The sequence below is a fragment of the Myodes glareolus genome, chromosome 10 (genome assembly GCF_982192425.1).
Source record: "Myodes glareolus chromosome 10, mMyoGla1.1, whole genome shotgun sequence".
Lineage (NCBI taxonomy): Eukaryota > Metazoa > Chordata > Mammalia > Rodentia > Cricetidae > Myodes > Myodes glareolus.
The window spans coordinates 18,849,799-18,921,887 of record NC_142035.1 but is presented as its reverse complement, the minus strand read 5'-3'; the positions used below and the strand labels follow the sequence as shown (position 1 = coordinate 18,921,887).

At 46.3% G+C, this 72,089-nt stretch overlaps 2 long non-coding RNA genes across 2 annotated transcripts in view; both read right to left on the bottom strand.

Annotated features, from left to right (window-relative positions):
• Nucleotides 1–36,920: 36,920 nt before the first annotated feature.
• On the bottom strand, nucleotides 36,921–60,349 carry LOC125404801 (uncharacterized). Its single transcript, XR_015004272.2, has 3 exons — nucleotides 59,999–60,349; nucleotides 55,555–55,741; nucleotides 36,921–37,279 (listed from the first exon to the last, which is right to left on the bottom strand). It is a non-coding gene; the product is annotated as an uncharacterized LOC125404801 (long non-coding RNA).
• Nucleotides 60,350–71,501: 11,152 nt separating this feature from the next.
• LOC125404802 (uncharacterized) overlaps nucleotides 71,502–72,089 on the bottom strand; it is a 7,598-nt gene continuing 7,010 nt past the window's right edge. Inside the window, exon 3 of the long non-coding RNA XR_007233374.3 lies at nucleotides 71,502–71,632. This is a non-coding gene — a long non-coding RNA (uncharacterized LOC125404802). The remainder of the gene's footprint in view (nucleotides 71,633–72,089) is intronic.

Below are 72,089 nucleotides of genomic sequence, written 5' to 3'. Positions count from 1 at the left end.
CAATGGATTTCAGTTCTCTTTCTGCCCTCACCTCTTCCTCTCCTTTCCTCCATAAAGGAGTAAAACCAGCAAAGACTCCGGAGTCTTGCGACTTTCACTAATTTTTCTGAATTTTGTGGAGCTAATTTCCCTGAATAAATCTGGCCTACGAAGAGGCCTGGGAAAGGAAACCAGGCTGTGAAGAACTTTCCCGCCTCAAGAACAATAAACCAAATCTCCAAAACCATCCACAGCATTGACCCCCCACCCACAGGAGATGCCACAGAAGAAGTCCCTGAGTTTCAAGGTCAGCTGCCAACACATTCCATGATGTCGTCCAGTAATCAGTCCAGCTCCCAAGGTGGTCACAGTCTGACCCCCTGCATCCTCTGATGCTCGTGTTGTGAGATGCAGCTCCGGCAGCCACTCCGCTGGCCTGGCCCATCCTTAGGGCCCCTTCCATCCTAGCTCTTCAATGCATCACCCATTGGCCCAGCCCTGCCTTCCCTTCTGACCCACGCCCAGCTCTTTTACTGTACTCCAAGGTTTAGTCTCATGAAAGATGCATTTACTCAGCCGTTTGATTTATTCAGTCATTCATTATTGAGGGCAGGCCTGTGTCATATGATTGACAGTTCTCTACTGTGCTGTCATTCTGAACACAATTACAGGTAAAAATCAAAGAAGGAGATGCACCTTCTGGCCCAGGTGTGCATCACCTGTTTGACTGTAAGCATGTACTCTGAGCCTGCTCCTCCCTCCAAAAGGCAAGATCATGGCCATGATGCTAACATCACTGAAATGGAGTCCTGCTTGCCCTGTTCAGCTCAGCTAAGGATAACAGTCAGCACCAGGCTACAAGTCAATAAAATGGCATACCCACCCCAGAGATACTGACCCCAGAGATGAGGACCTAAGCTTGCCTGTTCATTTGCTATGGTAGCAAGATTTAGCCATTACTGGGATGGGAACGCCGAGCCGCTCAGATTTCTCTGAGATGCAGTTCCTAGGCCGTTTTCCTCATCCCTGCCCATTTGCTTGGTGGACCTTTCAGCCTCCAACAAAGTGGTCAAGCACATAGGCTGTAGAGTTGGCAAAATTTGGACTCAACATTTCATTCTCTCATCTTCCAGCTTAGCAATCGTGACCAAACAGCATTGTACATGAATCCTGTCTATAAAATGGATTGAGTTGTCGTGATACGGGCTTAATAGCACTGACTTGACGAGTAAATGAGAGAACACACAGTTTAACACACAGTTCCTCCACCTCAATTCTACTGATACTTCCGTCTGGAAAAAACAGTATTCTGTGGGCCATCCTGTGCATTATAGGAATCTTAATAGGAATTCTGACTTCTACCTCTTATTGGCCAGTAGCAAGCCCCCTAGTTGTGACAAAATAAAAATGTCCAAGCATTGTCACAAGTCTCCTGCTTGCCAATGAGTTACTAAGCAACACAGTGCCGTGGAAATAATATATGTTTAGTTAATATTAGCTGTGAGCAGTATTGGCCCCTGGAAACCAGCCTACCTAGAGGTGTATGGTCATGGCCAACTCCTTTCAGTTTTCAATGGTTTATCTCTAATCCCAACTTCTTCTTCATCATCAGAAACATCCTTCAAGCTATCTGGGGTCATAATTCAACTAATGGCCTGATTAGAAATGTCTAGCCAGGTATCTCCTCTGTTATACCAAACAGATGAAATCTGTCCCCTGGGAATGTTCGTAAGAAACCAAGTCAGAAGGGGGCAACAAATCAGGAAGAGTCTCTAAAGGCAATGGAGCTTAGAAAGAATAGAAATCAGTGTTGAGAAGATTCAAGGGCACTAGAAACATAGCATTCAATCAATGTAGTAAGACAGGAAAAATGATATTTCACTATTGGTATCATGGGTGAGTGGCCCACTTACTTAGTTTATATCTACAGATGCTGTACAGGGAGGAAGGAAGCAGACCACACAAAATCCCACCATTCAAATATGGAAAAAGAGAAAAAAGCTAGAAATGGAATTCGTTTCACCAGACTCTATAGATGATTGCAATACATATAAATGTATACATAAGAAATGACTGGAGCCCAGCATCTTTATGTCATCTTGTGGGTAGAACGCAGAGACTGAGTAAAATCATGAGCATACACATCTAAGTAATGTGGGCTTGGGCTATCTTGTACGCTCTGGTATTGTCATGTTCCAAACTATCATCCTATCCCTTAGTGGTTCTAATACCCTGTCTTCTGGACTAATTTTTTTATGCTTCTCCCTTCTCCCTCTCTTCTTCCCCACAAAGTCCGGTCATGCTTTATCGGTACCTTCTGATACACAAAAATATCTGGCCCTCCATTGTTTGGCTCAGCATCACCTCCTTTGATAAGCTTTTCTATTGCACACAGCCTTTGAAAGAAGGTCTTCAAATGCATTCTCTGTCTGAACATTAGTGATCACTTCTACTTACCTCATTTTCTAGATAATAAAACGGAGGCTCAGACAGCTTCCTCTATGGGAAAGATGATCTATGGTATTCATGAGATAGACTAAAAAAGAACTAGGTAGGCCAAGAGTTGGGAGACAGTGGCTCCTGAAAGCTTACTGGTAAAAGACAGAATCTTCCAGAATGGTCCTTTCCTGTTTGCATCTGGTCCATATCCTGTTTGAATATGGAATCAAGTAGCTAGAACTGAACGGTAGCAGTATTGGATCTCCTGGCAGAATTCATAATTAAGTTTAACCTTCCTTCTCCTCTCTCTTTCTCTCCTTCCCTTCCCTTCTGCCCTCCGCTTCTCCCTCTCTTTCTCTGTCTTCTCCCTTTTCTCTTCCTCTCTCCTATCCCTAGCCTTCCCAAAAGCCCATATCCTACTCAGAGACCATACTTGTGCCAAGGCCAGGCTCCCATTGGTCCCCATCTGGTCTCTAAGTCACAGGTGCATAGGGATTATGGGGCTCCGCCTATCTTAATGTCTGACCTCCAGCTCCTGACCCATTTCTGACTAAGCCATCTGCGGAGTCATCCAAGATTGTGACCCACTTCCCACAGAGCTCCTCCCCAGGCGTGCTTCCCCATGGACCTTCTTGTGCTCTGATGCTCCTGCAGTCTTCGGGCACCAGCAACTTCCCTTGGGGACTGCTCCACCCTCCCAACCCTCAACTGGGTGTAGTCCTGGGCTCTACCCTCTTCTCCCACTCAAGTTTTCTGCCTGTCTGCCACTCCAACCCATCCATATGCCTCGCACTTGGATCTTTGAACAATGCTAGCCCTGCTCCAACACCGTCTCCTCTGAAATATGGAAAAACTTGTCCTTACAAGAAAGCTAGTGCTTAAATAGCTGCTATGTATCCCATTTCCTGTCCTGTAAGACGAAATCCCTCCCACAAGGAAATCGAGCCTATCAGTCAAGGAGTTCCTCTGCCAAGTGATTCCAGGAAAGTCGGGGTTGGTGGCTCAAAGTTAACCCCTAATGCTTGGAAACATGCTTGTGTTCAGTAACCCTTCGTTCTTAGGCTTGTCCACCTAGGACTGGGAGATGGCTCAGCTGCTAAACTGCTTGCCTGACAGACATGAGGATCTGAATTCAATCCCTACAATCCAAATAAAAATGCAGATGTGTGGGTGTGCTTGTAGTCCCAGTACTGGGGAGGTGAAGACAGAAGGTTCCCTGGATTTTGCTGGCTACCTAGTCGACCCAATTGGTGAGCTTCAGGTGATGAGAGACCCTGCCTGACTCACAGGATAGGTATGTGGCAGTATTCCTAAGGATGACCCTCAACATTGACCTATGGATTCCATACTTATGGACATATGTGCACACATTTAAAGGTACACGTCCACATGAATATTTTAAAAAGAAGAATGTTGCATCTTCAGAGTCTTAAATCAATTTCTCTGCACCAAAGCGAGGCCTTATCTTGACTGCTCCAATTACAGCACATTCCCAATATCATGAAGCAATCTCTTCTATCAAATGAAGAGCTCACTTGTCCCAGAGCCTTGTCCTGGGGCCTTAGAACCTTAGCTTTATAACACACCCAGGATGTAGCAATTTTCCAGGCAATGGAAATACCTCTTTGCAACAAGCCAACAGATAACTTGATCAATTCCCTGTACTTTAATACAGTCGTGGATTAGAATCTAAATGCAGGGTTTTGCCTCTCTCCAAAATGTCTTCAAATGCTCAAAATATTTTTGCTTTCAGGATCCCAGTTCTTTACTTTCCAATAAAAAAAAAAAGTCTAATGCCTTTGCCCAAGAGTCTAAGTTCTAGGACCAGACAGCCTAAGTTAAAACACCATCTCTGCCCTTTAATACCGTCTCTGCTGAGGGGTCTTGGCTGGATCTCTTCAATTCTCCTAGTCTCAGTTTCCCTAACTTGGTGCTAGCTGGAGGACTATAGAAACTGCTAGGCACAATGTCTGGCACATATACTCAATAAGTATGATTTACTGTTATAATGATTAATATCTTTGTTTATGGTGGAAGTAATAACTCTCACACATTTTTCTTCAGATCTTGCATCAGAAGATGTATCAAAATCACAATCATGAGATTGTGGTGGCACATGCCTTTAATTGGGAGGTGGAGGCAGGCAGATCTCTATGAGTTCAAGGCCAGCTTGGGCTACAGAGTGAGTTCCAAGACAGCCAGGGCTACACAGAGAAACCCTGTCTCAAAAAACCAAAACAAACAAATAAGGTGGATCAAAGTTTTATTGTCCTAACGGTGATGTAAGAGAGCCTACTTTCTCTTTTTGGTGACTGATGAGATACCCCCACTGGATTGAACTGCCCTACTAAGCACATGGAACCTGTTGGAACAGACTTAGTGGTTTCACAGATATGCATGCATTATCCTACAACTCTGTAGATCAAGCCTTCAACACATATTTTTCTTTTTTATTAAAAGAGATTTCATACAATATATTCTGATCATGTTTTCCCTCCTCCTCCAGTTTCTCCCAGATCCTTTTACCTCTTCCTCCTTCCACACCCAGCTTTATGTTCTCTCTCTCTCTCCTCCCCTCCTCTCTCCCTCTCCCTCTCTCCTTCTTAAAAAAAAACAAGAAACACAAAAAACTAAAATACAAGCAAGCAAAAGACCAATAGGACAAAAGATGCCAAATGAAACAAATACTGTTGAATTCATTTTGTTCAGCACATATTTTTTGATCCCTGCCAATCTCATGGACTGAATTAAGGCACTGGTAAATGCTAGATACTTGCTCTACTTTGGCTATTGCTCCAGCTCTCCAGAGGCACAGGTTTCACGCAACTAAAACCAGGATGTCAGCATCGCTGGGCTCCTCCTAGACGACCTCGTGAAGAATGCGTCTCCTGGCTTTATCCAACTCCTAGATGCCTTGAAAATTCCTTGGCTCATGGCTGTTTTTCCACCTTCAAAGTCAATAAAGTAACTTCTCTTAGACCCTGGTTCCACCATTATACATCCTCCTCTCCCTCTCTCCTGCCTCCCTTCTCTGCTTATAAGAACACAGATTTGTTCCGGTCCCACCCAGCATAAACTCTTAACTTGAAAGATACCTTGCTAGCAACCTAGTTCCTTCTGCCATCATGTTCTTCTCTGCCGTGTATACTCCTGTGACATGTTCATACTTTCCAGGCTGTGAGCAGCTTTGAAGACAAGTAGTCTGTCTTCTCTAGCTTTACAGTCACGAACACAAGATTCTGGGATATCAGGGTCACTACCACCCCTGGAAACTCGGTGGAGTTGGTTCTTCACCCATGATCTCTACTCATTTGCCATATGTGAGCTCACCACAAGCCCTGAGTGGCTGCCTTTGATTGGCCACACCTGGAATGCTTGCCAATGTCCCATTTGTAAGGAAGGCTGGAAAACTGTGTTATTTTCAATTTTATGGTGAGAGAAGAAAGCATTTTTTTTCAAGAGACATAAAGGAGAGTATTCCCCCAAATTGGCACAAATAATAGGGAGATGCTAAATACTGGCAAATACTCATCCACTAGTCTAAGAAGTTATTTTTTAGAGGGGCAAGGAAATTTTTTACTTACTCATCCTTCATAGACCTATCATGCCTCTAAACTAATCGCCCTTATTCTAAGTGCACCCTTAGAAAACCCTACATTATTTAAACAACTATTTCTAGTTCATTGCCAGAGACTGGCCTTGAGCCCATAATCTCTAGAACCCCTGGTCTGAAAATCAAGATAAGACATGTCTAGCCCCAGTTCTTTGGCGTCCATCTCCCTCCCAGTCTAGTTTCAAATAAAACCGACAGATTCTGCAAAGACTTGTGCAAGTCCCTTCAGGACCCTAGGCTATAACTCATGTGGGGTAGAGACTTGAATTAATGAAGATCATTGAGGTGTGCCTTCTCCCTTTCTACTGTACCTTATCTTCAATTTTGATCTTGCCAGATTAAAGGCCTTTCCTATTGATGAATTGGGCAACTTGGTGTTCTCTACGATGACTGTGAATGTTATACCATCAAGCCCTCTGTTGAGAACTCTCCCAGTTTCCCCACTGTTGATCTCTAAATGATACAATAAAATCTTCATCTGGGGTACTAGAGAGATGACTCGGTCAGTAAAGTGTGTGTTGTACAGGTATGAGGGCCTGGGTTGTAATTCTCAGATCTCAAAGAGGGGAAAAGCTAACAATGGCAGTATACACACTTATAATCCCAGCAGTGGGGAGGCAGACAAACAGTCATCTGGGGCCCAGTGCCCACTTAACCTAGTGTGCTTGGAAAGTCCCAGTGAGAGACCCTGCCCCCCTCAAAAAAAAAGTAGACAGTGACTGAGTACAATCCCTAGAACGTGGTGTGAAGCCCGTGAGCTTATGTAAGGTGGCGTCATTTATCAGCGGGTCAGGAAGCAGTAAGGCCAGAGTACTTCACTACCCAATCAGTGCACATAAAGGGCTTTCCTGGTATCATGGCGCCATCTCTTCCTACCATGTTCAGGAAGCACTCTGGGGGATCCCGAGGTGTGCTCTTCTGGAAGTGACCATCAGCTAATTCTTTTGAAGATGTGAACAGAGGGGGGAGAAGTGAAGGAAAGAAAAATTCACCTGCCTTCTTGGTTCACCTGAAATGTCAGTCTCCTCTAGTTCTTAGACCGGGATTTATACCACCATCTCCCTGGTCCTCAGACCTTAGGTCCTTGGTTGGGTTTACACCAGGCTTCTCCCAGGACCTCCACTTGCAGACTGCAGCCATCTTGGCCTCGACAGTTATATGAGCCACTTCTCATATTCGGAGGCATTTTGGACCTTGCTCATTTGGGAATGGTATGGATCCCTGGGCCTCTCCAGTTCCCTGACAGCTTTTTAATACAAGTGCATCATTCTTGTAGGGCTGGGTCCCCTGTCATCTATAAAGACCAACTCCTAATCAGTCACTCAATGGTTCTCTGAGTGTTATGATGAAGATCATGAATACCAGTCTTACAAAGATAGGTACAAACATGTGAATGACAGGTCTTTTTTAGATACATCGAACTATCATCTAGGACAGTATAAACAGCATGCAAAAAAGCCTATCTTCCAGTCATGTCTAGAACGATTTCTGCCATAATCATTACAGTTCTAGAATGTGATTTCTTTCACTGTTGACCATATCATTGCCTTTTGTCTTAGGGAGCACAGATAAGAGGATCATAATAATACAAAAAGAGGGGCTCCATTCATACAATGCTGACCCCTTGTGCACATGGCTTAGATCATCAAAGACAAGACCATTCAGGAAAAGGGCCCATTGGCTATCTCAACAGCCCCGGTAATAGCCTTAGCCATCACTGAAGGATATTGGAAGCCATCTGATGTTTAATTGAGGAACCAGTGGTAAAGTGGCCACTCAGTGCCCATAGCAATGCCTATCAAAAGGAGGGCCAGAAGGGCTGAATCACTGGGTCTCATAGGTCAACAGAGTCAAGCAGAAAAGTGTTGTGAGTTTGGACAAGTCAAGTCACAGGAAGAATGAGTGAAAGGCACAGCATATTTATCACAGAAGACACATCCAAGAAACATCAAGTTGTGCCCTATGACTGAACAGTTGCCCATATTCATAGGGGTGGGCAGGATTAGAGCCTGTGAACAAAAGCAAAGCTAGATTACATGAGATGAATTCATAAGCTGGAGAATTTGAACTTTACAAGCCATCCAATCTCATGTAACACCTTCATATCTGGATTCAGAGTTTGTTTTAGTCACTTGTAGGAATAGGAGAGATGACACTGCAGGTAAGAGTGGGTATTGGTGTATTATTCTTGCAGAGGACCTGAGTTCAATTACCACAATCTACATGGGGAGGTTCATAACCCACTGTAACTTCAGCTTTAGGGGGATCGATCCAACACAACTGGCCTCTTGCAGGCACCTGTACTCATGTGCACATACACATACACTTTTTAAGAGTAATTGTAGCAACAGAGAGAAATTCAAACTAGAATAGAAGGAGATTGGCAAATGAGAAACATATAGGGCAAAGTTATTTTTAATTATCCAAGAGGAAATAAGGAAAATTGGATGTGTAGTTAAACAAGGAGCTATTGGGAAGAACATGGTAGACTCTAGGCATGCTTTAGGGGCCAAACAAGATCCCGTAATTGAAACAGGTAGGTGTGGGGGTCAGGGAGGAGCCCAACATAATTCCCAGCTTCTATCCATGGTGACTGGGTGGGTAATGCTGTCATTCCTGAATGCAGGAACAGAGGAGCAGCAAGTTCAGCAGGAAAGAGCTTCAGGTCAGGCTGGGACTTGCTCAGCTGAAGGAGCTGCAGAGCTTGGAAGAGGCTCCCAAAAGATAGGATCCCTTTATAAGACAAGGGTAAAATTTTCTGTAGGAGAGGGACATGCAGCCTACAGAGAAGATTCTGGAAGGAGAAGGAAACTCACAGAAGAATCCATGAAGGGGGAACTCAGAAAGAAAACCAAGAGACCCCCAGGGATGAAGTGTAGCTTCCGAGTCCTGGAAACCGCACCCAGCTGCTTGGCCAGGTTTCCGTAGTCAACTCTTCACACACACCCAGACTCCCTCTTTTCTTCTCCAATGATGACTAAAACACAACATTCATCCTCACTCAATTTGAAAACTATCAAATTTCCCTAGAGGCCAGCATGGGAACCCTCTTGAGTCAACAAAAATGAACACAGCCAGTGGGTCTGCAGGAAGCTGACTTCAAGAACAGGTCATGCAGCTCCAGTGGACCATCACCAAGGCACTCTTCATGAGGACCATTCATGCAAGTACACTCAATGGATAGGGGAGAACCCAGGACCTCAGAGCTCAAAGGAGAAGGGTCTTAGCCTCATTTCTGCCTTCCAAAGTTTCAAACAGAGAAAGAGAACAACAGACTGGAAAAATTATGAACAAGGTTAAACCAGTTGGCCATATTGACCAAGTATATTCTCTGGATTTGATTAAAATATCTTAAGTTGTAGAACATTTTCATAATTTTCTTGCCAATAAAACTGGGTACCTCAAGCAGAATTTGTTAAAATAATGAGACTGCCGCTGCTCTGGCTCATTCAGAAGTTCCTGAGATGAGACAAGATCCTGGAAAAACATGAAACGGTTTATAAGACTTGGTGCCATTCCTGTTTTTAGGATTCATAGCCCAGTTTTGCCATATACACAGTCCTACTTGGGCTACCAGAATCTGTGTTTATCCTGAGAAGTGTCTTTGGGGTCATTCAATGATTGTGACAGTAGGATCCAGAAAGATCTTACAAAAAGGCAAGCATCTTCACTGTTATCTATGCCCTTGACATTCCTCTCTAACAACCTTATCCCTGTCATCCCTGTCCCTGTCATCTTTCTCTAACATCCCTGGCCCTAACATCCTTGTGTCTGACACCCCTCTCTAGCATCCCTGTCCCTGACAACATCTCTGCTTCTGGTCTTACCTTGCTTGAGGCCTTTCCCTCCATAGCTACCAGAGGACTGTCTTTGTGAAGATTGTCTGACAACTTCACTCTCTGTTTGGGAACGCTCAAGGCTCCCTTCCCTAATAGGAAAATTGAGATGAGCATCACACACACACACACACACACACACACACACACACACACACACAGAGAGAGAGAGAGAGAGAGAGAGAGAGGGGGGGGGGGGTAGTTAGTGGTAGACTGTTTGCCTGACATGCATGACATCCTGGGTCTGGTCCCCAGAACTGGAAGAAGCAGGAGGAGTTCTGCGTGTACACCCAACCAGCTTCAGCCCTTCTGCCTGTGGTACCAAGGAAAAGACCAGAAAATTAGAGGTAGTGTCTGGGATTGGCCTCCACCTGGAACTCTGTTCTCACAATTATAAGCTTAGAGATACAGCTTCATCGGAGCTGCCAGGTCAAAGTGTCCCTTGAAACCACAAGCCCAGACACTCCGAACTGCCATGGCTTTCATTACACAAGGAAGTGATAGAAAGGTCTCAGCCGCCAGCAGACACCCTCCCTCCTCTTCACCCTGTGTGGCTTCTCAGACAGGCCAGATCATGGGGCGGAGGCGAGGGGAAGACATTTATGAACCACCCAGTGCAGTCACAGGTGCTCCCCGCCACTATGTGGTCCCAAGAGTCCCTTAGCTACACTTCCTAAGGTACTGTAAGGACATGAAGATGTAGTATGGGTTTGTGCTGGGGCACAAGAGAGACTTCTAGTAGGAAGTGCTGCTCTCAACATCCTAGAAGCATCTCCTAAGGGGTGTGTGTCTTGTAGACATGGCATTGGAGAAAAGCAAACTGCTCCAATAAACATTGGGATGTTCTTGGGCACTCACGGTTCTTGGACTTCAACAAATCTGGCCTCAAAGAACAACCCTAAAGGGGAGGAAATGCATGCTTACTTTCCAGATCCTGAATCAGGGACCAGGGCAAGTGTATGAAACTCAAAATCCATGCAATACATATCAGGGGATTTACATCTAGGTTTTCCTGCTTCCGTTCACTCCTTTCCCCACAGTCTTAGAACCCTGGTAAGGTTGGGGAGAAAATCAGTTTCACAAGGAAACAGCAAGGCTCAGATGTGCGGCAGAAGTTACTGGAGCCGTGTGTTTGGGGCTGGTGAGGCTGAAGTGGTCAGCAATTTTTGAGAAGCTACTCCCCCAGCCTCCCAGGTTTCACCTCCTACAAGCTCATCGGGCTCTTTTAATGAAAAATAAATGTCCCCATCTCCATGCCCTGCTCACCAGGCCAGACCGGGTAATTATACAATGTTTGTGTGGGGCGTGCTCCATTCGGAGCAAGGAGGATGGCAGCGAGGAATGACGGCAGAGAGGAGACCCAGCTGGGCCAGCTGGGTCTTCTTAAGCCCTCTCTAGCCCTTCTCTGAGAGCCTTCCACTCACAATCAAGCTTATTCATTCCATACCAGCCCCATCCTGTCTGAGGAAGGTGAAATCCCCCAGCATGCATCTAGGACCTGAACCTGAGAGTTTCACAGGCTTCCCGGTCTAACAGAGGCTGTGCAAAGTTGACTAAGGGCACAAGAATTAGAGTGACAGTCGCCATGACAGCTCATTCACTCTGTGAACTCAGACAGCAGTTCCATCTCTTGGAGACCATCTTCTACAAAGAGGGAAGGATAGTACCGGCTAGCTCACGGTGCTAAGTGACATGGGTGAGGGGGCGCTCTCAGAGGATGTTGATTTAATTCCTCTGTGACTTGCTTTTTACTGGAGTGTTGCAAGCATAAAATAAATTTTAAGAAAGCAAGCAGATGTCATAAGTGCACAACCCCCTGGTTCTCAGAAAATGAACCTACCTGTACAATCCACACTCAACTCACAGCACAAACCATTCTCAGCATCTCAGAAGTCCCATCCCTCACCTCTGTTGTTACTCTTCGTGGAGACTAATCCCATCCTGTCTTCTAACAGCAATGGTGCTTTTTGCCTGTAGTAAAGATGACAATATTTATTCATTGAAATCAATTAGTACATGGCAAGAAACAGGATAAATATTGTAGTGTCCTACTTTATTTTGTCATCACAGCACCCTCCGATGCAGGTGCCCTCACCTTGTGTGCCCTCACCTTGTCCTCATGTCATAGATGAAGAAATGAAAGATTCTGCAGACTCCACCAAGCTGCTGACAGAACCTACACAGGATTAAAATGCAGAAATCTTGTCTATTCCCTTTCCCAGGGGGATCCATGTTCGTCTCTCTTACAGTTCTCCTTGTTACCTAGCTTCTCTGGGGTTGTGGACTGTAGGCTCCTTATCCTTTGCTTTATGTCTAATATTCACTTATGAGTGAGCAGATACTATGTTTGCCTTTCTGGATCTGGGTTATCTCACTCAGGATGGTTTTACTAGCTCCATCCATTCCTCTGCAAATTTCAAGATGTCATTGTTTTTTAATGCTCCGTAGTACTCCATTGAGTAAATGTATCACATTTTCTTTATCCATTCTTCAGTCGAGAGGCATCTAAGATGTTTCCAGGTTCTGGCTATTATGAATAATGCTGCTATGAACATAGTTGAACAATGTCCTTGTGGTATGAGTGTGCATCCTTTGGGTATATACCCAATAGTGGCATTTCTCGGTCTTGAGGTAGATTGAGTCCCAATTTTCTGAGAAGTCATCATACTAATTTCCAAAGTGGCTGTGGAGGGGTAAAGGGAGAAGAGAAGGGGAAGGAGAATATGAGGGAGTGGGATGGTTGAGATGGGAGAAGGATAGAGAGGGAGGGCAAGGAAAGAGATATCTTGATCGAGGGAGGCATTATAGGGTAGCGAGAAACCTGGTACTAAGGAAATTCCCTGGAATTCACAAGGGTGACCACAGCTAAGACCCTAAGCAATAGTGGAGAGGGTGTCTGAAGTGGCCTTCCCCTATAATCAAATTGATGACTACCTTAATTGTCATCATAGAACCTACATCCAGCCACTGATGGAAGCAGATGCAGAGATCCACAGCTAAGCACTGGACTGAGCTCCCAGCATCCAGTCGAAGAGAGGGAGGAGCCATAATATGAGCAAAGGGGTCAAACTATGATGGAGGTTACCCACAGAAACAGCTGACCTGAGCTAAAGGGAACTCACTGACTCCAGACTAACAGCAAGGGAACCTGCAGAAAACCAAACTAGGCCTTCTGAATGTGGGTGACAGTTGTGTGGCTTGGGTAGTCTATGGGGACACTGACAGTGGGACAAGGATTTGTCCTTAAAAGCCAGTGCATGAACTGGCTTTTTAGAGCCCATTCTCTATGGAGGGATGCCTTGCTCAGCCTGGATACAGGGGGGTGAGGGGAAGGCCTTGGTGCTGCCTCAAAATGATGTGCCTGACTTTGTTGACGCCCAATGGGAGGCTTTACCCTCTCTGAGGAGTGGATGGGGGTGGTGTAGGGGAAAGGTGGGGGAGCAGGAGGAAAAGAGGGACTGGGAACTGGGACTGGTATGTAAAATGAAAAAATATTGTTTTTTAAATAAATAAAATGCGGAAATCAGCTGTACTTCTATACACCACGAACTAGCAACATATTACCAGAAACGGGAATTGAAAATCTCATTATGAATCTCCTTTTAAAAAAAATAAACCTGTTATTATATTTTATTTATTCGTTCATGCATTTGGGTGAGGGTCTGGACACTGGCTGCAGTGCACAGGAGGAGGCCAGATAACAACCTGTAAGAGTCAGTTCTTCCCTCAGCTATGCAGGTCCTGTGGACCATTTAGTTTGGTAGTAGACACCATTACCCGTGAACCATCTTGCCAGTGCCTCTCTCTTCTCACCTTCTTCTCTGGGTTTTAATTGTTGTTTTCAGCGTTGGGGTAGAAACCCAGGGCCCCTGCCCTTGATAAGCAAGCTCTCCATGGCTGAGCTACATCCCCCGCTATGAATCTTGCTTTTTATGGATAACATACTTTAACTATGAATCTCACTTCTTATGGATAACATACTTTAACTATGAAAGGCTTAGATGAAAATTCAAAAAAAATGTGGTTAGTGGCTGCCAGAAAAATAGAATTTACCTTTAACTGACTTGCAGTTTCAATGCAGTCTCAATCAAAATCCAGAAATGTTTTTTTATTTTATTTATTTTTCCATTCAAATATTTACACTTCCTTCCTTCCTCCCAATCCCCTCCTGCTCCCCCAGAAATGTTTTTAAAAGAAATTGACAATCTAATTCTAAAATGAATGAATATATATATATACATATACATATATAAATATAAAGGATCTAAAATAAACAACACAATTTTGTCATAAAAGAATTCCTTAATGACTTATATTACCTGATTTCTGGGCTTAAGATAAAGTTGTTGAGGCATAAATGGAATCATACTAGTACAGGGTAGCTATCTAGATCACTAATACAGAGAAATAAGACAAGAAATAAGCCCATCCATATAAGACCATTGATTTTAGACAAATAAGCCCAGAAAATCAGGTAAGTCAAGGATTTGGAGTGCTTGGTGATAAGGAAACAGTTTGATTTTTTTTTAAGTGAACAAAACATTTCTCATGAGAAGATACACAGAGACCCCATACACACATGACAGATTATTATTCATTGAGCATTCAAGCTAGAAGCAAACTGAAATAACACGGCATGCCAGCTAGGACAGCTAAAATTAAAGACAACTGTTGACAGGGAGCTGGAAGAACCATTTAAGCCCTCATATATAACACTAATATAGAGTGCAACATACTCTAACACTCTGGGAAATAATCTGGTAGTTTCCTATAAATTTAAGTATGATCTATGTAACTTACATATATAAATGTGTGTAGTATATATACACACATATATAAATATATAAGTTTAATATAGAAAATCTCACTTCCAGATATCTGAGAAGAGATGAGCTGCCCTTCTAGAGATACTTGTGAATGTTTAAAGCAGCATTACAACACTATAAAGCTAAGAACAGTTGAAATCCTCTCCAATTGGCCAACAGACACAAGCTTCAGTGCGATCTGTAATCCACAAGAAAAAGAAGCAGCATATTTATCCGTGCCACAAAAGAGGACAGACTTAGTCTAGAGTAACAGCAGCATATCCGTAGTTCCCTAAGGCCAGAGATGAGAGACGTAGGTGGTCTGGGCTACAAAGACACACTGGAAGCTTCTTGGGGTGAAATGTTGTGAGATTGACAGTGATGGTTAATGGGTTAATGGGTCTAGCTATTAGTGGATTGGTCCACTAATGTGAGTATAGTTATCTACAACACTTCAACTTTAATTGTTAATAAAGTGATTGCTTTAAAATGCAAACAAATAATAAAAGCTTTGTTTTTACTGTTATCAGTCTCTCCGGGAACTCTGCTGAGCCTTTTGTCTACATTGTCTCATCTAATCATCTCAGCAACTCTCTGATGTACATTCACCAACATCTGAATCTCAGAGAGGAGAAAACAGGCTTGTGGGAGGATGTGGGATAGTGTGGCCAAAGCTCCATCACTGAGATTCGAACTCAGGTAACCTCCACTGATGAGCATCTGCCTCCAGGGCACAGAGGAAGCCCTCTGTGCGTGCTCTGGTAATTCTCGCTTAATAAATAGCCAGTGTTGATAAGGCTCTCTGCAGCTATTTGCAGAAGTGGTACTTAAATCTCACTAGGAAGTGTCAAGGTATCCTGCATGTGTGGTGCCTCTGACTCAAAGGATAGCACAGCCAGGGCTTCAGCTGGAGGGGGAAATTTTCATCACAGTCCCAGGCCGTCAAAGAGCAAGGTGGAGACATTGAGACAGAAGTTTGGTTGAGGAAAGACGCACACACGCATTGGAGGAAAAGTATACATATAGGCTGAAGAGTAGACTAAGTGAACACTGCAGATGCCCACACCTGGTTTAAACCCCTAGGCACCATAGAAAGCCTCCCCATCCAAGAAGGAGCTAAAGTTTGCAATGTGCTTTCTGTATTCTTCATCATGGATTGAAGATTGGGTAGGGCTGGCTGGGGAGCTAAGTTCTGGAGAGCCTGGCTTGACCAATGACTGTCGCTTTCCCTGTGCATCAGACACCAGTAACTCCTGCCAGGATGAGAAGTTTGCTCTTTTGATCCACAGGAGAGGTTTTCGTGGGGAATGTCCCTCCTCTGACTCTGCAGTTCCAGAGCATGAGCTCACACCCTGTAATCATGTCTTTGGTCCTGAGACAATTATTTACCGTGTTCTGCAGAGGATGGGTGGCCCATGCTCACTGGGCGAGGAGCTCTGCCCTAATCCCTGTCCTCACCTGTTTATTCTCCCTGGCTGGCTGGCCTCCTGGTTCTGTCATGCGCAACGGCATCAGCCTAAGGGAGTGAGGCAGGGTGGACAGTGAGGCCGAGGACTGGTCCTGGAAACTAAGAAGTAGAAGAGAGGGGCTGGAGAGGTGCCTCAGCCACTAGGTACTTGCTGTTCTTACAGAAGACTCGTGTGGCCCCCAGCACCCATGGGTAGTACCACCAGCTCCAGAAGATCTGATGTCTCCTCTAGTCTCTGCGAGTCACATGCACATATCTATTCATAGGCCCTTACACACAAACACAAAATTTAAAATAAAAATAAATCTTAAAAAAAAAAAAAACAAGGAATGGAAGAAAGGCGGAAAGTGACAGAATCAGGGACAAATGCTAAGGGTCAAGCCCAAAAGGCCCTTCTCTGCCAATTACCATTTGAAGGAGTCACAGACAAAGCACTTGAACCCACAGATGCAAGTCCTACTGGTGAGATTTTTAGTCCAGTGAAAGAAATACTTAAAACCCAACACTTCCATTATTCCCAAGCTAAGCACAGTTATGCTCCATCCGTGCCTGCAGTCAACAGAATCTCCCTTATCTCTGCTCAGAATCTGTTAGATCCATGAAAAATGATACCTTCTCAAAATGTGATTGGGAAATTCCTCTCCAATATCTGCCTTTTTAGTTCTTCTTGAAAATTGGGAAGGTGTATAGTAGCTGACCAAAAACCTGAAAATCTACAGAGGATTGCCAAGGGCACACTGGGCAGCTGACGCTCTGGGACCAGTGCGTGCCAGATGTGTACACTGAACAGCTAATGCCATTAGTGTGCTTCGAATGAGATGCTCTAGCTGCCAGAGCGGGGATTGGCCCAGACACAGAGCTGGGAGAGATGAGGAGGCGAGGATGAAGGGTGCAGGCTAGAATCCTAAGGTAGAAATCAATCATTTTCTTTGGAGACGTTTATCACCTGTTAGTAGTCTTTTGAAATCTGGGCAAAATATGCCATAACAAGTTCTGGTCTCTGCTGTAGAAGTGAGAATTCTAATTCTCCCCAAACATCCTCACCAATATGCTGTGACCATACTTCCTGACTTAGCCAGATCAGCTGGGAAGTGTCTAATGTGAGGAGCTGTTGCCTTTGGATCTCACCTGGTATTGGTGGGTAGGAAGCTACCAAGAGCTCCAGCTACCCAAGAAAGTGGCTTCTGAGTCAAATTGCCAGCCCAGAGCTGCGGTGGCTTCGCTGGTCTCCGGGGTTCTCTGCAGTAGAGCTGGTTCCTGGCACCGCTGCTCAGGCGTCACTTCAGCAACAGCAGCTGCAGCTCCACCAAGAAATCAGACACACAGGTGGTTCGGAATATTCTTGGAAGCTTGGCCTCCAGCCAGTTTCTCCATCTCATCCATTAATTCCGGGGCATATGCAATACATTCTGCTAAGTGTCTTTTTTTTTTCTAGGTAAATACTGGATCATTTGCAACTGTGAAACCGGATAGTGCAATTCTTAGACATTTAGGGGTTATGATGGGAAAACTGATCACCCCGGTGATCTGAAAGCTAGTATAATGACTAATATGTAGCATTTTGTAAATGCTGAAAATATGTGAGAGGGAGGGAGGGAAATAAGGAGGGAAGGAGGGAGAGAGGAAGGGAGGGAGAAAGAACAGGAAGGAAGGTGGGAATGTAATGGGAGAGGAAGGACTATAGGGTGAGACACAGAACTCCATGACACCGTGGTGGATTTGGTGATGTTGTGGCTGAGTCATAGAAGGCAGAAAATGATAAGTCAGGGTGGAGAGCATAGAGCTAGAATTACCTCTGGCACATCCAAAGACAAAGGCTCAGTAGTTAAAAATACTTAGATCCAAATCCAAGAGATAAAGCGAGGTTCCAAATGAAGGCCTGGCAATGAGCCAGACAGAGCAGTGAGAATGCTTTGCAGTCACCTAAACAAGGACACCAGTGACATGCCAAGCTGGGGGATCCCACACAGCCGCGATCCTACACAAAGAGCTGTAAGCGACTGAAGAAGGTTGGAGATGGGAGAGGTGGCCGTCCACAAGGAACAGCACACCACACCAACTAACTGCCCAGTGCCAAACAACCAGCCCTGTAAACAGACACACAGGGAGCATTATACAGAATTAGCAGGTTAGAAATTGGTATGCTTATTTTGTGTGTGTGTGTGTGTGTGTGTGTGTGTGTGCACGCACACGCACATATGCATGGACAGGGAGAGAGAGAGAGAGAGAGAGAGAGAGAGAGAGAGAGAGAGAGAGAGAGCAGTAACAATTAGTTTTTTAAAAGTAGCCATGAATTTGAGAGTAGGAAAAAGTATATAGGAGGGTTTGGAGGGGAAAGGGAGAAACGCTATAATTAAATTATGATTCAGAATTTTTCTAAGGAAAAATATGCTTTGCAAACAGAAATCATTCCTTACAGAAAAAAATAGATGCCGAAGACTGGGATTTGGGGGGAAACCAGCCTTTAAAAGTAGAACTGAGGGGAAAAGAAATTCCCAGGTGGGTAAAGGTGCCTTCCACGAAGCCTGATGACCTGAGTTTCATCCCTCGACCCATATGGTAGTAGGAGAGAACCAGCGTCCACGGTTGTTAACTGACCTACACTCATACACCACAGCAGGCAAGCGCCATACACACCAAAAGATAGATAAACAAGTAGATAAATGATAGATATATGGATGGGTGAAGGATAAATAAATAGATAAATGATAGATATATGGATGGGTGAATGATGGATAGCATAAAAAATATTAAGATGACTTGAGAGAGCCAAGCAGGGTAGCATACACTGTAATCCCCTCACCCTGGATGTGGCCGTAGAGAACACAGAATTGAGGATCAGCCTTAGCTGTGTAGGGAGATTCTATTCAAAATTTAAAAATAAATAAGTATAACGACTTGATGAAGAAGGGATGATAAAAAAGAGAGGGAAAAACCCAGAAGTTGAAGGAAAACAAAGACCTACTCTGGAGGGCTGAGTTTTATGGACCAAGACACAAGAGGACCAGGAGTTCATTTTCCTCCCACAGTGTTTGGTGCAAAGCTGGCCCTTCCAGCCTCCTCACTCACAGCACAGAATCCTGGGCTTGACCAGTCATAGTGCTGTGGCCATGGCACCAAGAATTGCAGTCTTTTTTTTTTAATCTTTTAATTGTACCATGACCAAATGATTCTATTTGTTCAGTTCATTTGGTGAAGACACCGAGGCTCGTTTGACTCCTTCTCACAGTGGAGACAGCCATGACAATTGTTCAGCACATGTTTGAAAAGCATTTTGGAGACGTTGAGGCTGGAGGGAGGAGACTTCAGAAAGAGTGACCAGTACTAGACAGAACAGGAAACTGAGGCATAGAGATGTTACTTGCCTGATGTAACACAGTTAGTGACTGGTTCTAATCCCAGCCTGCCTTGGGGAGCCAATAATGACAATAATGATGATGACGATGACATTAATAACAATGACAATAATTACTGCTACATTTATGGGGCACCAATCATGTGCCAAAATTGGGGTGTTTTATGCATTCTCTCAGTTAATCTACACAATGACACAATGAGGTGGGGCTATCAGAAACCTCTCTTAGACCAAGTATGTGAAAGGGACTTGCCAGTGTGAGAAGTGGGACAGAATGGGGGGAATGGGGGGAAGAAGATACTCGCCATGGCAAAGCCTGGGTCCTTAGGTCCAGAGGCAGTCCCAGAGAACAGACAGCCCAGCCCAGGCAGGGGAGATGTTCGGTCAGACAAACCGCAGAAGCGTCTGGACCGCTCCCATCTCCTGCCTTCAGTGAGCTTGTAGCAGCTTGTGCTGTTCTCTGGGATGAGAAGATCAAGGACTGGCCTTTCTGTCCCTAGTGCTGGCAGGGTGCCCTACAATGTGCTAAGAGGCTCTTCTTCCAGGCCTGCCCAGACATTCATGGAGGAAAGTGAGCTGGAAACAGACTTATGGGTTGGAGTGATTGAACAGGCAGTGCCACCAAAGAGCAGAGTCTGGCGGACACTGCAGCACCAGGATGGTCCCTGTCCTGGGTGGAGTCTCTCTGCTAGAATCTGAACAGATTATTGCCTTTTTCATAAATCACATTTGAAGCAACATCTCTGCAACTTTCCAGCTGAAGACATCATGGATGCTTCCAGAGGTGTTTAAGGCACCCTTTAGAAATATATATATATATATATATATATATATATATATATATATATATATATGTATGTATTTCTTCTTCTTTAGACCATTTAATATTTACTTCAAACATATGAAATAAGGTTCTCTTACCTTCTCCATGTAACAGATGAAGAAAATGAGGACCAATCTGATGAAGTGACCACACTCCCATCACATAATTAAAATGTGGCAGGAATAAGTTTTGACTGGCATCTTGGGTCATAATGAAATTGGAATCTCACTGTGGTACTTGGTAACACCAATTGAGTGAAAGTGTGTACACAGGTCTGTGTGTGTGGAAAGACAGCCTAATTTGGTGGAGACCTGTCAATCTTGGACTTGAGGTTTATCTTTGCCACACGAAAGCTGTGTAGCTTTGAGGAGGGAATTTCACATATCTGAGCCTCTGTTTCTTTGCTGTCTTTTCTAACCATTCAATTGCAGAAAGAAGAACGTCCAAATTTGGACATAGTAGCAAAGCAATATTAAATAAGAGTATGTCTCTGTGTATACAAATGTGAGAGCCCCAAGACAGACTTGCACACATGTGAACATGCATTTGCACATAAACATGTCTATTAGAACTTACGGTTGTTCCCTCCCTTGAGAGTCTGGATAGGCACTGGGGTCCCAGCTGAGACATGCAGAGCTCCCCCATCTGCTACCAGACTGAGAAACCCTACAAAGTTTTCTGCAAAGATGAGGCTGCCTCCCATCTGTGAAGCCATGGATCATGACGTGCATGGAATCTCATGGTTATATCCAAGCCTGAGCACGTGCTCAACCCCTCATCCTGCGGCAGCGGCCTACTACAGGTTCAACTACCCCCCAGCTCCCCTGCCCCCACCCCCGTACAGTCCTCTCAGGAAGGTAAATGTGTAAATAAGTCAGATACAGCTCCCAGGAAAAGCAAATCTCCAACAGTACAGGGATGCAAGGGGAGAGGGCTTACCTTTGGGCTCCCATTTGATTCTTCTCAGTTTCCTAAGTGAATGTAGTAAAGTATATTAGTTACAAAGGCTTTCAATACATAGCACAGAAGGAGAGCTACAGAAGAAGATGTCAAAACATAGTCTTTGAAAGTCACTTCCTTGGGGACTGTGGCACAGAAGGAGTAACTCTCCAAGGTCACACAGCACATGCACCGTGAAGGTAAGTGGGACTGGTCCTGTTACGTTCTACAGGAAAGCCTGTTGATTCCACTGGGTCCAAGAAGGCACCTGGCAAGGTCACAGATGAGCCCTGTGACCAAACCTGCCTTACCCTGCCTTAGCCAGGGCACCTCTGCCTGAGGCTATGAACCAGCTTGTAATGGTGCCAAGCAGAATACTTACTGGGAGACCAGCTTAGCCCAGCTCAAGGAGTCATGGCTACGCTGTATATTAAGTTTCCTTGTCCAGGCATTAGCTGGCTGCGTCTCTGTAGGCTAGAAGAGACCAGTCGTGTGTTGGATGGGAGAGGAAGGTCCACCAAACAGTGGCCAGTCCTGAAGATCTAGTGAAGCTGTCTGCATTAGTTTCTCAAACAACGGAAACTTAAGTTCTCTTGCGTCCTGAGACAAAATACCACGGCCATCTTCACTGGCCCAACAGCATGGTGTTAGATGAGCCATCCTCCTCCACAGGTCCTAGGGTAAGCCCTGTTCTTGGCTTCCCTGAGCTTGGACGTGAGTATTGCCATCCCCCTGTCCCCGCTGTGTGTCTCTAATCCCTGCCTGTGTGCCACATGACTTCCCCGCTTCTGTCTGTTCCCTCTCTGTGTGGTATCATCTCCCTGCACATAGGCATGTGATAGAATTTGGTGCTGACCCAGATGATCCACAGGTTCCCATCTCAAACTCCTTAACGACATCTGCTAAGACTCTTTATTCTTTTTTTTTTCCAAAAGAGAAACACAAGCAATATTTTCAGGTTTGGGGGGATTCGGATGAAATATCTCCGGAGGTAATACAGCCAATCACGATATCTAAATTAGCATATAGTTTCCCAGTAACAATGGGAAGCTGGTGGGAGGTTCCAAGCAACTGAGTACCATAACAAGATTTATTTTCCTAAAAAAATGATGGGCCATCTCTCCTAACCTTTGCTAAGCTTCCTCTCGGCTCTAGATGTCTGAAAGTTCCCAGAGACATATAATCTGGGACACTTCTGGTTCCCTGCTTCCTATACTCAGCTTTTCATTTCTGTGTGATGTCCTACCTGCCTTCTCAAATATAAACGCCAACCCTGCCTAGATCAGCACCCCACATACAAGAAAAACTGATCAGAGAACATGGGTGTGTGTTAATGACGTAACTGACAGCTTGCAATGTCGGGGGGGGGTGTTGACATCATACAAAGCAAACAGTTTTAAACTATGCATTAAATATGTTGTTTTAACACTTCCTGTAGCCACCTTGGCCGACATGTCGCGTGTCAATGGCGCCTTTCCCTCAGCCTTGACTCCCACTCGGCTCTCTGCATCCTCCACCTCCCTCTGCCCCTTCCTTCACTCTGTTCCACCTCATCCCCAGATTCCTTGACTTCTAAGGCTGACCAGTCAAGAAGTGTGCTACCTTTCCCAGATGAACTATTAGTTTCCCGAGCATGGGCAACACCCTCTCCCCAAGAGGAGTCCTAAGACAAGCAGTTAAAATGAGAATTGTTTTCTATCATTGTGTGTGCGTGCATGGAAGCTTGTGGCAGTTAAATACATTTAGAGGGACATCATATATGTAAATGCAGCCATGCCCCACGGGTCATAGCTCAGTTCTAACTTGAAAGGAGCATGTTCTAATGTCATCACCACCACTAACCAACCTGTCTGGTTTGAGCTGTGGCTGGCAGCAAGGTAATTAGCATTCACCAGGACAGTCATGCCCAGTGTTCCACCACGGATCCCAACAGACTATACCACAGCAAGAAACCCTGCTTCAGTGTAATTACCAATCCTCGCACACCAGTTGCCCCGATGTGATGTCAGCCCCTCCACACTGTTTATTTTAATTAAAACAGAAATTGCAGGTCTTAGGTGCTCGTAATTACAGCCCATGAACTAAATTGACTGAGGCCCCTAATTAACCTGAAACACGTCTACCTGACTGGAGGTGTAAGTTTGGACTTGACTGATGTAAAGAACTGTGTGGGCTCTGAAAAGGGAACCAGAGAAGGGCAGTTGGAAACCAAGGTGGGGATTCTTCCTCGGAAAAAGCCACACCACAGCTTGTATGCCCAGCCCACACGGTGAGTCTAAAGTTCATCTCCAAACACACCTTAATATGTGCAAAATTTGTTAAACATATATGAATGAAAATTAATGCAATAATCCATGGCCTGAAAACCAATATAGTAGAATAAAAGACATAAAGCCACAGTGGTCACCTCAATAATACAGGGAGAAAAGGCACTTTACAGAAGTCAGCATACCTTCAGGAATTAAAAATAAAAGAAAGGGTAGAAGAAAGTGCCTCCATCTAACATCCCAAAGCCAGTGCAACACCGAGCAGGGAGGACCAGTGCCCCCTCCCTTCATCATTTCTTCTCGCTGTTCCGGAGGTCCTAGGCAAGGAAGTTAGAAATGGAGACTTTCAGCTCAGAAGGAAGCAAAACTACCTCTGCTATTAGATGGCATGATCATAAACATGGGAAAAGCTCAGGAATCCACTAAATATAAATTACAATTTATAACAAGTGATTTGGTTAACAAGGTAAAGAGACACAAGATCAATATACACAAAAGTCTACTCCTATAGACTTCTATGGAAGAATCAAAGACATTCAATTGTAAAATGTTTAGGGAAAAACCAAACCAAAAGAAGCACAAAACTTACACTCTTTTTTGTTTGGTTGGTTTAGTTTTGGTTTTGATTTTTGAGACAGTGTTTCACGATAGCTTTGAAGCCTGTCCTGGAACTAGCTTTTGTAGACCAGGCTGGCCTGGAACTCACAGAGACCCACCTCCCGAGTGCATATGCCACCACTGCCTAGCCTGAAACTTACACTCTTAAAAACTACAAGATATTGATGAAAGAAGATATAAAATGAAGGAAAAGGATTATTGTGCATGGGGAGACAATCTTGTTGAGATGGCAATCCTCATTCACAAATTCAATACCATCTCTATCAGAATTGTTTTTAAAACTCATATGTAGCCAGGCAGTAGTGGCACGTACCTTTAATCCCATTTAATCCCAGCACTCTTGAGTTCGAGGCCAGACTAGTTTATAAGAGCTAGTTCTTTTTTTTTTTAAATTGGTTTTTTGGTTTTTCGAGAAAAACAAAAACAAAAAGCAAAAAACAACAAACAAACAAAAAACCTCACATGTAATTTCAACAGTCCAAGAATAATCAAGTCAAACCTTCAGAAAAGTTAGAGTCATACTTCTAAATGTCAAAAACAGCTATAAAATAATAGTAATCAAGACAGTGTATGTTGGGAGAATTGTACCAACAGGTTGGAGCTGAGCAAGGAGAACTAAACCCCTGTATCCTTGCCAACCGATGTGTGGCAAGGAAAGCAAGGTTTTTCAATGGAATTGGAATCATCTTTTGAGTAAAATGCTAGGATAACTACAAGACCACATGGGAAAGAATATAGGGGACCCTTAATTAAAAATGGGTCAAAAGCTTAAATATAAGGATTAAAACTGCAAGAAAAAAGAGAAAATCTTCTTTGCCTGATATCTGCTAACGGCATCTTAGAATTCACATTTTAAAAATCCAAGTGACAAAAGAAAAATACAGGTAAATTTACCTCATCACAACTAAAAACCTGCATTCTGAAAAAGACACTATCAAGGAGTGCCAAGACAATCAGAAAGCAGGAGAAGGCCTTTGCAGATGGTGTGTCCAATTGGAGACTCAGGCTAGAACTTGTAAAGCTGTCGTACAGTAGACTATATCTCGATTAAAAATCAACAAGGGATCAGAATAAGCCTTTCTCCAAAGAAGATATACAAGTGGCCAATAAACCCCTGAAGAGATTTGTAACAGCATTAGTCATCAGAGAAATGCAAATCAAAACCACAGGGAGATGCTTCTTCCCACCACCAGGATAGCCTAGCTACCAACCAGTCAGGAAGCAGCGAGAGGTCTGTGTTGGAGCTTCTGGGAAAGAGGAGCACTCTGGGAAAGGGGAGCCCTCCTAGCACGCAGGTGGGAACGTGAAGTGGTACACCCCGAGGATTCTAAGTCTGTGCAACTGAGAATCAGGATTTACCATGGCAAGTCTGTCCAGAGCAGTTCACGGTTCCTTTCTTGCCACAGACGCCCTTCCTCTGTGATTCCCTAGGTGCACACCTCTGGGCTGATTACTCTTTTCTTATTATTATTGTTTTAAATTTGTATACAAAATAGTGGCCTTTTCATACGTGTGTGTGTCAGCACACTCCATTCGAGCTGACTCCTCTTTCAACTGTCCTGCCCCCGATCCTCATACGTGTGTGTCAGCACACTCCATTCGAGCTGACTCCTCTTTCAACTGTCCTGCCCCCGATCCTGCTCCGTCTCCGCAGCTCTTTTCTCCTCACTCTAACAAGCTTACTTCTGCATTCTTAGAAAATATATTCTTCTGGTTTTCTACCTTTTCTTTCCCTCCTCCATTTAAGATTTGTCCCTGTCCTCTCATAATCTGCGCACACATACAAATAGAGACATGTATAATTTTAAGGATCACATCTCTGAGAGCAAGCATGCAGCTTTTGTCTTTGTGCATCTGCCTTTTCCACTTTAAAGTCATTTCTGGGTCCATCCACCATCGCGTAAATGCCATGCTTCTACTTTTCTTCATGGATGTATAAAATCCGATTACATATACATGCCACATACTGTTATCCACTCTTCTTCCCGTGTCATCTAGGATGGCTCCACATCTACTTAATTCTGTTGTGGACTTTTTTTTTTTTACTTGAAAGGTGAATAGATACACATATGTTTGATACTAAAAGCAAAATTTAATATGAAGCTTTACAACTTCCATTCCAAATGCCCATTCTAATGATAAAGAAATTCACTGAGTAGTATAGAATTTTGGTTTGGTTAATTTTGATCTATGATGTCTTTATTTATTTGAAAGCTTTTCATAATAAAGTGTATTCATTTCTTAAAACTTACATATTTAAATAAACATGATTTTAAAATACTTCAACTGGCTGTAGAGATGATTCTGTGATTAAGAGTACATGCTGATTTGGTGGAGAAAGTTTCAGGCTCTAACATTTATATGGTGACACACAGCCATCTGTAACTTCAGTTCCAGAGGGTCTGACACCTTCATCTGGCCTCCATGGATACTAGGCACATATGTGGCACACATGCATACATGCAAGCAAAACACTTAGACATATAAAATCAAAATAAATACATTTTTTACAACATTTTTAAGTGAAAATACTCAATGAATGAAAAAAGTGGCATTCGTGAATAAGCAAATTGACTGATTGAATTGAACTCCCCCCAAAAAAGATGATTGGCAGCCACTAACCGAGAGTCAGTTCTGCTCTGGTAATTCAGATATACCAACCAAAGATAGAAATATCAATTTGCCTGCAAGATATGCATTTGCAATCATAACTATCAAAAACTAAGAAATCAGCAGTTGTTGGGATTATACATTATATACCACCAACAAATGGAAGAATCCACTTGGTTTAGTCTATTCTCAACCCCAGAAGAGTGACTGTATTGGTTGGGACCAACAAGGAGAGGGGTTCAAATACTGCTGACTCTCCCAACCCCTGTCCTGCCCCTTCTAGGTGAGGGTAATTGCCTGATAGACACCAACAGGGCTGGGGGGTAGAGTCAAGGTAAGCATGACCTCCCCCCCATTGATTGGAACCCATGTCTGCTCTCCAAAACTTCCAGGAAAATGACTCTACTTCTTCAAGCCATGGTTATTTCCCTAAAATGATGCCTGCTTGCAGGAAAACTGAGACTAAGTGGGACTCTAAGAACATTTCATTTATTTTCTCTTGCAAAGCCACACAGAAAGGAGAAAAACGTAATGCAAGGTCTGTAGAAGAAAGTTTACTACTGCAACCCTGGTGAGATCAGAAATAGATGTCAACTGACTGAACCAATAAATGAAAGGATGTCAAAGGTAGGCAGTGCCCAAGGTCCATGTTTAATGGTTCACTGAACAACCCAAAGCTGGAAACACCTTCTGCAAGGTCCTAGATCTTTAACTCTAAGTCACATATTTCCATGCCCCACTCTTGTTTTCCTACTGTGTACAACCTGAACCATTTCTTGTTCCTTGCCAAATATATTTGCCTATCTGTGTACCTTATCAAGCACAATGTAGTCACCTCGGTCACTAAGCTGAATTCGTCTAGTTCTTCTACCTCCCTAACCCTGTGTCTAAATGCAGCATAGAAAATAATCACCCCTCACATCCATACCCTTTTACGGATCTCTTCTACAAAGGTTTGTTTCCCATTTCTGAAACTGATTCTAATATTTTCTGTCTATTGACATATAACAAAGACTTTTTCTTATTAGTATCATCCGTTATGTGAAATGATAGGGAGGGAAAAAGTCTTGTCCTTAAGTCTATAACCACTTGTTGACAATGACTGACACCCCTTACTTCCTGGCAGCCCAAATTCCAAGGGTCGGTGATATTTACTGTAAGACTCTAGCCATTCAGTTTCAGCTGGCTGGATCAGAAGTCAACTCCCACCTCTAACCAGGCCAATCACATCTCTTCCAGGAAGGAGGACGAGTCCAGTTCCCTTTAAGGTGGCCACTAGAATGGCAATGAACTTGAGGAACATGGAATCACCCTGCAGTGGCCAGAAGAGCAGAGACTACTGATCTGCGGGAAGGGGGTGGGAGGAGAGGGCGTACATTGAATCAGAGTTGGGGCAGAGGAAACAGAGAGTGCTCCTGGGGTCCCAGAATTCCCACACTGCTTTCCAGTTCCTTGCTGAAGTCCTGCGGTCGCCTGTGAATCAGCCCCGGGCACTTGCAATCAGTCTTCCTGACGTGACAGCTTAAGCTCCGACAAGCAGGTTTCTGTCACTTACAACTTAAGAACTTAAACAGCGATGGAACAGTCTCGTGGGATCCAGCCTGGACTGGCGCGCTTGATTCATTTCCCATCGCTGGCTGAGAACTCGCTGTGTGCCAGACAGGATGCTAATCGCCCCGCGATAGAGAAGCACTCAGGAGCTGTGAACTAGATCAGGACTGTACTGTGAAATCTGATTAAGTGGCATTGGTGCTGTCATAGCACATCAGTGAGGCTCAGGGGTGATGATAGTCTCCACAGCGATGCAAGTAGCACCAGGCAACTCGGGATTAAAACCAAATCTGTTCGATTTGTGAAAACTCCTCCCCTCTACTTAGCCACAGCGTAGTCATGGTATCGTCCTAGGAAAGGTGCTGGAGAACTTCTTCTTGGTCTCGTATCTGCTTTTTCCAGGTGCTGAACACCCTCTCCAGGTGAGATTTCTGCTCCCAGAACAATGGTGAGGTTCAGCAAGTCAGTACAAGAAACCGGCTTGAGGGTGTGGCTATCACGAAGGGGCCGCTGCTCAGGATAGCCTAGCCCTACGGGGCTACAGGTGCCCACACCACCATTTTCCAGGAATATGCTCTGGGGATAGGACCAGGGTCACCTTCTTAGCCCTGAGCAACAGATGCATTTGGCAGTGACAGTCACCCAAGAGATATCATACACTAGTTTTTGTAAAGGCTGAGTGGATGGATGGAAGGCATGTGGCTTCATGTCTTTGCCTCTGGACTCGCAAGCGAGTGCAGAGAGGTGCGTAACTGAGCTCAGGAGGAAGGGAAGGCTCTCCCACCAGGCATGGGCCTATTCTGAATCCGTTGCTTACAGGTTCAGAGTAAAGACAGAGAGCCAATGAAAGACCTCAGTGTTCAAGTCCTGTGTTCCCCCGCTCGGCCTGAAACGTCATTGCTTTCCTACAGAGATTATTCGGTCTTTCCATAGAAATTCTTTGAGTTCTTCCTCAGTGAGGAAGACGGTGCTGGGCATGTGGCTGCCACTCATAGCCTGAATGCAGCCTGAGCTGCAGGAAGTTGGCACATAAGCTGCAAGGTGATAGGAGAAATCTGTGGATTGCAAGGTCGGCATGAAGGATCAGAACCCAGAAAGATTTGGGGACGCTTCACGCTATCCAGATAGCAGGCTGCACCTGCTTTATATAATTTTAATTACCTTTTAAGAACTCTATACATGCATACAGTATTTTGATCATATTCATGTCCCTTCTTCTCCATAACTCCTCCCAGAGCCACTCCTCACCTTCTAGCCCCCTTGACTTTACGTCTGCCTGTCAATTTTTTATAGTCCACTGATAGCAATCTGCGCTGCCTATGTAGTCACAGGTATAGGGCTAACCACTGGACACAGTCCACCTACTGGTGGCCACACCCTTAAAGAAAACTGACCCTCCCTCCCACACAACAGTTATCAACTGTCACTGGCTCCTTAGCCAGGAGTTGGGGCTTGTGAGCCCCTCCCTAGTCCATGCTGGGATGTTGACTGGCTTGGTCTTGTACGCGGCCTCAAACCCTTGACCGTCTATATCAGTCTCCCAAGTGCTGGAATTTTCCGTGTGCTACACCATACCTGATTTCATCTTCGCCTATCAGATTGACAAGTATAATAAAGAATAATACCTAGTTTTTGATAGAATAAAAAACACTTAATTTAACCACTTGTGTTGAGCAGCTCCAGATTCTGATTTTATTTTTTATTATATTTCTATTACAGTTCTTTATATTGTGTGTGTGTGTGCCCATTTGTTCATGCATATATGCAAAAGTCTCTGTCTGTGTCTCTCTGTGTGTTTGTATGCTTCCATATACCACATCATGGATGTGGAAGTCAGAGGACAACCTGTAGGAGTCAGTTCTTTCTTTCTACCACATGGGGCCTGGGGCTTGAACTCAGGTCGTAAGACTTAGCAGCAAGCACTTTTGCCCACTGGGCCGTCTCACCAGCCCCTGAGCTTCATAGCAGGTGTGCAAAAATCTTCAAAAGTACTTACTTATCTTTCAACCAATTAATTCCTTGTCTCATGATTTATGTGAAAGGCAAATATGTATGCCAAATTATTTGTTACAACATTGTAATAATGAACATTTTAGAAACGACTCAATGTGTTCTGAGAATAGACTGACTAAAGACACACTGATGCACTGACGGGAACAAGAACCTGTGGCCCCGCGAGAGTGCTGTTATACTGAGATAACCCAGAACTTAAGGCAATGCTTGTAATGAAAGGCTAAGTAGAATTGAAACAGCAAGGCGTCTATTCCGCGTGACCTTGATTTACTTGAAGACAAGAGCCTGGCTGTGAAACGCCACCAGAAGTTATTTCCAAACGCCAAAAGTCTGGGCCTGTTTTTGTGGGCTTCTCCACAGTTCTCTCCAAAACACCAGCGGTCTGCCTGTACTCCGGAGTAAACAGAGCCTGAAATGATACTAAAGAGTTAGTTGCTGTTTTTTAATTTATTGTGGTCTACTGGGGCTAGAGTTTATCACTCTTTATACAAAACTACCTGCATTGGGGATTCAAAATGCAAAAGAGAGAAAGAGGGAGAGAGAGAAACTTGCCTGGGTCTATTTCAAATTTGGTTTCTCCACCATCACGAGGACACAACAGGGCACGTTCACGGGGTGACACAACCTCTGGCCTGCAGCCTTTGTGTCCCGACAGACCTTGTCACACATGAGTCGGCACAGGAGGTGCTACCGGTGTTCTTGGAAGCCATTTCCACACAGAGATGACTAGCAATTGTCAGACTACCCCGTGATAGAAGCGACTGCAAACCGCATGACATAAGCCTAAACCAAGTGGCTCCTGATGTAGCTTTTCTCCCGATCACCAATGTCTCTGGAGCTGTCACTGCAGAACAGGAAAGTCGGGGGTGGGGGGTAAGGATACAGGAAAGGGTAAGAGAGTGGCCTCATCTTGAGCACTTTGATGCTTTAGAGCATGTGCTGACTCCAGACTGACGTATCAGACGTTACACAGTGAAGCTGCCTGGAGAGAGGTGCAGGGGGAACCTTGAGAAAATCCTTGGGACCTAAGGATGAAGTTCTAGCTCAAAGCTTCCAAAAAAGAGGTGAGCTATGACAGTCAGCCCTCCCTCTACAAGACGGAGCTGCACTGTTCTGTTGTGGGGGCATCATTCTTGCAGAAACGGCTGTTTGGGCTTTACTTTGTTTCAGTTTCTTCCACTAACTCAAAGTAGTTCCTCTCCTCCACCAAAACACAAACCTAATTTTTTGCTGTGTTTGGCTCTTTAAATTGCAGAAACTATGTAAAGAATACTGAAGGTAACTTGGGAAAGAGACCAAAGTCACCTCTCACCAAGCACCTTAACTGAAGTCCCTGATTGATTCAAGTCAGTAAGTTGGTCAGAACAGGGGCTGCAACATAAAACCAGTCCATAACTTGGTTTTATCACATCCTAACTCTGTGACCCTAGGCAATTTATTTAAGCCCTTGACCTCAGTCTCCCAGTCTGTAAAATGGGAGCCATATTAGGAGTTGTGTGTGGAACGGCTGTGAAAATGGGATAACCTCATGTACTTCAAGCACACGGAATGGTTCCTGACTCAACGGTAGCTGTGGTCATTAGTGCGCCCCAGTCTCCTCCCCAAGCAGAATGGTTTTATTGAATCCTCACCTTGGTGGGGTCTGTTTCATGGTCCTTCATCATTGTGCCTGCCATTAAAATACCCAGAGCCAAGCTAAACCTTCACCAAGAAGCAGTGGGCAGAACGTACTGAAGAGAAGGACATGGGGGAGCTGTAAGGTGTTGAGGGGATGAGTCACTTCCCAGGGACAGGGAGAGGGGGAAGCCAAGACAAACGGAGGCCTTAGTCAGGACTCTCTGGGCTTTAAGAGACAAAAGCCCAACTCAAAACATAGCTAAGAACAAAGGGATGACATTGGCTTCCCTGCAGGAAAAGGGGAGGATGCTCTGCACAGCTGGACTTGAAAGCTGGATTGTCAAATGTCTCAAGGTTCCTCTGGGCGACCGCCCCTTCCCACCCCACTGTCACTTCCCTTAGCTGTCGTGATACAGAGGCAGATGAGCAGGTCTCCCCAAACCCCAGGCTTACTTTGTTCCTACTCGGCCAATCCAAAAGAAAGGGATGCTCCATACATCACAAATGAAGCGTGGGCTCTTATTGGCTTGAGTCCCCTAGCCATGTATGATAGGATTCTGTCTTTGGCAACCCCATAATGACCCCAAAAGGGAAGGAAAGAGGGGTAAGGTCCCAAGAGAAAGGTCACAGGGATGCAAACAAGACACAGGTGATGGATGCCCTTTCATGAGGTTGTTTGGGTTAAGGTTAGCCCCTGAATTGCCCCTCGGGTCAGTCAGCTTCTGTCACTATCACAAAATACCCAGCATAATAAGTTTAGAAAGAAAAAAGATTAATTTTGGCATATAGTTTAAGGAACTTCTGGTCCGTGGTTGCTTGACCCTGTTTGTATTAGACCTGTGACAAGGCCATCTCCTAAAGGCCGTACCTCCTCCAATAATGCTACCCTAGGGATCAAGCCACATAACACACTAGCTCTGAGGGAAAAGCTCATCCAGCCACAGGGCTTCGTGGAGGCCTGTCTCGGAGGCCTGCGCTGCATGCACAGACAGAGGCATACAGTGGGCAGTCCTCTGCTGGGAGTCTGCTGAGTCAAGGAGCCCCAGGCGGAGGCTCAGCTGCTCACCCTGCCCCTCTCTGCTGGGCGGCCTTGGAAGATCTCCCGGCAGCTCGAGGCTGCCCACATGTGCAGTAATTGGAGATGGTGATGGTGAAATGTTCAGGGGAAATTCAGGTGCCAAATGCCTCTCCTAGAGGTGCATTGAACGTGCTGCTGATTGAGCAACCCAATAGCAGGCATCTCTGGGGAATTTCCCAGCAAAGGCCTCATCAGCTCCCGCCCCACAAGGGAAGCTGAATCCTCACACTCAGACATACCTGGCTTTGCCTCCACCCCTTCCCAGCTGCAGACTCCAAAGCAGTGTGTGTCTCTGGGCCACTGGTTCCTTATTCAAAATTGTAAATTTGACCTGACATGGAGAGACACTGCTCATTTTAAATCTAGTTGATTTTTTTCTTTCTTTTTCTTAAGTCGGTTTTGGTAAATTGTGACTTTCATAAAACTATACTTTTCAAAACAGTTTCAAGGAGGTCGGGTTAAAATGGCTCAGCCACCCTTCCACTGCATGTAATGCCACCCCTCAGAGCCCCGTTTCTTTCCTTGTACTTTAGGACCTTATGCTCTCCGTTGGTTGATTGTCTTTAACACACATGAACTTGTTGCTACATTTTGCTTATCCAATTATTCCCTCCCTGAGCTACTGAACTTTGAGCCTTTATTTTTCTTTTCCTATCATCTTCAGTTCACTGCAAATGTTTAAGACTATAAATACCATTTTAGGCGCACTCTAAGAACCTTTATATTAAAATTTGCACTACTACTTTGCTATAGATCTTTCCTATAGACACACTTCATGGCTTTTCGTTTGAGCCATGAGCTACTTATTAGTGGGCACTCAAGGTTCAGAACTGTGTGCGCTTGTTAAAACTATTTTGTTTGCCATTGAATTCCTATTTTTCACACAAATACATGAAACCTAGTAAATGATTGAAATTTACTGGAAAATGTCTAGGAAGAAGGAAAAGGAGAAGGATGGAGACAGAAAGGAGAGAATGACATAGGGAAGGAGATCACCTCAAAAAGGAACAGGCATTGAGCATGGTGGCTCAGCTGTCTTCCCAACAGCGAGGGATGGGAGGACCGTCACAAGCTCAGGGTCAAACTGGTCTCCCTAGTGAGTGACAATCCATTGTGGGCTGCTGTATTAGCTATTTTCTGTTGCTACATAGGACATCATGACCAAAAGCAACTTATGGGGGAGTTTATTTTGGCTTATGGCTCCACAGAGAGAGTCCATAATGGCAGGAATGGTACGCCAGCCAATGGCTGGAGCAGGAAGCTGTGAGATCACGTGCTCAACTGCAAACGCTGAGAAGAAGCAGAGAATAAGAAGTAAGGTAGAGCGATGGAATCTCAAAGCCTGCCGCCAGTGGCTACTTCCTCCAGCAGACTGCACCTTCTGAAGTTCACAACCTCCCCCAAAGAGCAATGTCAACTGGCACCAAATGTTCAAATACATGAGCTAGTGAGGGATATTTCTCATTCAAATTCAAGTAATATTCTGTAGAATAAAAGGAGAAGGAAACAGAGGGGTAGAGGCAGGGACAGAGGGAGGAGGGAGAAAAGAAAGAAAAGAGTAATGTTAATCAATGAGAACCATTAGAGGGGAAAACACCTCATGCTTCCTCCTTCCTCCAGGTTCTGTCCCTTGCATGGTGTCTTCCATCACTAGTTACAAACCCTCACAGTTTTGCTTTCTGGGAACAGCCTGGACTCCTGAGATGGGAAGAAGTAATGAATGAAAAATGGTAGCAGCTGCCTCCTCTTGCCAAAATCCAACTTATCTAACTCATTTTCTCCATTAAATCCCCACTCTTTAAAATGACTAGAAACATTTCCATTCCTTGGCTGGAAATTGACTAATATCAGTCCACTGAGAGGTGATACTTACTAGCCACGAAATATTCTGGACCTCAGTTTCCCCACTAGCAACACTGATGTTAGTAACATCTTTCTCAAAGAATGGTTACAAAGAAAAAAAAGTCAATATTTCAGCTAAGCAGGAAGCCTTCCTATGGTCATATTTAATAGAAATAAGATCTGAATTTTCAATCCAGTGCTCTCAGTCCCCTGTGGGGCGTTAAATCAAATTGTTCTTGAATTAGTTTCCTGTGAAGGGGTTTCCTATCCCAGCACTGCAGACTAGATTCTTTCCCTGGGGAATTCTCCTACCTAGAAACTCTCTCTTCTCCCTCCATTGTCTCTCCCAGTAAAGACCTGGCCTCCCCTGGCTCATCCTGGGTGAGTGCCACCTCATCTTAAACTGGTTTTCCCTTTTCGGTTCCCATAATGGAGCAGATGCCAGGTGAGGTTGTAAAACGTGACCTGGGCTTCCTGACTCCCAGAACCATGTAGGGTTGGCAGAGACCCCAACACATAGCCCAAAGCCTTCATACCCAGGAGCTACTTGAGAGAACCCAAAAGTACAGGTAAGTGAAGTCTAAAGTCAGTCTTGCCTGTCTGAAGCTAGCTGCCCTCATCTCCCACCTGAAGGCACCATATCTCCAGTGCCCAGGCTAGAACAAACCCTCATTGCTACCTATGAGTGTGGAGACTTGAGTCTTGGTCTGGTTTCTTTGGGTCTTACTTATTTTTATCTCCCAAGAGCAACACTTCCTTGTCCATCAGTGTTGAAATCATTGACCATCCATTTTCAGGAATGAACCACTGTGACCCACCTGTCCTGGACCCATGCAGGCAAAGTCATACTGTGTAATACACACCTACAGCCAGAAGCATCATGAAGCATCATGGGGTGGCTGGACCCATGCAAGTAAGGTCATATTGTGTAATACACACCTACAGCAAGGAACATCATGAGGTACTACGGGGTGGCTGGACCCATGCAGGCAAGGTCGTACTGTATAATACATACCTACAGCCAGGAGAATCATGAAGCACCATGGGGTGGGTGGCAACTCAACACATCACTCTTTGAAAATCCCTACATGATTTGTTCATCTCACCTCTCCCAGGTGCCAGAAACAAGAGGTATAGTTGTATACATGATCATTCATTCATCAAAACTACTAAACTCCAATATTATTTCACCTATGGATAGAAAAAAAATGTTACCCCTCTCCTGCAGGAAAGAAACAAAGCAGACTCAAAATTGTCCCTTTATGGGATGCCAGCGTACTTTTTATTGCTTCTTGCATTTTAAAGGTACTCTCATCCTCTTAAGCAATGCAGGAGTACTATTAGCAAGCGGTTCTCCCTTAACTCTCAAGGATACCTTTCTTCCAGGTGTAGTCTCCACCCTTCACTCAATCTTCCCTCAACACAAGATTCAGGGTCTGAAGAAAAGTGTGGTTAGTTTTGGGGTTTTTCTCCAAAATGGGTTTTTCTCGTGCTGTATAATTTGACAAATTGCCTTTCTCTGTTGACATTTGGCATCAATTCATTCACATCTGACTTTTCCCAGTAGTATTGGGGAAAATATTCAGTCATTCCCCTGTTAATGAATGAGAATATACTCTCACAGACTTAGGCTGCTGACAGGCAGGAGTTGCTATAGTATTTGGTGTTACCCTAATCCAGTGTTGCTTACAGTTTGAATTACAGTAGGAATCAGTGTTGCTGATTCCTACAGAGGTCATATCAGAATCAGGCAGGAACTCTGGGGGTGGGCTGCAGGAAGCTGTGTTTTAACAAGCCTTACAAGAAACTCTAACACAGGTTCCAGTTTGAGAAGCACTGCCCTAATTCACATTGTGTCCCTCGTTTCCCACAAGCACCACGGCCATTTGTTTGTCTGCGCCAAACAACTGCAGCAGGGTGCCAGCTCCTTTGCAGAAAATCTGAGCTGTTTCCAGACATGCCAAGTCCCACAAAAGCTTCAGTGAGCCACACGGCCTTATTGGTTAGCCCACACATTCACTCTACGTAGGATGTCTTGAATTCACAGTCACAGGCAGAAGACAAATGTATGTCTATATTTGGTGTATTTGGGAAAAATGGCAAGCAAAAAAGTTTCCCTGGACAGTCTGGACACCTGGTGTGATTCTATCACAGGGACTACGAGGCTGCAACTCAAAAGTCTCTCTGAGAAAGACTAGTCACCTGGAGACCCGAGGAGGGCAGAAACAATGTAGAGAACGGCAACAAAGAAGCAGGCTTGATTTGCAGACCTCCTCCCCATCTAATCCGCCCTCTGAGTCTCCATTACTGCCTTTAAAACCCAGTGCTGACAACAAACCCCATCCAAAGGGCAGTTGGTCCAAACCATACTTGATAGCTTCTTGGGGAACTTTATGAGTCAGCCTGTTGTCGATGCTTCTCTGTAGCTGTCAAGAGAAAGAAAAAAAGGAGGGACGGAATTAGTGAGCCACCTCAGAATGCCTTCATGTCAAGAATCAGAGTGGTTGGGACTGGAGAGAGGACCCGGCAGTTAGGAGTTCCAGCTGTCCTTCCAGAGGACCCAAGTTCAATTCCTGCCACTCACACGATGACTCGTGAACCATCTGTAACTCCAGTTCTGGGGACTCCGACACCCTCTTCTGGTCTCTGTGTGTACAAGGCACCCTAGTGGTGCACAGACATGTGTGTAGCTGAAATACTCACACACATAAAGTCAAATCAAATTAAATGTATTTATTTATTTGTTTGTTTGTTTGTTTGTATATGGGTACTTTGCCTGTCTACATATCTGTGCAGCATATGTGTGTGCCTACTACCCAAAGGAAGCCAAAAGAGGGCATTTGATATTCTGGAGAGGAGTTACAGACAGCCGTCAGTTGCCATGTGTGTGCTGGGACCCCAGTCCTCTGGAAGAGCAGCAAGTGCTCTTAAGCACTGAGCCATGCCTCTAGCCCCTACATTAATTATTTTCATTTTTAAAAATAGAGTAGGTATTACTTCTGTCTTCTACAGAAGGTGCCAAAGAGGCAAAGGTGGCACCGGAAGTGGTCTTGAGAGAGGGTAAAAAACAGATGAGAGGCCTGAGGCTGGATTTCCATTCAGAGGCTATGAATGAAATGCTGACTTGATGTGGGATTCCTCTCTGTATGCTGTGAATACCATTGGTTAATAAACAAACTGTCTTGGGCCTGTGATAGGATAGAGTAGAGCTAGGTGAAGAAAACTAAACTGAGTGTTGGAAGAAAGGAGGCGGAGTCAGAGAGAAGCCATGTAGCCCTGTTGGAACCAGATGGAATTTTACCCAGTAAGCCACGTGGTGATACACAGATTAATGGAGATGGATTAAATTTATATGCAAGAATTAGCCAATAAGAAGCTAGAGATAATGGGCCAAGCAGTGATTTAATTAATACAGTTTCTGTGTGGTTATTCCGAGGCTGAGCAGCCGGGAACTAACTAGCAACCTCCATACTACAGTGACTAGCCTGGGACAGGGATTTTTAACTTGAGTTAGAACTTGGGATGCCCTGGGAGTTTGTCAAAGCCCTGTTGTTGGGGCTTCGTCTGAGTTTTCAGACTGTCTTGTGGAGTGGTCCTTATGAATCTGCACTTCTAACAAGCTCCACAAGGTCTCTGAAGGTCTCATTGAAGGTGCCACTATTTGAGTTCTGTTGGGCTAAGGTATAGTCAGACACTGTAATACACACTCTGATGGCTTCTTACTGTGTAATTTTATTTCCTCTTAAGTAACTGTCTAACCCAAGACCTCCTGACTGCTGAGAATGGGAGACTGTGCTGCACTCAGCCCCTGGGGCCCAGGCTAGTACAGACCATCATAGACAGCATGAGGCTTCAGGGTCACACTGACTGTTGACATGCCCTCAGCGGGTGAGCAAACAAGTTGGGAAGCTCTATACCAGTGGTCCTCAACTTTCCTAACAATTCAATCCTTTAATACAGTTCCTCATGTTGTGGTGAACCCCCAAACATAAAATTATTTCATTGCTATTTCATAACTGTAATTTTGCTACTGTTATGAATCATAATGTAAATATCTGATATGCAGGATACCTGATATGCAACCCCCAAAGGAGTTGTGACCCACAGGTTAAGAACTGTTGTTCTACTTCCTCCTTAAACTCCTGGATTAGAAAATGATAAATCACTTTCACTTGTGGGCACGGCCATCTCACACAGACGGAAGTACAGTCCTTAAACGGAAAATTCCTGCCCCACAGGAAACTCTTCATAGACATGCAAGAGAGGACAGATGTTTAGTGTTGCGCCAACTGCAACACAAGATGAGTCTTCCCCAGTCCCTATCTATCCACAACACAGCCTGGCCACTGGGAAGTGGGTTAGGCCAGCGCCAGACACGGTCACAACTCGTAAAAGTAAAACAGGCTGTCTACAGAGCATGCTCTAGACAGAATAGAAGAAGGGATGCAGAGTCTGTGAAGAGGATACTCAAGCCCAGCTCTTCCTGAGACCCCTTCTCTCATGACACAGGCAAAAGTTCATCTACCTCAGGGCTGGGGAGATGGCACATATGCACAGGCGAAAGCACTGGCCTTGAGAGCATGAATTCAGTCCCAGGACCAGTGCAGAAGAGCCAGGTGCATGCTTAGAATCCCAGCACTAGAGAGGGGCGAAAGCAAACATGTCCTTCAGACCTGCTAGCCAGTCAGCCTAGTCTAATGCTCCTGCCTCAAGAAAACTAGATCAATGAACCTGAAAAATAACACCCAAGATTGTCCCTTAGTTCCACATGTATAGAAACACACATGCAAATGTACCTCTATACACACAGACACACAGACACAGACACAGACACACAGACACACACACACACAATTTCATATGCACAGGCCTTTACACCTACTCCCTGCCCTGTCTTTTGCAGGAGCCCTGTGATACTTGGGTCAGATGGAGGAGCCATCACTTACTAGTCATATGACCTTGATCCTCCCTGTCCCTGGGATTTGTTCAGTACCTACTTCATATGAGCCCTGTGTAAGACCCACGGTACCTAGTCGCTGCCAGCATGGATGCATGGCTGCCGTGCCCACCTGATTAGAATCACTTGGTGAACTCGAATAGCACAGTGGAGTATTTATTTAGCAATACTATATGTGGCCTAAATTTAGCTCCAAAGCACATTAAAAGAAAAGAGGGAAAAAAAGGAAAAAGCAGTCTAACTTCAGTCCAGATTTCATACTGAGCCATTAAAATGAGAAAAGTTAAGTTCAAGAAAACTCATGTATGACTAGGGTTAATAATGAAATAGTTCATTCTCGAGAATGGATAGGAGAGTAGATGTTAAGGGGTCTCGCCACAAAAGGAAGTATGTGAAGTTAAACATATGTTAATTACCCCAATTTAGCCAACCCAGGATATATACATCCATCAGAACAGCACATTGGGTGCAATAAATATATATGTGTGCTAACTAGAGCAAATGAAGTGTTTCTTACAAAAAAAACTTTGAGAAACATGATGCACTTGTTTGTAATGTCCTTCATGAAAGAATATAAAGAGCCATACAGGAGAAAATATAGTAAAGACCCAAAGAGCCTTCGGCCTCTGGGCAATGGGGATGTTATGGTGGCTTCTGTACTCATCCAACGTAGTTCAGCAAAGGGTCAGCCTAGACTCCAAGAGGCACATGCCTGACGTAGCACAACTATACTTCTTTCAGACTCTGGGGTAGACAGTGATGGGGAAGCAGGCACTCACACACATGTGCATTCATATACATGACACAGGCATCAACACGGACTATGATGCTATGGTGATACGCTCCTTGCTTGTCTACAAGGTTCACTAGTTGTACTGAGGCAGCCCCAGGCCTGCATGCTCCTCCACTTTCTCCCAGGCTTCCAGCTTCTTCAGTCCTGGGTCAGTCCCATACAGTGACTTAGAGACAGGCATCAGTTTCTCCAGCAGGTCATGGGAATCTTCAAAGACGGAGACTAAGCCAGGCAGTGGTGGCGCACACCTTTAATCCCCATACTCGAAAGGCGGAGGCAGGTGGAATTCCGAGTTCAAGGCCAGCTTGGTCTACAAAATGAGTTTCAGGACAATAGGACTAGTACATGGAGAAATCCTGTCTCCCAAAAACAAAAAAACAAACAGAGGAGATGAAGACCAAGCAGGACGAGAGCCTGCCAGGCTCTCTATCTCCCAGCATGCTCCACCCCAGGTTTCCATCCTCTTCACTCTAGCTCCTGGCTTTTCCTTCCCAAATGCTCCATTGGCTCCAGCCCCAAACATGGAAGCAACAGCCTCCTACAAACTGTTTGATCAGCTCCCGCATTGCATAGAACAACCCTACCCCCGCTCCACAAAGCCTTTCTTTTAAATTATCCTGAGTGTTTTGCATCAGTTCTGGGTTAGTTCTTGCTGACTACAAGGACTGTGGTCCAGTATCCTTACTTAACATTCTCAAATACCCTACAAGGAGGGTTCTATAAAGACCTAGCATACAGGTGAGCAGAGGACAGGTGAGAGGGCTAAGCTACTGGACCGTGGCTAGTCGGTGGTGCTAGGGCTGGCACTGGCTGGTGGGCCTTCTCAGGCTCCACAATGCTCTTACCTGTTGTGGTGTTTTAAGAAGAAAACTGGGCTCCGTGAGATGGTCTACTCAAAACCAGGTTAACACCTGTGTTTGTGCCAGGTTCCCTACCCTGATGCTCACCCACCCACCTGCAACTCCCCCACTGCTTCATGAAAAGGGATTTCTCCCACCAATGCCTGTCATCCATGGAGAGAGGGCGGTACAATGTTTACCTTTGCCCCTCCAGATCTTGCTAGAGCAGCAGTTCTCAATCAGTGAGTCATGAACCCTTTGGGGGGATCACATATCAGATATCCTACGTGTCAGATATTTATTTACATTACGATGCATAACAGCAGCAAAATTATAGTTATGGAGTAGCGACAACAGTAATTTTAGGGTTGGGGTCACCACAACGTGAGGAACTGTATTAAAAGGTCACAGCGTTAGGAAGGTTGAGAACCACTAGGCTAGAGGGTCTCAATGGGTTTTCATTTGTGACTCACTAAGAGATGGGAAAAGTTTTCCTGGAAGCTTCTGGCCTTAATTCAAAGCCCAAGAGAAAACACCCATCATAACTAGGCAGCTTTTGTGTGAAGACACAGTGACGGAGGGGATGGCTGCAGGATAGGCTCCCCTAGCAGGGGCAGAGGGAAAGAGGCCGCAAAAAGGACCGATCAGACTGCAGAAAGCAGTAGAGAAAAAGAAAGAGGAAACAGACAGCAAAAGAAAAGCAACCCAGAGATGCAAGAGGGAGAGAAAATGAGCAAGGCACCAAAAAGAAGGAAGCAAGAGCTGGACGGAAACCAACAGAAACAGAATAGAAGGGAGAGAAGGGTCTCATATTCTTTGCGGCATCCGAAGTGGGGATCAAGACAGTCAGTGCGAGAGGAAGAGCCTTGGGTGCTGGCCCTGGCTTGCTGGCCACTGGCCACATTTGACAAAATACTAGAAGACAGACGTCTGCCTCTGAGTCAGCTCCTTTCTTCAGGCCCTGCCTGCCCCACCTCTTGAGCTACTGTTCTGGGATAATTATAGAAAGCCTGTCGGACAGGGGATTTATGAGCCTAGGGAGAGCCTGACTCTGGAGGGGGAGGGAGGCTGTGAAGAGAGGCTGGTCCCAGCAACCCACGGGGCATGGGCCAGTACCTGTCCAAGCTGTCGGCGAGGCCACAACACCAACGTTTCCATCATTCGGTCAAGCCTTCTGCCCTCCCTCTAGCTGCCTTCACCCTTCACCTACCTCGCTACATCTCTTCTACTCTTGCCAATGGCTCTCCACACCTGCCAATACTCTATCCTATCTGCTGCCTCCTCCGCTGGCCTGCCTGTCAACATCTGTTCACTACCTCCGCTCATTCATCAAAGTGTCTATCCATCAAATGTCCATGATTGTTCTCCTGCTTCCTCTGTCTACAGGCCTTCTCCCCCTGCTAACCCCATTTCTATTCACCCAACTCCCTCATTTTTTTCCATCCTTATAACCCAGCCCTTCGGCTTCCTTCAACCGCCACTATTTTCTTTGTTTTTTCACAATCCCTTCGTCCATTAATCAGCATCTGTATTTTGAAACCTCCTCTTCATCTGGCATCCTCTCTACCCATGATCTATGTTCCACTTACCTCCCAAAAGTCTCCATCCATCCACCAAAGTCTTCAAACACTCACTAAATCTCTCTTCCCTCCAACTGCTCACCTGCCTTTGCTACCCATTCACCCAAATTTCTAACTTCTCTGTATATTTTCTGCTAGTCCCACCAACCCCTAAAATCCATATACCACCCTTCTACTCAGTGTTCTGTGCCCCTCCTAATCTGTGCATGCATACAACCATGCATCCATATCTACTCTATGAACGTCTACCCACATCCACGACCTCACCTGTCCACCCATTCAAGAACCTCTCCTGACACTGCTAAAATCTGAACCATCTATACACATAGTCCTCAGCACTCCAGCTACCTCTTAATGCACCCACTGACTTCAACACTGTCCTCAATCAGCCCTCAAGGGAGGTTCCTTACAAAGAAAAGGGGGTTATGTGCAGAGCTGAGAGAGAAGCCCAATTCAGAATATACTAGAAGTGGAAATCAATCTAGCCCTCCCTGGCCTGGTCACGGCTTTGGGAGGGTCCATGTAGCCACAAAGGAAGCTGGACAGAGTAGAAAGGGAAGTGGGGGAAAGGTCCTGTCACCTCTGCTAAGGACGCTGGTAAAGTTAATTACAGCCAGCTCTGCACCCTCCCAGCTAACTGGACAGCACAGAGGAGGCCTCGCCCCGCTGATTCTGCCCTGGCCTGTCCTACCTGCCTTAATAGGCATATCCAGGACACAGTGCCCTCCTCTACTTGTTCCTTAAGGTTCTAAGACAGCCCTGAAGACCCTCCAGAGGCAAAGCCATGTTGGATCCAAGACTGAAAAGTTTAGCAGAGCCGTATGTAGTACCATCCATTCTCTGCAATGGCAACAAATCTCTTGACTTTGCCCTGCCCACTTTGGTTTTCCAAGACAGGATTTCTCTGTGTATCCCTGACTATCATGGAACTAGCTCTGTAGATCATGCTGGCCTGAGACTCAGAAAGATCCTCCAGCCTCTGTCTCATGAGTTCTGGGATTGAAGGTGTGGGCCACCACCATTCAGCTCTTTTGACTTTTTGTTTGTTTGTTATTTTTTGAGACAGGGTTTTGCTGTATCTTTGGAGCCTGTCCTGGAACTACCTCTTGTAGACCAGGTTGGCCTCAAACTCACAGAGACCCCCCACCCCCAGCCCTAGGATTAAAGGTGTGTGCTACCACCGCCCAGCTCTTTTGATTTCTTAAGGGCCAGGTTAAACCCAAAACAAGGAATGGCATCAAATCTAGACTTGTATTTGTATTCTCTATTGCCCTTCCTAGCTGTCATCTCACCTCTTGGAGCCATGGTGTCCTCATTTATAAAATGGGAATCAAAACGTGGGAATAACGTAGGCCCATGAGGGTAAAGCCTAAGCCATGGCAGATACCATCCAGTGTGAACAGAGGTTAAAACCTGATCTTCTCTGCACATAAGGAACACCGTGGATGTTTCTACCCTAGCCCAAGGTACTTGGTCTACAAAGCTAATATCCCATGACTTCCACAAACACACACATACACACACACACACACACACACACACACACACACACACCTGCTTGAAAGGACATTTCTCCATTAAAAAACAACAAACTCTGTTTTCAAGGAGCTTTAAATGCTGCAAATTTTTGACAAAGAGTGAATCTTGGCTAGAGCCAAAAAATCAAATTTCTCCTACAACTCTCAGCCCTTTCCTATGACCTGTGCCAGCCCCCCCCCCCGCCAGCTAAGGAGCTGACTAACAATGGGACGAGTTTCTGTGACTTGGGTTTCCAGAGTGGCATTCAGCAAGTGATCCGTCTAATTGCTTTTGATATCTAGAAAAGCTAATTAAGGTAATAATACTTGGCACTTGTATAATAATAATAAAAATAATGACCCTTTATATGTAAAGGAGCGTCTTTCATCCGAGGATCACAAAGCCTTTACAAACATTAATTAATCCTCACAACTCAGCTGGGAGGTGGGTATAATTAGTCCCACTTTATGGCTGGAGGAATTGAGGCACAGACGGAAGGAGCAAGGGATGTGGTAAAGAATGTACACTGCATTTCCTGCTGGGACCTAGGTGCTTCTGAACATTCCAGAAGCTGCTCTGGAGCCCTGGAGCCCCTCCTGTGACCCACTTCTTCTATCGGGCCCACCCCATCATCCTCAAGAGCCAGAATGCCCTGTCAAAGTAGCCACAGTGAGAAGCAGAGTACCAGGACCCTGCCTGGCGGATGGCCTGGAGGTAGGCCCTCCCATTCTCTGAACCTTCATTTCTTTTCCTATAGCTCAAAAAGATTGGGTCCCATGGTCCTCACACTGCTAGTATCCAGCCATACACCTTGTCGTTCTCGCTTCCCTGGGCACACATTTGGGACCTTGAAGTCACTAACCAAGAGCCAGGTTCAGCCAGAAGCATCCCTAAACAAATGGATTGCTAGACTTACCAAATGAAAACAGTGGGCAGGCAGTAAGAGTTAGGTTTCAGAACAGTAGCAGACCATCTTTTAAGTAGCTACTATGCCTATTTTGAGTATATTTCATATTAAACATGATTTTTTTGAAGTTCAGATTTAACCCCATGTCCTGTGTTTCTCTCAGATACAAGACTCCATAATGGAGTTATGCACAGCTCAGCCTCAAGTCACTTTAGCCTAGCCCTGGGAGGTGGGCACCACTTGTCACATTCGCCACTGGGACTACAGTTGGTGGCCTGACCAGGATCCTGCCTTCCTGGTTTTCCTGGGTCCCCCTGGATCCTTTATTGATACCCTCTGCCGCTCCCCCAGCACTCACAGGACAAAATCCCAACTCACTGATAAGATCCCTTCCGAGCCCCATGAAAGATGATCTCAAACATCTCCACCTTCCAAGTCTGCCCACTGACCTAGCAAGTGCCCATCAAGGCTCAGTGCCATTGGCTGTGCCCACCCAACCCTCTTCCTTCACTCGGGCCTCCCCATCTCTACATATGCTGATCCCTCTATCTTTCATTACTAGAGGCCTAATGAGTCTGAAGACTCAATTTCACCTCCACAGAGAAACCTTCTGTCCATATGAACTGTTTCTGCTGGGCTGCCAATCTTGTGTGTGCATGTGCCTCTGTGTGTATTTGTGTGCATGTGTGCATGCATGTGTTCTGTGCTGTCTTCATTATCAGAGTACCTGGTACTGATTCTTGGTCACATGATTAACATACACTAGTCCCTCTGCCTGGAATTCCAACAGAATCGTCTTCCATAATTAACCAAGTCATTCATTCATTCACTAATTGTGAAGCATTTACTTTCCTCAGAGTTGCCATCCTCATGCTAGTGAAATGACCTTACCGTTCCAGTCAGCAAAGTCTTGCCACAAGGTGCCAAGGGTAAATATTTGGGGCCTTGAAGAGCCTTAGAGTCTGTCACACCTACTCAACTCTATTACTGTAGCATGAAAGAAGCCGCAGAAAGTGTATAAACACACGGGTGTATTTGAGGCTATGTACTAATAAAACTTTATACAAGCTCACAGTAGGCCACACTCTAGTCTATTGTTAGAAATATATTGAACAGTGATGTCAAACAACAACAACAAAAAAAAAGATAAAGAACGAACTGTTTCTCAGTCCTAGGATGAAGTTGGAGGCTTGCATGTGCTAGGCGAGCACTTGCATCTTCATTCTAGACTCTTTCCTAAACAGTGTGAGGGTGAGTGGTCTGCTCCAAGTCCTCCTACTGAGGGGCCTGTGTCTGTGGCCCGTGCCTGTTCTGAAAGCCCCTGGATTTCCAGCTCACACTCAAGGCAGAGCCGGGCTTCCCCACCAGAGGCCCCTGCATTTGCTCTGCAGGCCTCCCCTCCTTCCTCATGCCAGGACTCAATGGACTGGGCTGCAGTGAGCCCAGCAGAGAGGCAGCTCTGCCCATCCCTCTCACCTGGAGAGGGTCCCACTGCTACTCCTTGCAAGTGTCCACTTGGATTAAAAGCCCCGCCAGGGCTAGGAATCGCATCTAACAGTGTATGGTGCTTGTATATCTGAGTGAGAAGCTGCGCATTTGTTAGCGATAAGGAAACACAAAACCCTTTCTGAAGACTCTAAGGACCTATGAAGAAGCAGGTGTTTCCAGTGTCACGGTTTCTGTCCTTTCCCCCTTCATTCTGCTGTATTCTAAACTAGGTTTTCAGGACAGGCAACACACACACTGAAATTGTGCCCCCTATGTATTCGTACACATGTGTTTCATAAACCTTTCTATAGATTAATGTAAGTATTCAGTACACATACGCACATAAATCCCACCCAAATGCATGCTTACACACAACAAGCACACATGATTGCACAACACACACATCATGTATGCGCCAAGAGAGTCTTTACTCAGGCAAATAAACTTGAGCATGTACACATCCATCTAGCAACACACTTGGAATTCTTGCCTCTTCACACTTAAGACAGTCCTGCATACATGTGCATACACGCACGTGTGGGTGTACATGCACGTTTTAGGCACATACACTGTAAAATCCAGGCTTGCCGCGTGCTTTTCATAAGGAAGTGGTGATGCAAATCATCTTTTTGTCATTTCTTGACCACCAACTCTGTCTGGTTCCTGCTGCCAGTCTCAGCTCTGGGAGAACCACAGGAAGTTCCCATGTCCCTGGGCTGCCAAATTCCAGTCACCTCTGACCCCAGAGGGACAGAAGCTCTTCCAGCTTCCTGCAGGCCAGCCAAGTCTTATGGGCCCAGCATGACTTGCCTGCATGTGGCGTGAGCAGATAACGAGAGGCTCCATGTCCAGCCCTAGCTAAGCCCAGGCTGCTGCAGTCAAGGAGACTTCCTTGTCCTCCCCTGGGGCTGTGCTGGCAAGCTGGGGGCCTCCAGAGGAGGACCTTGGTCTCAGCCAAGGTCGAATGTCCTCTTATCTGAAGGCTACTGACAACTTCCCTGCCCTGCTTTCCTCTGCTTCCAACACTTCTACTGGGCTTGGCTTGCTCCCTGCCGCCAGAAGCCACCACCCACTGCCCCTTTAACTCTTCCTTAGCCCTCTGTCTTCCTGACAGAGACATGGACATGACAATGGCAGGAATTAAGAAGCTCATCAACCTCATATCAATAGGTTTTCCACCAACATTGTACCAATGACAGAATAGGGGCAGGGGCTTTTCTAAAGATGATTCCATGGGAAAACAACTGGGGTTGTTACTTACAAATGCTGCTTCCCACTGTTTGGGATGGTGGTAGGTATCCTGCCTCAGTGAAAGGCTTCTTTGGCCAGAATAGATCACTCTTTCTCAAAATCCTCAGTGGATTCTCTGTGCCCTGGTTCGACCACACACGGACATATATACACAAGCACACTGTGTGAACAACTGCTCGCTGCAGGTGGGCATGTGAGCCACTCACACATGTGCAACCACGTGCAGAACAGGTCCACAGGGGACAATAGTGGTGAACATGTCTATCCCACTTCTCCACGGAGAGGTTCTCTTATTTACTAACTCAGCTATTCTGTCTCCTAAGGCAGGAAGTATGGAGACCTGCCTTGTGGCATTCAAGCGAACTGAGGCAGTCCCTTGTCGAATGCCATACGGTTGGTAAGTGGCCGAGGTTAGAACTTGACTAGCAGATTCAGGACAGTGGTCTCAATCACAGCACTGTGCCCCAGCCTCCTGTCCACTGCCACCCACCCACACTTTACCACTGAGTTGATTTCAGCCACACTGGGTCCCCAGAAGCTCCCAAACACACAATCCCTGACTCAGTCACCTCGTACATCCCTTCCTCTCTCCGCGACTCACATCCTTCCTTCCGAGGTCTGTCATCTGTTCACTACACATGTGCTAAGCACAGGCTAGAGTTCGAGCCCTGGGCATTCTCTCATCCCCCTCCCCTCTTAGGAAGACCCTGTTGCTATTAACCTTATTTCACAGGTGGGTAAACTGAGGCACGGAGTAGTTTCAGGTCATTCACCCAAGCCAAGCTATCTCAACTCACAAGCCTCAGCTCTTCCTTCACTGTAGACTGTATCCTGCTCAGGTTTGGCCCCTATGACTGACAGGATGATTATCGAAAGGAAGATGTGAAGATGGGTAGAGGTAGAGAATGGGGTGGGTGAGGGAGGCACAGGAAGAAGCTGGGGGCAGGGGATACTTTAAACCACAAGGTTATTGGAGGTTATTATCCAAGCACGGGTAGGGTGGGATGTGTAGAGTGACTCGACCAAGTCTGTGCCTGGAGTTATAAAGAACATATTAGAAACATGGAGAAGTGAAAGGCTCTGCACTGTAGACACAGGCAGCCCCAGCCGTTGTTTTGGCCGTCAGCCCTTCTTGATCCTTGCTTTGTCTCCCAGCTGTTCATACAGCCAACCTGGAAGGGCTCTGCAGTGTGACCACGGCTAAGGAAGGGCCAAGCTCCCTCGGAAGTGGAAAGGGTGTGGGGAGCAGAGGGCTAGTGAAGCCTCGGGACTTGGAAGAGAGCCAAGAGCTACAAATGGTCAGTTGCCCCGTCCCTTCCTTACCCATCATCTCCACAGGAGAAGCCAGGCTTACCCGGTCCTTTGGCTCCCATGGAGGCCACCAGGAGCTCTTGGGGCTCAGGGCCAAGTTGGGGGTGGGGTGCTCCCCTAATTGGCCTGCCTGTCGTTCACTCAGCAGAGGAAACAGCCGCTGGCTTCAGCCTCCAAACGACAGGAAACGCCATGGAGGGCTACTTGGGCCGTAATTACTACTTTGAGAAAGGGGGAAAAAAAGCTGAGGGAGAAACATTTCTACCTCAGATAATTTGCTCTTTGCGGGGATGGGAGGGTGTTTCATGGAAGACGGTTCTGAAAAGTCTTCAATCAACCTGACAAGCAATTATCTGCTTAGCTGCTGGTACAAATCCCCCAAAAGGAGAGGTACCCCACCCAGGAAAACAGAAACCCTAGACCAATACCCAGTGACCCCACCCCACCTCCCAAACAACCAGAAGAGTAAACCATAGACATTATGGCCAGCCTGGGAAACCTCAGCTCCAGAGGTAGCCATAGCTAGAAGGGAAGGGCTAGTTGTCTCTGCCCTTGTACGTATCACACCCGTCGGTTTACACACTCACATATACACGCTCTCTCTAGTGCAGTCACATGCCTGGTCTCATATTTTGTAGAATAAAAACATTTCAAATATTCTTGCCTTCCCCCTGAGGCAACCACAGACATCCTCACTTGTCGTTAATTCATTCAACAAATATTTTTTCTTGAGAAAGAAAATTCATTAGGATACTGCAAAACAGATAAAGATTGCCACCGATTTCAAAGTACGATAGGGAGACCATTGTCAGCTGCTTAATGCTTCCAAACCTCATTTGGGAAGGGACAGAGAGAATTGGAGAGAGCCTGGATAAGAACAGTTCAGTCCAACTCATACCCAGAGCAGCGTGGGGAAAGGGTGCTTGCCTTCTTTGCCTGCTCGGGTTCAGCCCTCTCCCTCTCCCTCCCAGGTCCTGAGCACAACTCTTGCTCAGAGATGTGGAGATTTTCTGCTGCCCTCCATGTGGGACAGAGAATAGACAGCCATTTGTCGGGGCTCTACACAGCGGAGACTCACCCCTGCCCTGGACAGGCTCTGAACAGAGCTAAGTGAGGCCCCAGCAGCGCAAAACGAGGACCAGCTAGCTGATCCCTGGCCCTTAGCCCTAGGCACTTCTCATTGCTGTTGCTGTATGCACACACACACACACACACACACACACACACACACACACACACACACACGCATGCGCATACATGCACATACATGCATGTACATACCACTTATTATCACATTCCATTATAACCTGCTCACACACAGACTCACACACACACTCACACACACACACACGGGCTGGATGCCACCAAGTGGGGCTTGCATTCTGTGTTACTACCATGGGTACGAGGGAGAAGCACCAGCACATTCACCACCATAGACACTGAATGCCTCTCCATAGAGCATCAAGAATGCATTTGTGCACAACACCTTGATGCTGGCCTTCCCAGTCATGGGCTCATATGAGTTTCTCAGACCCTACCACAGTCTCATGATAGAGGCAACACACACTTTCTCTCTCTCTTTCTCTCTCTCTCTCTCTCTCTCTCTCTCTCTCTCTCTCTCTCTCTCTCTCTTTCTCCCACCCCCATAGACATTCACATATGGCATTATCAGAGACACAAAACTTCACACTTCATGCCCTCCCACTCCGTCACACACTCACACAGCCAGATAGCCCTCGTTTACAGACATACAGGGAGACGTCAGCCATAGATACCTGGAACTCCTACCACACACAGCGTATGTATCACCCACACTCATTCATACTTTCCTTCATAGAGTTAACACACACACACACACCACAAATATACCATACATATTAAACACACACCACATGTACTGCACATACCAGATATACACTCCATATAATACACACACAGAGACCATATATTAGGCATACCATACACCACTAGACACATACTACATATATGCTATAAACTGCACACATGCAACACACATAGCACATGTACCTTATACGTGCCATATGTATCATACATGCCAAACATCTATGCCATGTAGAGCATACATACCACACACATCAGATGCATAGCATTGTAGCAAGCTTTCTTTGGGCTGCCAACCAGCTCCCAAATCATGACACGGAGACTTATTATTAGTTATAAGTGTTCGGCCTTATCTTATGCTTTTCTCATAGCTCTTTTAATTTAATTTAACCTGTTTCTCTTGATCTACATTTTGTCTCGGGACTTTTTACCTTTCTTTCATTCTGTATGTCCTATTCCATGTCTGGCTGGCTGGCAGCTGCCTGATGGGCTAGCCCAGGCATCTCCCTTTCTTCCTCCCTCATTCTCTATTCTCTCTCATTTTCTTTCCAAGCCTGGATTCTTCCTCCTACCTATCCTCTCTGCCTGTCAACCCCGCCTATCCTTCTACTTCCTAGCTATGGGCTGTTCAGCTGTTTTTAGACCAACCAGGTGCCTTAGGCAGGATGAAACAAATGCAACACATCTTTACATAATTAAACAAATGCAACACACTTTTATATAGTTAAAGTAGTATTCTGCACTGGGCGGTGGTAGCACATGCCTTTAATCCCAGCACTCAGGAGGCAGAGGCAAGTGGATCACTGTGAGTATGAGGCCAACCTGGTCTACAAAAACAAGTTCCAGGACAGGCCCAAAGCTACAGAGAAACCCTGACTTGGAAAACCAAAAAAGAAAAAAAAAAGTAATATTCTGCAACATGAACAAGTGCAACACATCTTCATATGATTAAAACAATATTCACATTGTTAACATAACATATGCCATATACCCACAACATACCATATACTCACCACATATCATACACACCACCACACAAACACATGCCACATATACTACATACACTATATATATATACCACACATCTTGAATACATATATTACACATACCATGCACACACTACATACACCATACATATCATTACACATACATACAAACAACGTATACATCACACACCACCATTATAGACACATCCAACACATATAACACATGCAGCATAAATACTATATGTACTATTTATTCCAGACACACCAGACTAATTGTATATACAAAACACACCTCCATTACAAACACATATATTACACATACCATATACAACGTATATAGCATACCATATACATATATTATATATACAATGTACAGATCAAATACACCACCACATGCATATACCCATATACCACACATACCCCATACATACCACACATACATACCCCACACATAATCACATATACATACTACTACTGAAGAAAGGGAAGTAAATGTCCATAGGAAGGCTGTGTCCCAGATAGATGGGAAGTTGAGCAGTTAACATAGAAGACTTGCAACAAATGAGTTCCTGAGAACCTAACAAGGGGGTCGAAGAAGAAAGCGAGCTACTATTGTAGTACGGGCTCCTGGACCAGAGGCTGGGAAATCAAAGGTGAAAGGTCAAAGGATGCAGGACAGCATGAAACAAAGCACCTGGGGACAGGCACAGATGGCAGGACTAGAGGCATGTCCACCCTCCCCCTGAGGGACCCCTGCAGTGCGCTGGCCCTAAGCAACACCACAAGCAAGCCACTCTCTGTTGAACAGTGAGGCACCAGAACACTCTATAGGCAAAGAGACAATAGGTTCGGCCGTGTGAAGTCACCTGCCCAGGCACAGTGATTAGCTGGAGTCAGAATATCAACTCAGACAGCGCTAACACTAACTCCACGCCATTAACCATTTGGGATATCAGCAGCCTGGATAAACTGGCCCACGCAGAAGGTTGAACCGGAGCAAAGTCCAACCCAAGTGCACATGCCCCTAGCTGTGACTGAATCTCTGACCCCGTTGACGATGGCATTGTAGGCGGAGTCAAATGGCACGCAGGCAACCGGATGGTATACATGAGAATGAGTGTTCCCACATTTTATATCTGGACTTTGGTAACGATCAATAGCTAAACTCCAGTGTACAACGCAGGCAGACGGTCCCACAGGCGGAGCTCAGAGCAGAGGGGCTGATCCCAGATCACAGTCCCCGCGGACAGGAGCACAGGCACTGCAGATCCCCTGAGGAGGGGGATCTCACTCCTCTTAAGAGCCTGTTCTCTGGACAGATAGTGAGCCGATCCAGCCAGATGTTAGGGACCCTATGGCACCTATATGCCCACAACAGCTATTCCTCACTCACAGGGACCCACACGAGACACATTATCGCTCTAGGCCATCAGCAGGGACAGTGGAGGAATTTGTGTGTAGACAGACGCAGTGATCCTGCTCTCTGGCACAGGAGGGAGGAGGCTGTTTGCCTTCCCAGGACATCTCATTTCGCTTGTGTTTGGCAAGACATATCTGATGCACTGGCAGGCAGGCACATTTGCTCACCGTGTCCCCAAGAGGACACACCTTGTGTTTTATGACCAGAACAACTTGGGTACAAGATCAGCCCCAATTTAAACCCCACCCCCGACCTCCCAGTGTGCTGCAGGACTGCAGAAACTCCCCACTTGCAACAGAGCTGGGGCAGACACTGGCAGTCTGTCCATCCAGCCATCTCTTTCATCACCATTTATTGATGCCTACCTGCACCCAGCCCTGTGCTTGCCCCTGAAGATGCCAGGACACATAAGACACTGTCCCTTCTCCTTAGAACTCAAGGTCCAGAGGGCAAAACAAGAGATGTGATACCATGAGGAGAGGCAGTGTGGCCAGGCAGGAACTTTGGCAGTACACAGACTGGGGTCAGATTCCAGCTCTGTTCCTTCTCACAGTTTAACCTTGGCAAGTCACTTGTCCTCAGCAGACCTCAAACTTGTCCTGGTAAGAGGAGTGTGATGGGGGTACCAGTCTCCTGTGTTTCAGGGGAGACCACGTGTAGTACTGCTTGTAAAACTCTGACCAACAGGGCTGGTGCCCCAAAGCTTGCAATGGGGATCAGCCAGTGTCATTATTCAAATGCATATGATGACATTCTGTCTATCAAGCCTTGACAGGAAGGTTGTGCCAAGCAAGAGGACCTGCAGCAGGAGCCTTTCACAGATGCTGAAGGACATATTTCATCACTCACTCGCTCAGCAAATATTCCTTGAGAGTCCTCAAAGTGCAAGGGACAAGGTTACCCCACGAGAGGGTGCGGTGAGGGAGACGCAGATGTGGCCATAGAGTTGTGTTATCTGGGCAGGGAGTCACCCTGAGAACAGACCAAGCACCAAGCAAGTGCTGTAAGAACAGTAATGAAGTTAGCACAGAGGAAAGCGAAGGAGGAAATCATTTGCCCATTGGAGAGGTCAGAGAAGCCTTGCTGGAGGAGTAGGGGCTAGCAGACAGCAAGCATGAGGAAGCTCTGTGGCTCCACCTTTTAAGACTGAGGAAGGAGTTTAGTCTCCAGGGAGAGATGCCTTCAGTGTTGCAAGAAGAGAGGCCACCAGCAGAGTTTCCCTGTTACTCACGCAGGAGCCAGACCCACGTATTCCAAGGAGCTCTGAGATCCGAACTCAGGGCAGCTCCAAGCAGCTGGCCTCAAGGCCAGTCCGAGAAGTAAGGTGGCAAGGTCATCAAAGAGGCCTTGTGAGCATCAGCAGGGAACCATGCTGAAGGCACAGGGACCCTAGCCTGGAGAGGCCAACAAGGTCAAAGCAAAGAGGACAGAACGTGCCCAGGCTCCTGGCTGACCTTTAGCCCACAAGGACGGCTTCCATAGATCTCAGTAGCTAGAGCCAAGTTGGGAACCTAGGTCTGGCTGTTCCCAACACTGGGACACCGTGTCAGATCCACCAGAGGTGGAAACACCAGAGGCCTCACTCACTACACAGCCCCACCTCAGATGGTCTCTGTGTTCTTGCCTGAACCCATGACAACCCCTCTCCCTAGGGGTTCAGAGTCAGTGTACCCTCTTTGGAAGTTACTCCCCACCCATACCTGAGTACGTACACCCGTATGCTTTGCTCCAGCCTTGCCCTAGTCCCTTGCTCCTGCATCCCCCTTGTCCACCCCCTTCCCTGTATTTACAGCTGTCACCAGGACCTACCTTAAAGCCACAGGGGAAGCCCTTGGCTGACATACACCCCGGAGATCACATTAGCAGCTTCATTCATCAGGGTCAGTCTGGGCTTCCATTGTACGCTGTAATCATTTGTTTATCTCACCTTTGGAGGCAGCCCCGTTTTATGACAATCATCACTAGAGTCTGGCAGGGCAGACCATGCGCTTGCTTTCTGCAAACATGAAACAATAGTTCTTCTTGCATTTTGTAGCATTTGCTTTATTCAGTACCACCAAAAAGATCAAATACTGTTAAAATCAGAGTATGAACTCACTGGAACACATAAGACACACACACACACACATACACACACACATATGTTTTAATTATCTACCTGTTTTAATGAACAAATAAAGCGAGTTAAAATAAAATTTAAAAGGTAATAGCAACATACCGTGTAGCAAGCTAAACAGCAAACAGTAACACTCAGTGCTGGTAAGGCTGCATAGAAATTTCTAGACAGATAAAACTCAGCTGGAGGCAAAGAAAGCAAGGGCCTTTATGGGACGTAAATTGGAAAATATGTACCACAGGCCACAAAAACGTTCCCATCCTGAGAGCCACCAATTCCGCCTCTGTGAACGTATCTGAAGGAAATGAGACAGACAAGAGACGTGTTCTGTGGGCACAAAGAGGTGTCCGTTGGAATCTCACTCCAACTCGGGGAGAATGAAAGCAAAGTTCAGTGTCCATTCTGTGAAGTCCCAGGAAACCATCAGCATGGTAACGGCTGGCCTGGGATGAGGAGCCAGGTCCTGTAGAGTTTATGGTCAAGGCCAGCATATTCTAACCGGGTCCCCACTGTCCGTGCTAGGCTGCCAGCCTCAGGAGGAAAGGTTCATCCCTCACTCCCTGTTTTCCAAACGTTCAGTTGGGTTCTATATTGGTTTTATAGTTTCTCTTAATTAGAGTTAACAAATGATTGTGCTTCGCCAAAGAACTACAAACAGAGCTTAATTAGCCAGAGCCGCTTTCACAAGACCCTCTGTCTGTCTGGGCCTCATTTCCGTCTTCTTTAAGATCATCTACCCCATAAATCGAGTGTGGGAAGTAGCCCTGGGAAGGCTTTGTATGTCTTTGTACATCTTTAAATCGAGGATAAGGAAGAATGACTTCGTCAAAATACTTACTTCACGGCTGTCAAGTATTAATGCCCAGCCATCAAGCCTGGTGCTCCCAACTAACCTGCAAAGTGGGTGTTGTTGGCCCATTGCAGAGATGGAAAAACTGAGGCTCCTGAGCCAAAGAACTTGTCCAAGAAAGACACAGACAGTGGGAAGAGGAAGGAGAATTTAAATTCGCATCTCTTCAGTCTCCAGCCTCTGTCTTTCATAAAGTTTTCAAGTATGTGGATGGTTTTTCTCAATCAGGTCTATGTGAAAAGTTGATTCATTAGAAGATGGTAGAGGATGTGTGTGGTTGGAAGGGGACCCCAGGAAGCCAATTCAAAATGCCTGAGGGGTGCGGCACTTCCATCTTGAAAGAGCATTAGCAGCCTCAGAGCCTGGCTCCCTTCGCGGAGACTCACTCAGAACCCACCGAGTACAAGAACTCCAGAAGAAAGCGTCCACTTTCCCAAGAATCTACCTCAGGCATCACAGAAACAAGCCCTGGAGAAGAGTAGGCCCAGGGTGTCTCTGATTGGCTTGTGGTGATGTCATGCTCCATCCCTGAATGCCTGTAAAAGGGCCTGCTCTGAGCCACTTTATGGGGGGCCTCGAGTGTCTACACCAGGCCAGCATGATGGCTCCTGCTCACGGCACCCCACCCAACCCCCACAGGTCCCCAGTCTCCCTGCCCTGGGCCTCTTTCAGCCTATAATTAGCCACAGTGCCCAACTTTATGGTCCCCGAGAGGGCAGACTGGCAGCAAGAAGAAGCTCCCTGAAGGGGAATCGGCCCAGCACGTTCTCTTCCGTCCTCCCCAGGAGGAGCTCTGAGAGCATGCCCAGCTGAGCCTTCCGGATACCATCTTGGCTTCTAAATCCTTCTCGAACTTTCCTACCTGCAATTCTCTGTTGCTGCCCAAGATGATAGGATGGAGTGCATGTTGTTCTCTGTGGTCTCCATGATCTGCCTCGGCATCACAGCCCCGCCCCACCAGACGCACCTACACTGAGCCAGAGACCCGCTCTGGGCCGCCACAGACACCCCAGATCTAACTGGTCCCCTGAACACTCATCCCTCCTTCTCTCTCCATCCTCGCCCCTTCAGAGGGCTAAGTCCCACCCACTCTGAAGACTTCCTTTAGATTCTTTGAGGATATAGCTGACACCATATCGGACTCACAGACCCTGTGTAGCTTGTTTTCTGTCAGTTTGACGCAAGTTAGCGACCTCCACAAAGAAGAAATCTTAATTAAGAAAATACCTCCCCAGGATTGATCCATAGGCAAGTCTACAGGGCATTTTCTTAATTAATGATTGATATGGGAAGGACCAGTCCATTGTGGGCAGTGCCACCCCTGGGCAGGTGGTCCTGGGAACCGGAAGGAGCGTGCCAGTAAGCAGCACTCCTCCTTGGCCTCTGCATCAGCTCCTGTTTCCGGGTCCCTGCCCTGTTTGAGGACCTGCTCTCACTTCCCTCCGTGCCGGACTGTGATGTGGAACTATAAACTAAAATAAGCCCACTCCTCCCCAAGTTGTTTTTGGGCATGGTGTTTTGTTCTAGTATTTGAAACCCTGCGGTTTCCCTGCATCTCTGAGGCCCTCCCCCTCTTCTCCAGTACACTGCACAGAGAAGGCCCAAGTCCAGCATACAAGCCAAGTTCCCACTATGGGCCAGGCCCTGGGAATATAACTCTCAGTAAGGCAGGGCAGATACAGGGAGAGGCCCTGGTCGGGCAGAGTGCTGCGATGTGGTAGTCGTAGCAATTGTGGGTGACCTGTTTGTCTTACCCTACTTTCAACTGCCCAAGTCTATACTGTCAGCGCTGATGGCAATCTAAAGATTGATCTTCACCAGGAACGTCCCCGGCTGGCGAGTGACAGCCTGGGGGAGTTACACCGGGGGACTCAGGTGCGTGTTCTGCCTCCAGTTCCAGCAGTGCAGACTTCTGGCTGCCCGTAGTGGGAACTTGGCTGGTACGCCGGACTTGGGCCTTCTCTGTGATGTCCTGTGTGAGGAGGCTCTCCAAGGCCACCAAGGACCCAGGGATCCTATCTTCAAAAGATGGAGGAGACAGAACTGCAGGAAGGCACCAGAAACACCTTTACTGACACATGTTAGCCAGACATTCCAAGGGCTGTCTTTCCCTGGAAGAGCCATAGTGAATCACAGCCAGAGGTCTGGGTTCAAATCCCAGCTCTGCCCACTACTATACGGCCTGGGGCTCCTTGCTCCGCTTCTCCACGCCACAGTTTATTCAACTGCAGTCATCCTATAAGCTACGCATGATGATTGGCACTCTTAACATTTTCAAATGAAAACATGAATTTAAGATGCATGGTCATTAAGACAATAACCCTTACCTCTGGACCAAGACAATCATTTTGACTAAACAGCCAAGAAAGCCCTACCCCTAAAGAGTTACCTGGTAGGACCCCTTTTTGGATGCCAGGCTTTGAGCTAAAGAGCCCACCTTCTGCAAGCCTGCCTTCAATAGCACTCCTGGCCCATGTGGTCTCAGCCCTGCTAGTGGGAGGAAGTGCATCCCATTTCAAGGGAACTGGATCTCAGACAGAGCTAACTGGCTAACACCACCACAGGTTGCCGTTCAGCCAGCCTGAGATGCTCTTGGTCCCATAATCAGCTTTCTCCCTCCCATGCCAGGGCAGCAACCTCTCGTGGCTTTGAAGTCCTGTCTTCAAGGTCTTGTTCTTTCCCCCCTCCTGGAAGGAGTCTAACGGCTGAAGGAAGTAAGCACTCCCATTAAGATGTTCCAGACACGCAGAACACAATGTGCCTCCCTATCCCCTCGGGACGTTTTGCTTCAGTGCAAACAGTTGGGTGCTATATCAGTACTCTGGCAGCTAACACACCATGAGGCCCTGGTCAAGTCACTTTGTTTCTCTGAGTTGTAGTGTCTAGCCATAAAGTGGGGGCAATGCAAAGACCTCCATCATAATGATATTGGTGTGGTTAAAAGAGAGTATATGTGAAAGTGCTTAACACCACACTGAACAAGCATTAGGCCATATTAGGAGGCAGCTAAAAGCTTAATTCGGCCTTGCTCACGTGACCCTTCCTATCTTTAGTTCTGAAGTCGATAAGCTGTCAGATTTTAACTGGATCTATACAGACAACTAAGAACAGACCAGAAGCATACTGGAGACTGACATCAGGGGCTCTGTGGCCCACCAAGCACAACTTCAGAAGCACAGGCCGCACCCAGCTGCCTCCCACCACCTCCCTTGCCCACTGAATGCAGATGCCCCAAGGACTGACCAGAGGTTCTCTCTGTACTTTCGTCTCCTTACTTAGCAACTGACCGAAGGACAGAAACTGAATCCCTTCTAGCCATGGCTGGTCTCGATCCAGGAAGACAGTTTGAGAGGTCATTCTTCTGACTTTCAACAAGGAAGAACAAGGATGAGTACAAGTAGGAGCCACCACTGGGCTCTCGCCAGGTCACAGCCTCCTCTAGTAGCTCACTAAACCTCAAGTACAGTATCAGGCTGCCATATGCTACTGCCCCCACTATGGAGGTGAGAAGCCGAGATCCAGGTGAGGTGAGCGGCTGGCCCAAGATCCCGTGGATTTAGTCAGAAAACTAGGATTTGAAGCCCGGCCTGTGAAGCACCAAGCCTCTTCTCTCTTTGGAATAGCTAACTAGAATGTTCTTTACCAATGTGAAAGCTGAATCGAAAGTGGATCTGTTCTTCTGTTTATTGCGTAATCAGGGGCCAGCCTGATCCCAGAGATCGACCAGGCAGAAATCATCCATGGCGGTTCTGATGTCGTAAGTCCTCCCACAGTGCTTCTGGGGGTCTGTGGTCCGTCCCCTTGAGCTGGGCCGCCTCTGAACACCAGAATACAGGAGTGACATTGCCTGTCATACAACCTCCACTTTACAGACTAGAGCCCTTGGGGGCATCAGCTTCCACTAAGAAACTGTACTTCCCGATGTGGGATTCCATGATCCATGTTGTGCCGGCTGCTATGGGCCAGGAAACTTCTTCTACAGTGGCATCGATGACTGAGAGAATGAGAGACCCTAATGACTTCTATGACAACCTCTCCTCACCCTCCTACCACAAAAGGGAACAGTCCAGGCAGGAAATTGTTGGAGAGAGTCCTTAAAATTGTGACTGGGATGCTGAAGTGTAGCTCTCCACAGGTAATGGCTTCAGGTAGAGGTGGGGGTGGGGAAGCACTCAGTTTTTAGTAAGGAATTGGCCACTGGAAGTTTGACCATGTTCTATTGAGTATATGGGCAACAGGTTTTTTTTTATTTTCTTTTTCTTTTTTGGCGGGGGGTAGGGGTGGGTTGGCAGGGTGGACTTTGGAGGAATGGGAAGCAAATATGACCAGGGTGCATTGTATGAAATTCTCAAATAAATAATAAAAAAAATATTATGTTGGGGAAAAAACAAATAAATCCTTTTCTAAATTGACATGCGTTGTTACTTTTATCGAGCTTTTGTTTTTGTTCTATGAAAAGACGCCTTTAAAATTTAACTATCTGAGAGGAATCTAATGCGTCAGGAATAAAAACATGGAGATAACTGAAAAGATATTTTCCCAAAGTTACTTAAAAGAAAAATAATAGTCTTGTAACTTGAATCAGACTTTTAAATAAATTCTACCTAAAAAGTCAATAAAAAGAAAGGGAGGGAGGGAGGGAGGGAGGGGGAGAGAGAGAGAGAGAGAGAGAGAGAGAGAGAGAATCCCTACTTCTCTGAGACCATGATACTTGGGACCACATGTGGTTCTTCAGATGACCATCCTTCAAGCCCCACCTTAAGTCAACCCAGCCCAGACCCCAGACACAGGAGCAAACAAGTGTCTTGAAGTAGATCCCTGTTCCAGGAATTGCAGTGGTGCCAGTTGGGGTCCCCACACACTGCAGGGCACAAAGGCGCTGTCCCCTCATGTCTTTTACTAATCTCTGCCCTCAGAGCCTATGAGCAGACTGAAAAGATAGGGTGTGACCGCAGCAAGCTGTGAGAGGCTTGTTGTGCCCAGTACCCACGTCACCAGGACACCTTCTGATGACACAGGCCCTTATTTCCCAATGCCCTGGACTTGACCATGGAACTGATTCCAAAATCAGAAGCTCTTGTGGACCACTGGAAAGTTCTCATCTGGCCCAGGTTTTTGGCTGAGTAGGAAGCCAGGCTTGGTAAAGGCATCGGCCCTGGCAGCCATTCATTCCTCAGTAGTTATTGTGTTGCTAAACCTGCGCCTGTCCTTATGCTAGGGACAGGGTGACGGGGACACCAAGGCGGAGACAGGCCTTGCCCTTAGGTAGCACTTGGTCCTGCTGGGCAGGCAGACGTCAGACCAAACATTTTTAATTGAAAGTTAAACACACAATTCAGGGACAGCAAACTGCATCCAGTACATGAGCAGGGTGGACCTGACAGCCTCTAAGTCAATGTGCTTCTGACATGGACCGTGGCAGGGGTGGAAGACTGGCAGTAAAGGGGAGAGCCTGGGAAAGGCTCAGTCAAGAGAGCTGAGCAGTTTTCCAGGACACAACAGGTGAGCAGTGCAACAAGAGAAGAGCCCCAGGGGCAGAGGGGAGAGGGATGTGACCTGGGGACTGTTTCCTTCGCTCCTTGCTGGAGTTGCCCCCTGACTTCCCCTCTCTGATGTTCCCACCTCCATTTCCAGCCCACCATCCCTTTTACCCACTCATCACCATAAAGGGAGCCCTCCCTCCTCACAAAACAGGTACTGCTTCCCCACTGCCTACACATTACTTAGATGACCCCAAAATGTTGAGTGGAAACCTGAAGTCACAATATAAATTTGTAATTGATCTCTTTTAATAATAATAATAATAATAATAATTTCAGTTGTTCTACTTAATTTTGAGTTGCCACCTTTTGTGAAGTCCCAGTCTTTAACACAGAGCACATTCACTGTTTTCTGAGCTTTGTCACTCTAAATTATTATGAAATTATTAACAATTTCTGACAGACAGTTGGAATTCCAACATACTCAAACGCCGTCTCTTACTGAGTCTTAGATTTGGGCCCCACTACATCATTTCATCCTGGAGTTGTAACCACATCTCATCTCTTCAAATTCCCTCACAAAACTGGTAAAGTATACCATGTCTGGGTCTCAGCCACCTTGGGGGCCAGATACCAAGCACTCTTCCTTAGGGCTACCCTGTGTCCTTCTAGACCCGGGAGTTCTGGCACCCCTGGTTGCTCTACAGCTGGCTCACACCGACCGAAAACGTGATTGTGGCTGTTGGAACAGCCTGTGCAGTCAAGCCAGACCACATCTGACCACACCAATTTTGGTGTGTGTGGGTGTGTGTGTGTGTGTGTGTGTGTCTGTGTGTCTGTGTGTGTCTGTGTGTATGTCAGAAAATGTCACAAGAAATCAGGCACAAGGAGCCCCTCTGCCACCCTCAGTGGCAGCTGAAATGACTGTGTCCCAGGGAAGAGAAAGGAAACAGACACCTCCCCCAGCCCCAGGCAAAGCTCATAGTTCACAGAAGAAGCAGAGGACTGGGCAAAGTCTACCGAGCACCTCACAGGCACCAGGTGCTTCCCGGTACCTACTGACTTAATCAGCTCCCAAGGAAATTACAGCTAAGGAATTCAAAGCATAGGAAGGCAGTGGTACACCTGTGAGAAAATCCCTAAGAAGCAGGTGCCACACTGTCTTTACTCTTCATTTAATTCCCAGTGATTGTCACTTAGGAGCCAGGTTCCCAATAACTCTCTGTTGAACATGTGAATGAATGAATGAATGAATGAATGGTCAGAAAAAAAAGATTGCATCCCAGATCTGATGACTCCAAAGTCTAGAATGCCCCTTGTTTTTTGTAGATATGTAAAAACCGAAGAGGACTGGAGAAATGGCCCCTACAGTTAAAAGCACTTCCAGAGGACCCAGGTTCAATTCCCAGCACCCACATGGAGGCTCACAATTGTCTATAACTCCAGTTCCAGGGAATCAAGTGCCTCTTGTGACCTCCATGGGCACCTGTACTCGCCTGCACAAAACACACACACAGCACATGCATGCATGATAATTTTTTAAGGTGAGTTAAGTCAACACAAACAGCAAGGAAGCAGAGACTATAGTGCTAGGCCCTATTGAGCACAAAGATAATTTAAAAAGGAGGTAGAGGAAGCAGATATTTGATGGAGGTTTTGAAACTTAAGTGGAAGTTACACAAACTGATCACTCATTTTCCAAATGTTTAGCAAGCACCTACTGAATGTGAGACATCACTAGGAAGTCAGGATTTCTACCCTTCTAGAACACGTGTTCAAAAAAACCCAGAGAAAATGGTATTCCAAGCAGAGAGTGAATAAGGTGTGTCTCAGAGGTGAAGAATATGGAGCTCACTGGAGAAGATAGGGGTGAAGAAGTGAGCAAGATCTAGAAGGTTCTGGGGAGTGGCAAAATTTGGCATGATCTTAAGACATGATCACTGTCCAGCCCCTGAACCGATCATCTTTGAGTGTATTTGTGGTTATGTTTTTATACATCCATCTTTATCCAGTCCTGACCACAGTTACAACCCTGAAAGATCCGGAGCTACAGAAGCATGCACTGAGTGCCACTTAAGAGAAAAATAAATGATTTTTGCTCCTTATTCATTTTTTTCCACATCTGGTACTGATTTGAATATTGAAAAATATTTATTTCCACATTTAAAGCCAGCATCTTTGTGTCAGGTGTTCAGACTTCCACAAGGGTGGTTAAGTTGCTTATAAAATATGTGACATGTTTTAATTTCTCTAAATCAATCAGTCAATCAATCACCGCTGATGCCTTTGGCAGGAAAAAAGATAGAAAGCAGGCTTGTATTTTATTAGGAGGCAGCACTTGTCAACATTTCAAGTGGGAAGTTGCCTGGCCCAAGTTTCTGCAGATTGCTGGAGAATGTAAAAGGAGCCAGCCAGCACTTGGCTGAGTTTGGGTGTGGCTCTGCAGAAGAGGAGGGACTGCTGGTCTCTGGTCCAAGTAGGACCCACTGGGACATGGGGCTGCTTGGAAACTGATAGGAAGCCAACAGTGAGGCCATGACAGCTGGACTCTACTGGGTCAAGGGTCAGCTGCCTGGCCAGCTGGGAAGCAGGGTCTTAGGAGCCAGTATCAGCTAAGGATGTGAAAGAGAAGGCAGGGACCCTAAGGTCTCTGTGAGCCAGGAGTAAGGAGAAGGGTGATGGGGAAGCTGGCACAGGAGTTGGGGACCAAGATTTGTGAATAAGACCTGGGAATAGGCCGAGGCTAAGTGACAAGATGCCTGACATAAAGCATGGCCCACAGCAAGTGTTTGGGGGAGCCTAGCAAGCACTGTGGGGGGGGGGGTGTCTAGCGAGTGAATGGCTTTGGACACCACACTCACATCTCTGTTTTGTTGAACTCCCTGATCACTTTTCCTTATTGGATTCTTTTCACTTCACCCAAGGTCTCCTTGTGAAGACTCGTCATCTGTTTCTATAAATGAATAAACCGGAGTCCAGGGAGTTAACGCCCCTTAGCCAAGATCACAGAGTTAGTAATACAACCAAGGCCCAAACCCAATGCCATGTGCGCCCAGCTCCTAAGTCTTTTGTTTCTTGAGACCTCAACCCTTGAAGGAAGGGAGTGCAAAGACCAGGTTGTGTATGATTTTCACGGACCTGGAAAACTTTAATATTCGTGGGGCCCTTTCTCCATAAAAAGGTTAAACTTCCAGCCAGTGTCTATTGACACAACAGCTTCTTGTTTCTTCCAGTTTCTTGCTTCTGGTTTCAAAGGCATAAAGGCATCTTCTTCAGCTTCTACCGGTATCCTGGGCTCTATTTCCCATAGCCCGTGCCTGCTAGGGATGTTAGCCACAGGATCTCTCTGTGTCTAACACAATCAGCTCCTTCGCAGCTAACCAAGCCCACATGTCAGGGTGAGTTGCCTGTGAGTGAGGAGGGCACCCACCGCAGCACCTGCCAGCACCCAACTGGGTCACCTCTGAGGCCATGGTGCGTCTCCTGAGACCCTTTGTTCTTTTCAACTGGGCGGCTGCATGGGCAGGAGAAGGAAAAGCCCAGCTGTCCTGAAACTCAACCAGGCCAACTTCATGTCCACCAAAGAGCAGCAGAGGAATGCAGCCTGTCCAAGACCAGCTTGCTGGAGTCTTCTGGGAGACAGAGGTTGTGGTGGCCCTTGCTTCCTGGGAGAGTCAGGCCCCATGGGTGACCTTTGGAACCTTTCTTTCCTCTCCACCCCTCCTCCCATCACTCAGAAGCTTAGGACAAAGACAATGGGCATTTGGGGGAAGGGAAGGCTGCCCAGCTCAACCTCCCAGAACTGCTAGACCCTGGCTCTAGAGTTCCCTTTCCCAAGGCTTCCAGATACTCCACACTAGCCCCATGTCAGTATGAAAGAAAACATGAACATTGACAACCTTTGCCATATGCCCAGTTCTGGACAAAATAAGGCACTTACTCAGTGCTGAAAACAACTCCACAAACAGGCCTTTCTTAGGGCTCACAAAGCAGCCATAGGGGGTCAAGAGACTTGCTCCCAAAAACAAGTGACTATGTCAGAATTCGAATCCAGCCTTCCATAGGGACCCATGCTCCAAACACCAGGTCGCTTTGCCTCTCAGGCCTTCCCATTTTGCAGAGGAAATCTTTCAGCATCGTTTTGTGCCTGTCGCTGATCTCCCAAAACATCGTGCTCAGACCTTTAGGAAACCCAATCAGGAGACAGCACTTGTACGTGTGCACACTTGGGTCCTCCCACATAACAGAATGCCAGGCTCCAACCACGAAGTGTCCACACCTCTTCCCCCTCCCTACTCTTCATTGGCCTGGAATACCTTCCCAAGTGCTCTCGCCGATGGCTGTGACATTTTGAGTCAAACTGACCTGGGTCTCAGTCCCACCATTGCCTGTGACCTTTGAACAAGTCATCTGCTCTTTCTGAGCTTTAACCCAGCAGCTGGGGCCACCAGCCGCCTGCTCTGTCAGCTGAGACGAGGTGCGTCAGGCTTGGGGTCCTGGGTGGAGATTCTCTGCTGGTCCCACCTGCTCAGCCTTCTGATAGCTCGGCTGCCACTCAGAGATACGGTCTAAGAGACCCTAGGCTATAAACACAGAGGGCCAAGGTCTCCTATAAGCCCCATCCACAGCACTGAGCCAGCCTCCAAGTAGGAAGAAAGGAGGGGGCGGGGAAGAATCACGTGAGTCAGAAGGCAGATGGGGGAGGTCTCTAGGTTGGATAGTAGGCAGTGACAATAGGGAATGACTTGTATCTTAATTCTTTTGACCATTAGTCTCTAAGTACCTGTGCCTAGGAAGAAAGACTGTCTAGGTAACCCAGCTCCTTCTCAGGATGCCCCTGAAGAGTGTTCCATGGCACACCTGCTTCTCGAGGCACTTTTATGGGAACAAGACCCCTGCTATTCCAGGTCCTCTAGCATTGTCCCCCTGCTTTGCCCTCACAGTCCTGTTCACCCCCTTTCCTATTAACCCTTCCTCCATCTCCTCTATCTCCCCTCCCCCCTCCTTTCTTCCTCCCTCCTTCACTGAGAGCCTGGTAACGAGCTTCCAAACCAGACTAACAGGTTCCTGAAGCCTAGCCCAGCCTTCCCCCTAGGCAAGTAGGGACCTGGGTAGGAACCGCCAGCTGCTAGCTCCCAGAAAACCGGGAATGCTCCGCAGTCAGTCGCTGGCCTGCCTAAGCCAGTGGGACACCCCCCAAGAGCGAGACCACCTGCAAGACCCTGCCGTGGTCCATGTTCCTGCCAAGCCAGGATGTCCCCACTTCTGTGAGTTGACAAGCCTGAAGCCTTGTGCCAAGCCTGACACATTGACTCACCATGTGCAATTAATAACACATCACATCGATCCAATTATCTGGCTGAAGTGGGTGGAGTTTCATAAAAGGAAATGTAAAATTCAATGAAAAACATGGGCAACTTTACTTTCCTTGACATATTCCATTACCAAAAGCTTTGACAAGACCCAACAACGAAAACCCCTGGAAAGCTGCACCCATGGCTTTTCTTATAACCCTTAGACAGTAATGTTAGGAGGTAGGAGAGGGAAGAGAAGGAAGAAGAATTCAAAGGAGGGAGGCTGGTTAGGTTAGAACTGGGTAGTATGTGTATTGTGTGTGTGTGTGTGTGTGTGTGTGTGTGTGTGTGTGTGTGTGCACAAAGTATCGAAAATGATAAATGTGACCCAGATAGCCTAGGTCCAATTCTAGCTCTTTTTCTTAGGTGTGAGACCCTGGGCAAGTTATTTAACCTCTTTGTGTCTCAGTTTCCTCCTCTATAGAATGGGTCAATGGGACACAGGTAAAGGAAGCCTGACCTACCTCCTAGCATTGTTACAGTGACTGAACTGTGTGTCTGTGAAGCACTTAGCAGAACGCCCAAGGGCAGGGGTGTTGCTATAATCAGTATCAGAATTAGAAGACTAACATTATCTTTCCTCTTCCTCCTCAGGACTGTGCCTAACCTTGTCTACTCACCCTGAGTTGAGGAGCAGCATAATTGTATGTACATGCACATGTGTGCACATGTGTGCACAATGACCAGGAAGGAACTGCAGGCGGTTGAATGGGAGCTTCCTGGAGAAATCACAGGTCTACTTTATGATTTATGATTCAGTCACACATGTGTGCTGAAAATCCCGGGGAATCTCTTACAGTTAATCTCAAGGTACCACCTTGTACCATTCTGGGAGCTCTTTGCCTCCCAGCTTGGGAGTGACACCTCCTTGGCTTCTCCAACCTCTTTCTACCCCCCAAAGTTAGCAGTGCTGTGCTTCCTAACAAAGTTTGTCTAATCCATACCTACCCCGACCACAGCTAGGAAAGCTTTTTAGTTGAAAGATCTCTTGTGACAACGTGGCACATGCCCCACCCCAAGGCTGATGGCCCCTGCAAAGTCCTTTTGACCAAAATAAGAAAACATTTCTAGGCTCTAGGGATTATGACATGAACATCTGTCTGAGGACATTATTCATCTCCTAGACCCTGGTTTTATGTTTGGGGAAGTTGGATTGTGAAAGTGTTTGTGTAGGGCTATGGAGGCAGTCGGGCCAACAATCTTTACAGCCCAGAGAATCCTAGTAAAGAGTTCTAGAACTTACAACTGGCCATATCTGGAGAGCCACCCACAGAGATCTACAGGGACGGTGAGGTACAGCACAGACTCGGCTCCTGGCTCTATCTGCACAGAAGATGCTCTTGTCTGAGCCTCAAAATTTCCTCATCTATGAAGGCCTCAGAGAGCCACAGGTACCAACATGTGCGGCTTCTGTGGTAGCACTGGACATGCTGAGGAGTGTCTCAGCCTGCCCACTCCACAACCTGGAGGTCAGACTCACATTCAAGACAATGGGTGGGTTGTGTGGCAAGGAAGACTCTCCTGGTATTAGGGACTCTGGGGTTCTGCAGTTCTGGAGTGAGTGAGTGTGTGTACGTGTGTGTGTGTGTGTGTATGCGTGTACACACATTAGGAGGAGTATGCAGATATGAGCAGCAGAGGGAAAGTCGGCATAAGAGCTCACTTCTAGGATGGCTCTTTTTACAGCTCAGTCTCCTCCACGTTACCCTGAAGGCCATAACCAGCTACAGACTCCACAGTTCTCAAATCCTGGACACCATGAGCTACCATAGACTTCAAAGAAACAGAACATTTCTTTGACGTCTCCTGCACGGCACATCTGCTGTTGGACTATCAGAGAAGGCCCAGAACACCTAGCAGTCATGACAAAGTGGAGGTCAGAGGATGTGCAGCCAAGATGTTCAAAAACCACACAGTTAAGGAGAAGCATAAAACGAATTTCATAACACCAGATGTAAGTTTTACCCGCTGCGTGTGTGTGTGTGTGTGTGTGTGTGTGTGTGTGTGTGTCCATCGGACCACAGGTTTCAAAACACAAATGCTTTCAAGGCAAAAAATAAGAAGTTTGATGGCCGTAAGACTCCAGAGTGACTTTAGGCCTTGTCAAACTACACAGTCTAAACTCCCTGCAAAAACACTCATATCCTGGGGCTCAAAGAAGGCAGTTGACCTTTGACATCTGTTCTTCAAAAGGAAAGTGAAAGAATGGGGGAGGGGAGCTGTTGGGAGACATTGTTTATTTGCTGCCTTATAAGTGCTGTATGTTTGGGGTCACATGGTGTGTGAACTGGGGGGCATTCATGATGATTTTTCAGTGAAAGATGAGCTTCGAGGGTCCTGCTTTCTTTCATTTTTTTTTGTTTATAATGCACAATTTCTTAATTTTATACAGCAAGCTCATAAAGACCTTAGTGCATTTTTGGTTTAAAAAGCCATTATTTTTCTGTCCTAAAAGCCAAAGACAAAGCAAATATTTGTATAAGAATGGTTCCCCAGAAAAATAGACACGGCTTGTCTCAGAGTTTCCGTGCCCTGGGTCTGCCATACCAGCCAGCACTGGCCAGCTACAGCCTGCAGAAGGCCTGCTGGAAGGACAGAGGTTATTCTGACCTCAGAGAAAGTCAGTGGCATCCGAAGGCAGGGTGCAGATGTGCGCTCCATCCTGCACAGTGTGCATTGCATACACAGAGGTCCATGAGCACCCTCACGTCACAGGTCTGTCATTCATTCTCAGCAGGCTCCAGAGTGGCAGAGGGCAGGACCCATGCCAACTCTGCCCGGGCCAAGTGGCTAACCGTTTTCTCTCTCCAACCCTGGCTTGGGCACTCTTGCTACAAAATGAAGGTGAAAGTGTTAAGAGACGCAGAGTTCCTAACACGGTGCTGGGTACACGTTGGTGCCCGATGGGGCTTAGAAAGAAGAGGCGCCACAGATTCTGCAGTCCCTGACTCTGGCCAGGAAGAGTTATGTCATCAGAGGTGTTCTGGCTGCCTGCAGGGAGCAGAGTCCAGCTACCTTATCAGGCCAACCTCACTCTGCCCTATACAAATCTGGCCTCTGGCTTCTGTCCACCTGGACAGGACTGGTTCCAGGCCATGTCCCCAAGGTTTATCTAGTGGCCCCAGGCTCAGAGGGTCCTCGTTGCAGGCCTGGGAAGCAAGGAGGGTGTTCCCACCTTGGAAATAAGAAAACCAGAACTCAGAAAAACTGTGTAACTTCTACTGGGGTATCTACTTTCATTCATTCATTCAATATTTAAATGATATGCTAATGAGAGCCAGGTCTACTGTGCCCCTGTTGCCACTCAGTGCCCAGTGGTTTAAAATACAGTGCCGGATTTAATGTTGCTGCTCTCTTGAATGTCTCAAGTAAAAACTAAAGCATTTTTGATAATTTAATGCAACTTATTTTTTTTATAGCAGTGTCTTACTATCTAGCTCAGTTTGGCCTCAAACTCACTATTTTGCCCAAGGTGGTCTTGAACTCTCTATTCCTCCTCAGCCTCCTGGGTGCTAGGATTACTGATTTGCATTGCCACACCCAGACCTCGTTAATCTTGTTGTAAGAAGCTGTTCGTTCCATTTTGCACCGTTCTCTACAAACTAGACAGCTGGTGGCGTTTATAGCTAGGAGGATCATGGAAGAAAACACATACATCCCCATGGGTGAGTGTGGGGAAGAAAATCTGGGCAGACCCGAGAGAAACGAGGCTAATGAAGATGGTGGGAGCCAGGGTGCTTGACCCTATCTAGTACTTTAGGTACCAACGTGCTAAGGAAGTTATTTTATGGATGAAACCTGAGGACTGACTTGGAAAAGATATTTTTTTAAAAAGGTGGAATAAAAATTACAGAAAGAGAGCCCATGAATTTGAGAGGGGGTGTAGGGGATTACAAGAGGAGTCTGGAGGGGGAGAGAGAAGAGGAGTGGATGCAATGAGGGATACAAATATGACTGTTTTATTTAAAGTGAGCATCAGGGCAGGGATGTAGGGCAGGAGGTAGAAAGCCTGCCTAGCATGGAGAAAGCTCTGGGTTTGAACGCAAGCACCACGCAGCACAGGCAGGGTCATGCGTGCCTGTTCTCCCTGTGGAAGGAAATAGAAAGAGTGGAGTCAGGATCTCAAGGTCCGCGGCTACCTGGCTGGCATAGACCACCAGAGACCATCCCAGAAACACAGCAGAACCCTTGGCTTTCCTTAACTACAAGATGGAGATGAGTTCTGACTTCACACAAATGTGTGTGTGTATGTGTGTGGTGTCCTCAAGTCTATGCACTCGTGTGTGTGGTAGCAAAGGGTAACACTATGCGACTGTGATGTGTGAAGGGAAGAGATTAGTACTGAGATGCTCTCTGTTTATATATATTTTATATATTTTATGTATATATATATATATACACATACATACATACATACATACATACATATGTTTGTGACAGGGTCTCACACTGAACCTGGCCACTGGCCACTTCAGCTAGGCTGGTTAGTCCACAAGCTCCCAGCATTCACCTATCTCTATTCTCCAGCATTTGGGTTACAAACA